The 72,089-nt window shown below is 37.5% G+C and overlaps 2 protein-coding genes and 1 long non-coding RNA gene across 5 annotated transcripts; 2 read left to right on the top strand and 1 right to left on the bottom strand.

The window, feature by feature from the left end:
- Positions 1-21,920: 21,920 nt before the first annotated feature.
- Positions 21,921-25,017, top strand: LOC147475922 (conserved oligomeric Golgi complex subunit 6-like). 2 transcript variants are annotated; one of them, XM_086584711.1, is made up of 5 exons: positions 21,921-22,205; positions 22,293-22,460; positions 22,904-23,056; positions 23,907-24,047; positions 24,869-25,017. In XM_086584711.1, exons 2-4 carry the CDS (start codon positions 22,389-22,391, stop codon positions 24,000-24,002), a joined length of 321 nt encoding a protein of 106 aa, XP_086440837.1. In that variant the 5' UTR covers positions 21,921-22,205; positions 22,293-22,388; the 3' UTR covers positions 24,003-24,047; positions 24,869-25,017. The 2 variants fall into 2 exon arrangements, with proteins under 2 accessions (XP_086440837.1, XP_086440835.1); XM_086584709.1 differs by lacking the exons at positions 23,907-24,047; positions 24,869-25,017 and adding an exon at positions 23,614-23,874.
- A 19,203-nt stretch (positions 25,018-44,220) lies between these two features.
- Positions 44,221-49,056, bottom strand: LOC147475921 (beta-glucosidase 18-like). 2 transcript variants are annotated; one of them, XM_086582617.1, is made up of 13 exons: positions 48,731-49,056; positions 48,065-48,245; positions 47,910-47,976; positions 47,774-47,832; positions 47,621-47,696; positions 47,457-47,531; positions 47,288-47,375; positions 46,802-47,054; positions 46,153-46,268; positions 45,750-45,999; positions 45,516-45,618; positions 45,258-45,366; positions 44,221-44,655 (listed from the first exon to the last, which is right to left on the bottom strand). In XM_086582617.1, the coding sequence occupies exons 2-13, from the start codon at positions 48,233-48,235 to the stop codon at positions 44,415-44,417; spliced, it is 1,608 nt and encodes a 535-aa protein (XP_086438743.1). In that variant the 5' UTR covers positions 48,236-48,245; positions 48,731-49,056; the 3' UTR covers positions 44,221-44,414. The 2 variants fall into 2 exon arrangements, with proteins under 2 accessions (XP_086438743.1, XP_086438742.1); XM_086582616.1 differs by lacking the exon at positions 48,731-49,056 and having other exon boundaries at positions 47,774-47,805; positions 48,065-48,341.
- Positions 49,057-50,755: 1,699 nt separating this feature from the next.
- On the top strand, positions 50,756-53,025 carry LOC147475920 (uncharacterized). Its single transcript, XR_015208620.1, has 2 exons — positions 50,756-51,574; positions 52,330-53,025. It is a non-coding gene; the product is annotated as an uncharacterized LOC147475920 (long non-coding RNA).
- Positions 53,026-72,089: the final 19,064 nt, after the last annotated feature.

The following is a 72,089-nucleotide window of genomic DNA, read 5'->3' as shown; positions in this document are numbered from 1 at the left end:
AAGACGCCTTTATCGCTAAGGTGAAGGGAAACCCTCGGTTTAATCTGTTCGCACTCAACGGTAGGATGATGGAATGTTGTAAGGACTTGTTCAATCCCTACGATGTGTTGGTAAGGTTTTTCATGGTCTAGACCATGGAAAACGGGTAACAGATTAAATATGTTTGGGGAATTCAAAAAATCCCCGTGGTCCGCTAGAACGATGCAAGATTTAGGGCTATCGCCAAAGCTTTATAAAAGTCGAGAGAGGAGCTCTCTTCTTCAGCCATAATATCAGGGTGTAGTGTGTGAAATTCTAGATAGGCGTGTTGTATTTATTTCTACGAAAAACAAGCCCGATTATACTAGAATTAAAACTCCTCGGGCGGGGAGTGGAAGAAGGAGTACCTGAATGCCTCCTTGCTACGCGTTTGAATAGCGCCTTGTTTACGCGTGTTCGGTGTAAATAAGAGATTAGAACACTGAAAAACTTGACAACTCGGTTCGAATCAAACCCGGGAAATCCAGAAATTTCAGCTATGGCGGCGCTGGCGCGCTTCGACTTGCGCTGGCGCCGATTTGTAAATTCGAAGTTCCAAGAACTTAGCTGGTCGCTTCTCCTTGCCGGCGCTGGCGCCCTCGTGGTAGAAGAAAATTACAAGAACTTAGCTGGTCGCGCTTCTTTTTGGCTATTGGTGTATTGATGAAATTCCAAGAACATGGCTGGCTGGTCGGGCTCTCGCCTGGCGCCGCTTAAGAAGAAAATTCCAAGAACTTAGCTGGTCGCGCTTCTTTCTTCGAAGCGCGTATTTTTTCGAATTTTTCGACGCTGAAACTAATAACCACAAGATGAATCAAACAAGGGTGGGTGGGTTTAATGGGACTTAAAAATGACTACTTCTACAAAGAAAACAATGCTAAAGTGCAACTAAGAAGGCAAATAATGCCCATTTGATATCATGTAAAATCCCCCCAGCAGCGCCCATTTGATAAATGTAAAATGAATAGTCTACCTACCTAAAATGAACGATGAATTCACAACGTAAGTAAACTAAAACTTATCCTTTTACGTGTCTAATATCAAAGCTTCTACTCAATGCTAATTGCACTAAATGGAGTACGGTTCGCTCCACTCCTAGTTCCCTAGCATGGATTGTTTTCTAAGTCTAACTAGTCGCCTTAAGTCAATGAGAGCTTTTATGGGGTGTTATACTACGATGAAACTAAAATGAGTCTACGTTGAATTTAACTACGAATACTATGGAAATATGCTTGTTTTTGAATCTAGATAAAGAGATTAGAGGGGAATTGAATCCACCTCGACTCCAACTTAACAACCTAGCGTAGAATGTTGTATCTCGATTCTCACGTTCTTACGGCAAGAAATTCGAGTTCTAATCCCTAGTGTTCATGGCATTTCTACCGAGTACTAACTAGCATGTGAAGTCGTCACCCATTCTCATGGCTAAAACACGACTTTCTAGAGAGTGGAATAGATTCTACAACCAATTCTATACTAACCACTAAGTTTTCATCAAGGCTTCATCAAACCCTCTAATGGAGGATTTAGCCTTGATTCATCAAACTAACAATTCCCATTAAATCTAAACTAAACATAATGAAAAGATTCTAATTTTACGCGATTTCACTAAACAATAATCGAAATCTAATTAATAACTATGAAATGATAACAAACAATAATGGAATTTAGATCTATAAATCGAAATTGACAAAATAACTATTTTATTATCTAATCAATCAAGAACAATAATTTGAGAGTTTAATCTAAAACAAGAATTGAAATGAAATTAAACTTAATTAATCTAATAAACTAGATCTAGAATTAAGGTTTAATGGAGGCTAACTAATCTAATTTATTTTCTAACCTAACTATCTACCATTAACAAAGAATGAAGCTTTTGTTTTTATACATCCAGATCTAAAATTCGTGCATGGGCTTGGAGCCATGTTTTGGGCCGCAGAATCAGCCCAAAACCCATTTATTTCAGTCCAAAAAGGCCTCTTCAGCTGCAGTTGGCTTCCACAGACTTTTCGTCCACTTCTGCTCCTCTGATTGGGTCAAGGCTTAGACCATTGCGAAGCTCTTTCCGAGCCGGTCGTTTTGACATAAAGTAGGCCCAATTCCGAGGTCTGAGTCCAAAGATATGGCATTCGAAGTTCTCACGACTTTTTGCTCCTTTATCTCGCTAAAGTGGCACATTTCCGCACATAATGGACTTTGAAGCCTGAAATGCATAAAAATGCGTAATCAGTGTTAACTCTTACTTATTATTCACATAATTGGTCTAACAGTATGATTATTAAGGGGTTAAAACTACAGTTTTGGGCTCTTATCAGTAACTCATCAGAGGCTCTCAAGAATTCAAAGTATTATCACCCAACTTGTCTGGATTGACATGGTAATCCTAATCTACAAAAGTATGTACATCATTAAGGTATTCGTCAATATCCTCAGTAGTGAAGTCGACAAAGAAATTGTGATCTTTGTCGTCCTCCGTAAGAAGAATGGGTACCAACGTTGGAGTTAAGGCATTAACCAAATTGAAGATCATGTTGATCTCACCATCCATAGTTTCTGGCATCAGTTCGAAAACATTTATTTCCACAGTGATATTTCCAAAGGACATGGTCATGGAACCATCAGGACAATTGATGAGGGCGTTTGCAATTGCAAGAAATGGACGCCCTAGGATGATAGGAATGGAATCACAAGCAACTTCTATATCCAGAATGACAAAATCAACAGGATAGTAAAAGTCTTGGACCTGTACAAGGACGTTTTCCATAATGCTTTTGGGATACTTAATGGAACGATCAGCTAACTACAGAGTCATGCTCATGAAGACCTAGTTGTTTAAACAGGTAATACAGAAGTAAGTTCACACTAGCTCCTAGGTCTAGTAGTGCAGTAGCAGTATATTTGTCACTCAATGTGCATGGAATGGTTGGTCTACCAGCGTCCTTATATTTGACAACACCATTGGATTCCGTGATGGTAGGAAACTGTTCGGTGAGGAACGCTTGTTGAGGAACATTAGTTCTCTTTTTTGTTATGCACATATCTTTCAAAAACTTTGCATGTTTTAGCAATTGTTTAAAGGCATCGAGAAAAGGTAAGTTGATGATCAAATTCTTAAAAGTTTCTCAAATCGCATTAAAATTTTCGTCAGGTTTGTTCTTTGCCAAACGGGCAGGAAACGGTGCCTTGGGTATGAATTTGGCATATGGATTGGCCTGCTCCTTTCTCAAGTTATTAGTTGGTAACGTATTTGGAATTGGTGCTTCTAGTGTAGGTTCATTATAAAAAACAGGTACATTGGAAGTGTCAGCTATCTTTGATTGATCATCCGCATACCACTCGATTGTCTACAGTTTTTGCGATCTAAGAGTTGTGATTGCATTCAACTCACCTTGGTTTGGATTACTTGTACCAGTGCATTATTGAGTTCAAAGGCGTGTTTTTGGCTTAGGGGTTGGGAACGGCTTTTGTCCAGAAACACGCTTTTTCGACTTTTATCCCGAGCTAAGAGTTAAAGCGCATTGTTGGATAGACGCCAAGTATTTGAGATTGTTGGTTCATGTAAGTTAAGAAAGTCTCATTCGCCTTATCAAGAATGAGTTGCACGTGTGGTGCAACAGGGACTAATTCACGGTTATTGCTAAGAGGTTGAAGATGATAGCCATAACCCGGATCGGGCCGGAACAAGGTCGCGTGGTTAAGATTGGAATTACTTGAAACCGATTTTGACTTTGTTGGTACCGGCTGATTATTTCCTTAACGGTATGGAATATAGTTAGTAGATGGTCTAACAGTGGATTGGCTTAAACCTAGAAGAGCCATCCGTTGGTATTCCAGCCAAGCTTAAATTTGGATTTTGTCTCCAAGGTGTTAGGGATGTTGAATGCACAAGCCTCTTCCGATGGTTGTGAAAATGAAGCATATAACAAGGGACAATACGCATCAGGATGGTCAGTACTTAGACAAAGAACACATGGGGAGGTGTTAACCTTCATGACCTATTTTAGTTTTTGATCGTTTACTTGAACTGCTAGGGCATCTACTTTTTTAGTCAGGGATTCTATCAGATTTTTTAATTCTGGATTGGGTGTTACCTCAAAAATATATGTAGCTTTTGTAATAGTGTCCTTAGATGACCTAGAAGAATCAGTGTTACTCCAATGTGTACCTCTTGTTGCTTGTTTTTCAAGAAAATTATATGCTTCAGTAGCTCCTTTGTCCATGAAGCAACCGCCGTTCATTATATCAAGTGTTTCTTTTTGATGATCGGAAAGTCTATTAAAGATTGAACGAACAAGGACAGCGGTGTCGAGCTGATGAAGAGGACATTCTAAAAGAAGATCAGTAAACCGACTACAAGCTTCTGTAAAGGATTCATGAGGATTTTGACGAAAGAATTGGATTTTTTGAAGTATTTCAGTAGTTTTCTTCTAAGTACAAAATTGTAGCATGAAAGCCTACACAAGTTTATTCCATGTTTCTATGGATTGTGGCTGTCCTGCAAGCCAAACTGATGCTTTATCAGCTAAAGTGAAAGGAAACAACCTAAGCAAGACTTGTTCGGTAGAGACTGATGGATGGTGAAATGCGGTGGCTACTTACTGAATCCTATAGAGGTGATTGTAAGGTTTCTCATGGTCTAGACCATGATAAACAGGTAACAAGCCAAAAACGTTAGGCGGAATTCGAAAATCGCCGGCAATATCTGCGAGTTTGATGCAGGAAGAAGGTATTTCCTGTAAGGCAGTATAGAAGTCTGAAAGGGGCTTCTCGGCTGGTAGAGTTTCGTCAGCCATAACGAATGAAGTTAATGGCGACAAGGGATCATGATGATTTTTATTAATAGATGAAGAACTATGTTGAGGTGAGAACTTACGCAATTTCCTATCGTATTTTCTCCTACGATAAATATGTTCAAATTCTTTATTATTAACAGATTTTAATCTCATACAAGCATAAAATTAGATCTAATGCACAAAAGGAACTTATTAGTACTTGAATTTTATTATTTTTGAAGCATTAGAAGTGAACAACAGAGGCCTAATTTGCTATTAACGTAGTAGTGAAGCTAGTAATACTTGTGCATAAACCAACATTAAGGTCACAAAAAAGATATGAGGGAGATTTTCCGTGCAAGCACGGTTCTAATTAAATAACCTCAATCTTTTAAGTTTCCTAGACACCATTGGAATATGTTTAAGATTTATGGGATTTTTTTTTTTTAGTTAATTAAAATTTATGCAAGGGATAAAGGCACAACATTTTTTATTATTAATTTTTTAATTAAAAGTTATGCATATAAAGTACAATCATGCAATCATGCAAATACAACTCATATAATGATAGAATTGAAGTACAATCATGCAAATACAACCTACTCATATATTACTAGATACAGTAGCATGTGAAGATACTCTACCATAATGTGATAGAAATACTAATATGCAAAGTTGTATCATCAATAAATACTTCGATATGCACACACACAAATACACATAAGTAATACGATATGTAGGCTAAGAGGCAAATATATATTATGTATAATGATATCTATGCTAACATTGAATTTATACTACACGTGTTCTGATAATAATAGTTTGATTTCGTCAATACTCATTGAGATTGCGAATGTCATATAGAGAGCAGCTTCACCCCATAGGGTTTAGAAATAACTTAACCAACTCAGATTTTAACCATCGTTGGAATGTTCTCCTCTTTCATGACAAAATCAACTTATTAAACAAGACAGATTACTCATACGTAGATAGATACTAAACATGCAACAACAGCCACTTATACGTGTATATAGACATAACCATGCAAAATAGTACCACAGGCATGTATATATACATTAATATGCAATTCATAATCACTTAACTGCATATACGCCTGATATATATATATATATATATCAGGCGTATTCACATGATTCATATATATATATACATATATATATATATATATATATATATATATATATATATCAGGTGTATTCACATGATTCATACATATTTCTAACATAATACGCAAATAATAGTCCATTACCTATGACATAATAGATAACACATGTGAATCATATAATAGTATATTAATATTAGAACCTGTTAGCATCCCGCAAGTCCACCAAGAAAAAAAAGAAAGACCGCTCATGCAACCCACATTTACCCGACTCCAAAAGGAATGTGAAGTAGTTGTTGTAGTTGCAGAAACTTAGGCCCGACTCTGTAATAAATAATTCCAGGAGGTGCTGCTGTTGAAACAGGAACGGAGAATATCAACTAGCACGCGCGATGGTTAGATGGCGGATGCGACTCAGGTGTGATTTATTATCCAAATCTCATTTCACGGAGTGCGATTGCATTGACCATATGCAAGAAGCCCTTAAACCACTAGGAATTTCCTAATGGACGAGCTTAAGCCTCGTGAGAGTTTTGCAGAGAAGGTACTCACAAACTTCCTCTATCTAGCTAGTACAAAGGGTCTTGTCTCATTATTTATTCTCAGATGTCTATACATCTCATTAGCGGGGAATAAGGACAAGCTCCTTTAAGCTTAGAATAACATATGTAAAATAATTAAATTATTTAAAGATAAATGAGCAAACATTAGCAATGAAATGCAAAAGCAGAGTCATTTCTGAAACTTTTGGAGAGCGTCCATAAGGTGAGTTCTCATAGGGATGTGTTAAAATACAAACTCTCTGATAGATTCACTCAAGTTTTGTCCTCTCAAATCCAACGGCATTTATATTTCTCGATACACTAACAACGCTCAAAAGAAACCCGTGGTTCCATTGATTTCAATTGCCACTTACTATCACAACAACCTATTCCTAATCGAGCTAAAGGTATTTTATTAGGAGTTACGGGGTTAGGGTGATGGTTTAGAAAGAAAAAAGAATGGAAAAAAAATCTAATAAGTTGAGAAATTGGGTCTTCGAGACTTGTAACTAGAGAAGAACCTCGTTTTGTTCTTTTCTTCCGAATTGTGATTCATTATTTAGCCATTTGGCTTTGTGACTCCATATTGATGTTAGCACTTTTGCGGGGTAAGATTTGAAGTTTCTTTATCCGTTTTCGTACCAACACTCAAGTTCCTTACTCACGTTCTTCGTGTGTATTGTTAGAGTAAGGGTTCGTTCCAACTTAAGACAAGGATGAGATTACAACTAGAATTGTTCAAGGAAAATTAGTGAGAAGAATTTTTTAATGATTGAGTTATACTAAAACTACTTAGCTTACTTTTAGATTCTTAAATTAAGGTTACGTAAACATGCACCACTAAAAAAGAGAAATGGATAGATAGAAAGGGGTGGAGAGTTAAATCCACTCATGTGAAGACAAACCTCTATTGATTGAATCTAGTTTATTACATCTTTAATCTTTCTTAGAATTCATAGACAAATATTAATAAAGATTAGAGTTTTGATCCCTAACAATATAACTCATCTCTAAGATCATATTGCTAGCATGAGAAATAAAAACAATGACTTATCTCTAAGAAATAACCTCAATTCCTAACAAGACTCTATACCAATTACCATTTTGGGGTAGGATATAAAGTCTAGTTTATTTGTCCTAAACAAATAACTAGAATTCAATAACAAAAGTTATTCCTCACATGAGCTTCATTCATGATCATGGGATTACAATATTCATGGTTATGTGTTATGCTATTATGAAAGAGTGATAAGAGCCCAAAACTTTAGTTTTAACCTCCTAACAATAATACTTTTAGACCAATTATGCGAGTAATAAATAAGAGTTAATGCTAATTACGTGTTTTTATGTATTTCAGGCATTGGAGTTAATTATGTGTAGAAATGTGTCACTTTGGCGAGATAAAAGAACAAGGGTTGGTTGCTAAGAAGTTCTGTGATTAAAGGCCAAGATTCAAGGAGAAAAAACCTTTATAAATCCTGGTCAAAGCTGAAAAGTTAAAGTCAACGCGAGCAAAAACAGCGCACAAAACTCAGCAAAACTTCCGAAAACCATATCTTTGGACTCAGGCCTCGGAATTGGGCCTACCTTATGTCAAAATGACCGGCTCGGAAAGCGCTTTCCAATGGTCTAACACTTGACCCAATCAGAGGAGCAGAAGTGGACAAAAAGTCTGTTGAAGAGAAATCCGACTAAAAAGGCCTATGTGGACTGAAGAAATTGGGTTTTGGGCTCGATTTTCCGGCCCGAAACATGGCTCCTCAGCCCATGCACGAAAATGTGGATCTGGTCTCCTCCATTTCAACACACAAGACTTAACTCTTAAGCAATCATTAGTTTAGGTAGCAAGTAGCCATTAGAGAATAGTGTAGAGCTAGATTTAGACTCCATTAATTAATTAGTTTTCATTTACCTTGCTTTTAATTTAGTATTTGAATCAATTATTATTTCTTCATTAGATTAATAAAGTTAGTTAGTTCTTCATAATATAGTTTCATTCCATTAAATCATTGTAGTTTCAATTCATAGATTTAGCTATTTATCATTATTAGTTTCAATTAAATCTTGCATGAGTAGATTTCCATTTAGTTCAATTTAGTAAAGTTACAATCTTTATATGATGTCTTGTTTAAATTCAATTGGAAATGATAGTTTGATGAATCAAGGCTAAGCCTCCATTAGAGGGGTTTAATGAAGCCTTGATGAAAACTTGATTGTGTAGCATAGAAATAGTTGTAAGAGTCTATTCCACTCTAGAAGGTAGTTGATTCGCCATGAGAATGGGTTGAACTTTCGCACATGCTAGTCATTAGTTGGTAGAGATTGCCATGAATGATTAGGGATTAGAACGACCAATTCTTATCATAAGAACGTAAGAATTGGATTACAACAATCTATGCTAGTTTATTAAGTTGATTCAAGGTGGAATCAATTCCCCCTAATTATTTATCTAGATTCAAACCTTAGCATTTTGTAGTTGAATTATCATATCTTGTTAATATAATTTGCATCGTGAGTATAATTCCATCATTATTCTCATTAACTTTGGATAGATTGATAATCTTAGGAAACGCAAATTCTAAAGAACTAGGAGTGGAACTAATCTTTTACTCCAACTCTATTTCAATAGAATCGAGAGTAGAAATCTTTGATAATTAGACACGAATAGTTTTAGTTTTACTTGCTTTTAAGTTTGTTACTTATTATAGGTAAAACTATCATTTTACGCTTATCAAATACCGCCATCTTAGTTCCCTTTATAATTGTTTTGTTAGCATTGTTAGTCTTCCCAAAGTCCCATTAAACCCACCCACCCTTGTTTGATTCTAAACTGTGGGTTGTCCATTTCAAAACTAAAATTTTTCTCACAGATTACATGAAGCACCACCGCCTTTGGTAGGCTAAAAATTGCCACTCCGCTACCAAATCATCGGGTCATCGGTGAAGCACGGAGCTGCATCCTTGGTGGGCAAACTTAGAGCCACCCGCACTCCAAATCATCGGACCTCGATCCGACTCGAAATAACCGATCCCTACTCTAAACCGATCCGAACTTAAAAATTTAATCAATCTCTCACTAAAAAGGTAGAGGCTATTTCTGTTAAACAAAAGCCTATCCTTGTCATGAATGTCAACTCCAATCCATGTAATTTTTGTTTGAGTCCTGAACATCCCGACTCCTATTGTCCTCTAGCTTATGAATAACAAACATCACAACAAGATAACGTTTGCCCAATTAATAGTTATCCTATTCCTAACGCCCCTTGGAGACAACATCCCAACTTCAGTTGGAGAAATAATCAACAAGTAACACCTCCAAGGTTTAATAATCAAAATGTTAGGCAAGCAAACAATTATAACCAAGCTCCACCACGACAAGGACAAGGTTAGGGTAATTATAATAATTATAATGCAAATAGAGGTATCATTCTGGTAAATAATAACTATCACAACCCACACATTAATAATCATAGTGACATAGTTCCTGTCACACAACCTGTAACAAATCCTACTCCACAACCGGATCATTTTGACGCCTTTATGCAATCCCAACAACAGATTTTACAAACCATCCAACTTTTCTTACAGCAATTAGCACAAGAGAAAGTACAACCCAAATGTGTGTTTCTGGGTCAAGCAATACCTAATCCTAAAATAACAAACACAGCCTTTGAGGTAAACGGTAATACTAGTACGGAAAATGCAAACGTAAGTGAGCTAAATGCCATCACCACTCTCTGTTCTGGCAGAGTGGTTGATAACAATGTAACTATGCCTATAATTACACCACAAGTAGTCCCTACACCGGATATTGAACTAGATACCAAAATAGAAACTGAAGAGCCTACCCCTATGATAAGAGCCCAAAACTGTAGTTTTAACCCTGTAACAGTCATACTATTAGACCAATTATGTGAGTAATAATTAAGAGTTAACACTGATTACGTGTTTTTATGCATTTCAGGCTTCAAAGTCCATTATGTGCAGAAATGTGCCACTTTAGCGAGATAAAGGAGCAAAGGTCGGTTACTAAGGAGTTCCGTGATTAAAGGTCAAGATTCAAGAAGATAAAGCCTTTCTAAAGTCTTGGCCAAAAGCTGAAAAATCGAAAATCGCTGGTAGAAACAACACACAAGTCGCCAGAACTTCCAAGGTCAGATCTTTGACTCGGACCTCGGAATGCCTACCTTATGTCAAAACGACCGCTCGGAAAGAGCTTTCTAATGGTCCAAGCCTTGACCCAATCAGAGTGGCAAAAGTGGACGAAAAGTCTATTGAAGCCAACTGCAGTGAAGAGGCCTTTTCTCGATCGAAGATTGGGTTTTGGGCCCGATTCTTCGCCCAAAACATGGCTCCAAGCCCATGCATGATTTTGGATCTGAATGTATAAAACCAAAGCTTCACTCTTTGTTAATGGTAGATAGTTAGACCTAGATTAGTTATCCTCCATTAATTAGTTTTAGAACTTAGTTTAATTAGTTTCAATTCATTGTATTAGATTAAACTTTTGAATCTTGTTCTTCATTTGATTAGATCAATAAAGTAGTATTTTTTATCAATTTCGATTTTTGTCATTTCCATTTCTAGATCTAATTTCAATTCTTGTTCTTATTTCATTTTAGTCATTAAATTAGATGTCATTATTGTTTGATTAAATAAATTTCAATTCTTTACATTATGTTTAGTTTAGATTCAATGGGAAATGTTAGTTTGATGAATCAAGGCTAAAACCTCCATTAGAGGGGTTGATGAAGCCTTGATGAAAACTTAGTTGTTAGTGTAGAATTGTTTGTAGATTCTATTCCACTCTAGAAGGTCGTGTTTCGCCATGAGAATGGGTGGACGACCTCACATGCTAGTTAGTATTTGGTAGAAATGCCACGAACACTAGGGATTAGAACTCGAAATTCTTGCCGAAAGAGCGTAAGAATCGAGATACAACAATCTATGCTAGGTTATTAAGTTGGATTCGAGGTGGATTCAATTCCCCTCTAATCCTTTATCTAGATTCAAAACAATCATATTTCCATAGCATTCGTGAGTTTAAATTAAAATAATCAATTTCATATTTCATCGTAGTATAATTCCCCTCAGAAAACTCTCATTGACTTTAAGACCGATTAATTAGATTAGAAAACAATTCCATGCTAGAGCACTAGGAGAGGGAACTAACTTCCTACTCCACTATATTCGATAGAATTGAGAGTAGAAACTTTGATAAATATAGACACATAATTTAGTTTTAGTTTCCCCACGTTTTGACTTTCATCGTTCATTTTAAGTCAGGTAGACTATCAATTTTACCTTTATCAAAATATACCGCCGCCATCTTAGTTTCAATTTTAGCATTGTTTTCATAGTATAATTAGTCATTTTAAGTCCCATTAAATCCACCCACCCTTGTTTGATTCATACCGCGGGTTGTCCATTTCAGCGTTGAAAAGTTTCAAAAATATACACCGAAACATCGGCTTATAAGGAGAGCTAGCGCCAATAGTTGACTCGAGCAGCGACCATCCCCTCGCCATTGGACCTCGAGCGCGACCCGCCATTTCTTATCGACACCTGAGCGTAGCACGCCTTCTGGCGAAGACCCTAAGCTGAAATTTGCCGGATTTCCACAGTTTGTTTGAATTTTGATTTTTCAAGTTTTTCGGTGTTATAACTTGTTATATACACCGAACACGCCAGTAAAACAAGACGCTTATTCATAAGCCGAAGCAAGGACTAATCAGGTATTCCTTTCTTCCACACCTCGCGATCTCCGTTAGAGGTTTCTACTAGTATATCGTAATTGTTTGGAGTGTTGCATGTTTAGTTAAGTTTGACTTAGTCTTGCATGAGATTAAGGTCCGGGTCGAAGAAAACAACTAACGAATTACACGGCAACGCCAACAAACAAGTCTATCTAGTTTCCCACCCACTACACCTCTAGCTGCTATTTCACACACACCACCGATATTCGGGTGAAGAAAGAGAGACTCCTCTCTCGACTTTTATAAAGCCTCGAGCGATAGCCCTAAATCTTGCATCGCTCTAGTAGACCCGGTGGGGATTTCCAAGATCCCCCAAATATATTTAATTTGTTACCCGCTTTTCATGGTTTAGACCATGAAAACCTTATCGACATTACGCGTAGGATTGAACAAGTCCTTATAACATTCCACCATCCCACGGTTGGTGCGGAACAAATTAAATTGAGGGTATTCCCTTTCACCTTAGTTGATAAGGCGCCTTGGTTAACTGCCCAAGCGCCTAATTCTCGTGGACTCGTGGGGCCAAACTTGTTCATTTGTTTATGGAACATTTTTACCCACCCCTAAAGACGGATGAAATGCTTTCCAAGATTCACTTCTTTTCACGTAATCCTCATGAATCATTTTCGAGGTTTGGAATCGTTTCACCGATCTCCTTATAGAGTGTTTACACCATCACCTAGCAAAAGACACGTTAGTTCGCGGCTTTTTTCAAAGGACTTCTACACCACCATAAAGAAGTCCTAGACATAATGAATGGGGTAGTTTCCTAAGTAAAGGAGCCTATAAATTTTGGGAAGCGTAGTAATAATGGGGGTAGTGGACGATTACTCCCGCCCGCTTAGTTCTTCTTCAACAGATTAAGGCTACCAAGATGTTTGAGGTTAAATCAGATCCCGAGCTTAAAACTCTAATTGAATCCCTCACTAAAAAGGTAGAGGCCATTTCAGTACAACAAAAGCCTATCCCCGCCATGAATGTAAATTCAAATCCATGTAGTTTCGGTTTGAGTCCCCGAAAGCATCCCGAATTTTCCCGCCCTATATCCTATGAACATTCTTGTTCCATTAATAGTGAACCTAACGCCCTTTGGAGACAAAATCCCAACTTCGGTTGGAGAAATAACCAACAAGTCACACCTACAGGTACAATAATCAATATGTTAGGCCAACGCATTTATAACCAAGCTCCACCACAACAAGGACAGATCGTGGTAATTATAATAATTATATCAACCAAGCTTAACCTCGACAAAGTCAAGCACAAGGTCAATGTAGTTATAATAATTATAATGCTAATAGAGGTATCGTTCGGTAAATAATAACTATCACAATCCTTCCATAAATAATCAATGCGAGATAGTTCCGGTCCACACCACCCGTGACTACTACACCCACACAACCGGATCGCCTTGACACCTTCATACAAGTGAGCCAACAACTTTTCCAAACCATGGCTCAATCTAACCAACACATTCTACAATCCGTTAATAATTTAAACCAACAGTTAGCCCAAGAGAAAGTTTCCAACCAAAAGGTGTTTCCGTGCCAAGCCGATACCCAACCCTAGAAAAAGCAAAAACACAGCTTTGAGGTAAACGGTAATACTAGTACGAAAACTATAACCAGGTGAGCTAAATGCCATCACCACTCTCCGATTCGGAAGAGTGATTGATAACAAAGTAACTATGCCTATAGTTACCCCATCAAGATTCTACACCGGATATCGAACTAGATAACCAAATAGAAACGAAAGAACCTACCACCGTAGAAGTACCGGTTAAACCACAACCTAAGAAACAGAAAGCCAAGGTTACACATCAAGTCGAAGTCATACGCTAAATATAGAGTTTAAACCACCGTTCCTCAGAAATTAGCCATGCTAACCTGGGGATACTAACTTTGAGGAGATTAGGAACGTTTTCAAAAATCTAACGATAAACCTTCCTTTTCTCGAAGCTATAAAAAGCTACCTAACCATGCTAAGTTTCTTAAGGAGTTGTGCACTACTAGGGTAAGACCAACATACCTAAAGACGCTTTCTAACCGAAGGTTCCCAACTTTATCTAAAAATAATGGAATTGTTAAGTACAAGGACCCCGGTCATCCCATCGCATAATGCACCTTAGGAGATTCTCACACGACGCACCATCGCTACTATACCGGGGCTAGTGTTAACTTACTCCCGCTTTTATTTGTATAAACAAATAGGTCTAGAGGAGATGCAACCTACTAAAATGACATTGCAATTAGTCGACGGCTTCTATTAAGTATCCTAAGGGTGTGGTTGAAAACGGCCGGTTAAAGTCCAAAATTTTACTACCCGCCAAAGACTTCGTTATCCTCGAATAATGTAAGTCACTAACGACTCTGTACCTATCATTTTAGGGCGCCCCTTCTTGGTTACGCCAACGCTCATAAACCGCCGCGATGGTTCGATGTCCTTGTCCTTTGCCCATCTTTTCATTGAGGTAAATGTTTTCAAAACGAGGACACAAGATCCCAATTCATCTACAAATGGAGAGGTTAGCATGATCGAGAGCTTAGCTCAAGATTACTTCAAAACATGTTTCCGAGAAATAGATTAACAAATTCCTTTCCTTCGAAATTCGACTTTTAACAATGACTCCCCGGTAGTAGATTTAAATCGAAGAAGAATTCCGAACTCTTTTTGACCGCTTCTTTACCACTTCATGAAGTCCCCCTTGCCAACAACCATTCATCCATCGATGCTATGACGGAAGATGAATTTTTCAATCTCTATCCCAGTTGATCCTTTTTGACCCACCTATTGAGGAATGTCTTGCATATATCAAGATTTCTGATGATATGGACTTGAGAGCTCTAGCTGAGAATCATTCACCTTCCATCACCAATATTCCCCACCATCCACCTTTTCAAAGGAACCTCGAAGTTTGCACTCGATCCTTTAGTTTCTCCCAGGCTTCATGATTTTTAAATCCACCTAGTAAACAAATACTTCCCAAGGATAAACCACTTGACACCTTCATTTTTAGACTTGAGACAGGTCCCTAACTACACCATGAATGAGTTTTGTGCTAAACCCACATCCTCATTTTTTCCATGCTTTCCTCTAAAACTTATCCCAATCCACCATATTTTCCACAACCATTCACTTTTCCACACTTATTCACTAGGACACCCTCTCGCTCAAAGATGAAACATAAGGTGCATGCTTTCGGTTATGTTATAGGTCTATCCGACTTCGCTTTCATTCCACTAGGTCGCGGCCAGAGGGAAATCTTGGTGCTTGATTGTGTTTGGATATGTTTTCTGCGATATTTTTTATGGAACGATCCACAACTATTTCGGTTGTTGATATATGATAAACTGCATATTCATACATATATTTAGATAAAGTCTCGAAAGTATCCGACTATAAACCACTCAATTTTTTGTGTTTGGTGCATTTCCTTTCATTTCCATATATTGGTGAATGCACCATTCAGGTAAACTGGCCCCTCCCTATGGAGTGTGTGGTTGTAGGTACCGGATCCTAAGTCCACGGTTCACATAATTCACGTTTTTCCACTCTTGCATGTTTTCTTGGTTTTGAGTCATGTTTCTCTATGGTGTGAATTATGTCTTTATCGCTTATTGTTTTCCTTTATATTAAACCTAATTCATAAAAAGTAAAAAGTTTAAAGCTATAAAAATAGTAATCTAGCAAGTCTCGAAATCTGACCTTAAAAGACCCAAGTTTTCAGACAATACCAACTTTCGAGTATAGGCCAAACAAAAATTTCAAACTTAAAAAGAGTTTTCCAATTTTGTTGGGGGGTATGATTTTGGTATTCATTTCAAATCTTGTTGCCACCCTAAGCCTGTCATGTTTACTCCAAGAGAGTTTGTGTTAGTTAGCACGCAATGGTTTAATTGTGCTTCATATTATCATATCATCTTTACAATATTTTCTGTTATGTGCACGCCAATTTTTGCCACGCTTCTATAGTAAATTCTTTTCTTATCTCTTTACACTTTGAGGACAAAGCGTTCGATTGTTTGGGGGTGGGATAGAAACATTTGCAAAAATTAGACACTTTTAGGATGTAAATTATGCACTTTTATTTATAAAATGTTAAAAATTATAAAAATTAGTTAGTTACATAATTTAATTGTGCTATTGAATTGTTTCATGAACCCCCTTCTCCCAAATTGTTTGGGGGTGGTATAGAAACACGATGTAAATGTTAAGCACATATTAGGTTGTATATTACGTATTATTTGTCTTAAAAAAATAATAAATAATAATAATAAATAAAAAATAAAAATAAAAATAAAAAGTTTATGCTATACACTTAGGAATATTGGTATTGTTTCTTTCTCTATGCTCTTAATAATCTAGAAGTCTCAATGAGCTTTTTGCATTAGAATAGTTTTAGAAACTTAGGTTAATATGTAGGTAATAATCTTTGAATCTATCTATAAATATATTACATGAGTATCTATGATTGTTTGGCAGTAAGTTTCTGAAATCTAGGCTAGAGTACTTATTCTACAAATCCTGTGAGAATATAGCCTAAAGCCTTATATGAGTGAAACATTTGAGAAATGACACAAGGGAGAAGTATATTCCGAATAGAGAAATCAGACGTCCACTTGCTTGACCACTATACCATGTCCTAAGAGAGAATTTAGGCCCTTTTTGGATCGATATAGCTAGAAATTCCGACCTAAGTATATTTTCCGCTAGTCGCCCCACTGAGCCTTTCTTTAGCCTTTCATAAACCACAAATCTTTTACCTTGTTACAAAAACAAAACAAAATAAAAAAAAAATAAATAAAAAAATGAACCTACCCAATTTAGAATAAGTCTGAGAATAGAATGAGGAAGAAAGAAGAAGAGAAAACCGTGTAAACAAAAATTAGTTAGTTGGCCTAGAAAATAAAGAAAAGAAGTTTCCATCCAAAGAAAAGAAAAACAAAAATAGAAATAAAATAAAACTCCAAAAAAATAGAATAAAAGGAGTCAAAAGCCAAAGAAAAGAAAAAAAAATATGGCTAAGGATGGAAACAAAGTGTAGAAGCAAAAAAGTAAATAACAAGGTTTTTCTAGTTACATAATATAAAGACTCTATTATCTCAGACTTGCCCCTTTTGAATATCCATTTCCTTCCTTCTTAAACCATCTCCTAATCCCCGAAACACCTAATAAAGACCTCTAGCTCAATTAGGAATTGGTTAGTGTGATAGTAAGTGGCAGATGTGTTTGATCGACTCCGGCTTCCTTGTGTGTCATTGAGATTGTAAGGCAAAGTGTGCCCATCACAAGCACTAGAGTAAATAAACTTGAGTGGAAAAATCAGAGTGTTGTATCTTGACTATTATTGTGAGAACCTACTTAAGGACGCTATTCCGAGTTTCAGAAACGGACCTGCTATTGCATTTCATAGTATTACTCATTATATAAATGTTTATTGTAGATGATTGATTATTATGTATATATTAGCTTAGGTTTTGACTTGGTTATTCTTGTTCATAGCTAGTGAGATGTATAGATAATTTGGAGCATGAATAAGGAAACAATAGTTTTCTTTCTTAGTCGTTGTAGTATAGATGAAGTTTGTGAGTAACTTCATTGGGAAAAACTCTCACGAGGTTATAACTCGGCCCACTAGGGAATTCCTAGTGGTTTAAGCGCCTTGTTGTGATATGGTCAATGCAATCAAGACTTCAATGAAATGAGAGTAGTTAGAACTCCATTTTTTGGTCACTTATTCTAATTTCTCATCTTTGCTTGAGGACAAGCAAAATGCTGTTTGGGGGTGGTTTGATAAGAGCCCAAAACTGAGTTTTAACCCCTGTACTAGTATACTATTAGACCAATTATGTGAGTAATAATTAAGGAGTAAACACGATTACGTGTTTTTATGCATTCCAGGCTTCAAAGTCCATTATGTGCAGAAATGTGCCACTTTAGCGAGATAAAGGAGCAAAGGTCGGTTACTAAGGAGTTCCGTGATTAAAGGTCAAGATTCAAGAAGATAAAGCCTTTCTAAAGCCCGGTCAAAAGCTGAAAAATCGACGCCGGGCGTAAAACAAAGACACACAAGTCGTGAGAACTTCCGAAGGCGTCAGATCTTTGGACTCGGACCTCGAATGGGGTCTACCTTATGTCAAAACGACCGGCTCGGAAAGAGATTTCCAATGGTCCAAGCCTTGATCCAATCAGAGTAGCAAAAGTGGACAAAAAGTCTGTTGAAGCCAACTGCAGCTGAAGAGGCCTTTCTGGACTGAAAGAATTGGGTTTTGGGCCTGATTCTCTAGCCCAAAACATGGCTCCAAGCCCATGCACGATTTTTGGATCTGAATGTATAAAAACCAAAGCTTCACTCTTTGTTAATGGTAGATAGTTAGACCTAGATTAGTTAGCCTCCATTAATTAGTTTTAGAACTTAGTTTAATTAGTTTCAATTCATTGTATTAGATTAAACCTTTGAATCTTGTTCTTCATTTGATTAGATCAATAAAGTAGTATTTTTATCAATTTTGATTTTTGCCATTTCCATTTCTAGATCTAATTTCAATTCTTGTTCTTATTTCATTTTAGTCATTAAATTAGATGTCATTATTGTTTGATTAAGTAAATTTCAATTCTTTACATTATGTTTAGTTTAGATTCAATGGGAAATGTTAGTTTGATGAATCAAGGTTAAAACCTCCATTAGAGGGGTTGATGAAGCCTTGATGAAAACTTAGTTGTTAGTGTAAAATTGTTTGTAGATTCTATTCCACTCTAGAAGGTTGTGTTTCGCCATGAGAATGGGTGGACGACCTCACATGCTAGTTAGTATTTGGTAGAAATGCCACTTAACACTAGGGATTAGAACTCAAATTCTTGCCGTAAGAACGTAAGAATCGAGATACAACAATCTATGCTAGGTTATTAAGTTGGATTCGAGGTGGATTCAATTCCCTCTAATCCTTTATCTAGATTCAAAAACAATTATATTTCCATAGCATTCGTAGTTTAAATTAAAATAATCAATTTCATATTGCATCGTAGTATAATTCCCCCTCGTAAAACTCTCATTGACTTAAGACTGATTAATTAGATTAGAAAACAATTCCATGCTAGAGCACAAGGAGTGGAACGAACTTCCTACTCCACTATATTCGATAGAATTGAGAGTAGAAATTTTGATAAATATAGACACATAATTTAGTTTTAGTTTACTTACGTTTTGACTTTCATCGTTCATTTCGTAGGTAGACTATCAATTTTACCTTTATCACCCTATAGAGGTACCAATTAAACCACAACCTAAGAAACAGAAAGCCAAGGTTAGACATCCAGTTGACCCATACGCTAAATATAGAGAGAAACCACCGTTTCCACAAAGATTAGCTATGTTAAACAATGATACAAACTATGATGAGATTAGGGAAGTTTTCAAAAATCTAACGATAAACCTACCCTTTCTCGAAGCAATTAAAAAGTCACCTCACCACGCTAAGTTTCTTAAAGAGTTGTGCACTACTAGGCGTAAGACAAATATTCCTAAAGACGCCTTTCTAACTTTATCATAACATAATGGAATCGTTAAGTACAAGGACCCTGGTCGTCCTACTGTACAATGCACCTTAGGAGATTCCCACACGACGACCACTTTATTAGACATAGGGGCAAGTGTTAACTTACTCCCATATTATTTATACAAACAAATAGGTCTACAAGATATGCAACCTACTCAAATGACGTTGCAATTAGAGGATCGGTCTATTAAGTATCCTAAGGGTGTGGTTGAAAACGTACTTGTTAAGGTTCATGATTTCTACTATCCTACTGATTTTGTTATCCTTGATACGGAAGTCGTTAACGACTCTGTTCTGATCATCTTAGGGCATCCCTTTTTGGCAACTGCCAATGTGCTTATATATTGCCGCGATGGTTTGATGTCCTTGTCTTTTGGACATATTTCTATTGAGGTGAATGTTTTTAAAATGATGAAATAGTTATCTGATTCGTCGGTAGATGGGGAGGTCAGCATGATCGAGAGCTTAGCTAAAGATTATTTTAACAACACGTTTCCCGAAAACCATATGCATAAATTCCTTTCCTTTGGATGTTCAGATTTTGTCAATGACTCCTACTTAGAGGAAGTCAACACCATCTTTGAGTCTACACCTATCGTAGACCCTTCTGTTGCTCCATCTACTGAGTTTGAAGACTTGCTGCCTAAGCAAGTATTCATTACTCAAGATGAGGACCCTCTAGAAGCATTTATCGACATTCCTTCCACCCAGTGCTTAAACCACTTCCTTCTGAGTTAAAATATATTCAACTTGATCCAGATGGTAGTCATCCAGTAATTATATCTTCTCTATTATCTAAAGAGGAAGAGACACAGGGTGATTAGGGAACATCGATCGTTCTGCGATTGGTTGGTCCCTAGCCGACATTAAGGGAATTGACCCTAATGTGTGCACTCATTGTATCCATTTGGAGGATAACGCAAAGACTTCTCGTGAACCTCAGCATCGCTTAAATTATGCCATGAAAGAGGTGGTCAGGGAAGAAGACTTACGGTTACTCGATGCGGGTATCATATACCCAATCTCTGATAGCAAATAGGTAAGTCCCATTCATGTAGTTCCTAAGAAATCAGGGATTACCATGGTACGTAATGCCAAGGGTGAATATGTTGGAACGCATGGTCCTATGAAATGGCGAATCTGTATCGATTACAAATGTTTAAATGCCATGACACGAAAGGATCATTTTCCTTTACCCTTTATAGATCAGATGCTAAAATGTCTAGCTGGTCATGCTTTTTACTATTTTTTGGATGGCTACTCTGGCTATTTACAAATTATTATTGATATTGATGACCAAGAAAAAACTACCTTCACATGTCCTTTTGGAACATACGCCTATAAACGAATGCCTTTTGGCATTTGTAATGCTCCTAGTACCTTCCAGCGGTATATGCTTCATATATTTAGTGACATGGTAGAACGCTTCATGGAAGTTTTCATGGATGATTTTTCTATCTATGGAGACTCACTACAACAAATATGACATATGACATCACTAATTTTACATCATTTTCAGTGAAATGATGTCATATGAAAACTATGACATCACTTTTCTCAGCATGTGATGTAATAATTATCACAATTTTTTTTAACATCACTTATTTTAGAAGCTGATATAGTAGAGTTGTACAACATAATTTTAATAAGTGATGTCGTAATAGTGATGTAGTAACACTTTTTTATGTCCTCACCGTATCACTTATAAAGTGATGTAATATCCATGTATTCAACATCACTTTAAAGGTGTTGTTACTCACCATGTCACTTATAAAGCGATGTAATATATATGTATTCAATATCACTTTCAAAGTGATTTTTCCATGTTTTTGAAATCACTTATAATGTGACTTCTAGATCTACTAGAAAACTGTAAATAAATAGCATTTATTCAATAGTTTTTATAAAAAAACCCTATAAATTATTTTTTGGAAAACTAAGGAGCGTTTGGACGAATAGGCGTAATAAAATTGATTGTGTTGTTGGGTAATTGCTATTGCGGCAGGTCAATTATTGGACTTTACACCAAATTTTTGGGGCCCGCCTCAAATGAAATTTCTAGCACACACCCCATCTGATTTTCTCTCTAATCAAAACCCTCACTAAGCAAAGCCGCCACCACCCCACCATATTCACCAGCCACCCCAAAACCGCCACCATATGGGAGCCTTGTCTAAATTTTTCATTATTTCCCATTTCAGAAAATCGACACTCCAAATTAAAGTTCAAACAGTTCAAAACCCAACACACTCAGCCTAGAAACTGAAATCCATCCCACTCCCAAAAAGAGACGGTCTCCTTTCTCACCCCCACCTCGTCTCTCTCTCTCTCTCTCTCTCTCTCTCTCTCTCTCTCTCTCTCTTTACTCTCGCATTTTTCTAGGCTTGGCGCCCTCCCTCTCTCGCTCTCGTGCTTCAAGTTCAAGATTTTTACAGGTGATATGAGTTCGTTTCTATTTGAAGAAATCACTTTGTATTTTAACATGGGATTAATTTTTTGAAATTGTGGAGTTTATTTTGAAGTTGGCATTGATTACATTGTCGAATTGATCACCTCCATTGGCAATAAGCAAAGGAGTTTCAGTATTGCTGGAAATTATTGATACTTAAAACAGCCTGATGGTTCCTACTTCGGTGAAGAAGCTTGACTTTAAGCCTGTGATATCTACTTTACTGGAGCCCATCATTCAGGTATTACTGCAATAACCTTTTAGTCCTTGCTCCTACGTTCCTATTGCTGAGGGTAAGCAATAGATTTGGTGGAATAGCCAATACTTTTCTTGATAACTTAATTTTATGGTTGAGTCACGGCCATTGGTTTAAAGACAAGTTCTATGCACAGATTTCTTGTGGTTAACATCTTAAGGTGGTTTAATTATTGGAGATCTAGTGACTAGTGAGAACATGCATGAGTAGGCTAGTGTACTATAGATATCTTAGATTCTGATAGCTTCTATTCTACCATTAAAACCAATTCTTTCTTTGATGAAAACTGAAATAAGTTCTTCTACCATACATTTTTTACAAACTGATGTTGAAGAGTCTAGGCAGTGTCTTCCAGGATTGATTGCGATGTCAAGTCGCAGAGTCTTTTTGTTTTTAAGTCATTTACTCAGATTCTTACACCACTGCAGATGTGCGAGCAAGCAATAGAAGCACATAGATCCAAAGCAGTCCAGTCATTAAGGAAAAGTAGAGCGAGTTCTGATTCAAGCCAATTTACTAGGGATTCTTCATCACCTATTAATGCTCTTCTGAACAATAACAGCTCCATCCCATCCTCTCAGGTGAGTTGCGAACCTCTATTCATTCTCCATGTATTTGTTAATTCACAAATTCATCGACAATTTATGTCTGATACGAGCTGTCATAAGAGAATATTGTAGTGGTATATGTCGTGGTCGCAAGTGCAGGAGGCTACATTTATGAGGTTCTTACTTGAGATCTTCTTAATATATATCGACCCGGTTGGTTAGCAATATAATTATTGCATTTTTACTCTCTTTAATGGATCATTTCATGAAGTCATCTAAAAGGGTGAGTATATCGACGGCTATATGTGTTGATTTCGAGACGGTTATATGTGTACATTGGTTCCTTTGGCCTTTAGCGAGTTGGCTTTTGGTCAATCTAACAAGTATTACAATCCTCTATTTCTTTCCTTCTTAGAATCAATTTTGTGTTGTGTAATGTGAAAAGTGAAAATAATTAAATGACATCTGGGTTTTTTGTTTTGCAAGTATTTAATGAGCTATGTATATTTACCCGAAAATCATTTTGTCAAGTAGAGTAATGACATGCCATCCAAGATCTTCCTTATCAATCGCTTATTCGCTATCCAAAGCCATTGTTAGGACATGATGTTGCTGCAGAGTATGTTAAAAATCTTCGATCCATGATTAAGAAAAATGTGAACCTTCTTGTGGAGAAAGAGGTGGCTAGCATCCTAAGAAAATGTGGTTTGTTAACCAAATATCTCAAATTCGGAATTTGGTAAACAAGAAAGATAGTGATGCATCAACTAAATTGTCATTAGCAGAGGTAGAGGGCATGTCACATGTATCACTTTCAGATTGTTTGAGAGCATTATTTGGACTCGTTTTAGGGAGTGAAGGTTCGTTGCCTTAATTTGAACAGATGCAAGTCCACAAATGCGTTCAGAAGCTTGTATCTGTGCTGCAAGACCACTTGCTGAAGCTTACGAATTGGTTTATAATGCAATCATGGATCTAGAGAACGGTTATCCTGATCCCAAGTCATTGGCCAGACATCCACCAGGTCAGATAAGGACTATATTAGGAATTTGAAGCTCTATACAACGATGTTCTTCTCTAATATACAACATGTATGCTTTTTTTTAGTTCAAGAAAAGGGCTCTTACTATGTTTGTTCGTATTAGATGCATGGGGTAATGTGATTGTTGTTGTTTTTGTCCCTATGGACTTTTTATTGGACATTTGCACACACTAACTCCCCAAACTCCAATCTGCACCGGAAGTTTTTTTTTGCCCAACTAGTGCAAAGTGGAATCTTCTCCTTCTTCTTAACACCCTCAATTCACTTTTTAATTGTAACTGCTTTTGCTAAATCAATAATAAAACTATACCCTAACTGTTTGCTAAATCAATAATAAAACTACACCTTCTCACAGTTTAAGTAACTCGACTATAACAGCTTTTAACACTTCACTTTATCTTTTTTTATACGTAATTATTTGCTTTGTTTTTTTGCACTTGGAACTATGAAGTATATCTTTATGTTTTCATTCAATACAAGTTGGAACCTACTATTAAAGTTGCATCTGCTCTTATTTTTATTTTATTTTTTGTGATGGAATGGTTAGGTGCTTATGGTGTGCACTACCACACCATTTCGCTTGCGTTTTTCCAACTTCTCACATTCTAAACCGTCTAGTTTTTGCTTCGATCTTGAATGCACTTGATTACTATTTTTTTTTTCTAGCTAGTTCATACCACTCAATTGTTCAATATCATCTGACCAACTAAAAATTATCTATCTTTTCTTTTCTTTAATAAGTTATCTTGGATTTTAGTTTAAGCAATAAAATTTTCTGATAAATGGTTCCAATTTTTGCACAGGGAGCTACAGGGTTGAGCTTAAAGACAATTTGAGTTCTGATTGGTATATGCAGTCTCTATCACAATCCGTATTGTGGTAAGCTTTTTGGTAGTCTTATGATGGTTAATCAATTGCACCATTAATTTGAGTACTATAATCTAGAAAAAGATTAGCATACTAGATAGGAGCCCCGGTTAACCGGTGCAAATTTTACATGCTATCGGGTGTTACTACCCAAATCATTAACAACTATTTAAATGTTTTTTTTTCTAGGCAAACACAAGTTTTAGATTACTCCGCTAGTGATGTAGGAAAATGGACGACAACATTTTTATTTTAACTCAACCTCCAACCACTTTTTGGCAATGTATCGGACTCGATCTTGAACACAAGTAATTGTCTTCTATAGAACTTCCTTTGTCATTCGGGTACTATATTATGCTGATGTTTCATTACATTTTATTTTCCTTTTATTAAATTTTCTTTGATTTTTCAATATTTCAATAAAAAAAAAAAAAAAAAAAAAAAAAGAGTGATTTGTTAGGCCGTGATAGGTTCTTGGATTAAATTGATTGCATCAAGCCAGGCTGTGATAGGTTCTTGGTTGGGTGATTGTGGTTCTCTTTGGCTCACTTCGGTACTGCAGATTAAATTTTGTTGGTATATGTTGGCTTGTTACAATTTTTTGTATCTAGTGTAATATTTGTAATTGAAGATGATATTTGTGTGATGAATGTGATTTTAAGATACATTTCATCTTTATTTGATGATAAATTACCAGGAAAATGGTATTACATTGGGATGATATTGGCAATTTTGTTTTTTTTTATTATTTTTATTATTTTGTTAAATGGGACATCACTTTTAAAGTGATTTATAAAGTTATTTCACATCACTTTACAAGTAATTTGGAATCTGAACGAAACGTCACTTTCTAAGTGATGTTAATCGGCCTTATTGATTTCACTTAAAAAGTGATGTTAAAAGTTATAACATCACTTGTGGACATCGATTAAAAAGTGATTCAAAGTTATAACATCACTTGTGGACATCAATTAAAAAGTGATGTGAAGTAACATCAATTGTGGACATCGTTTAAAAAGTGATGTGGAAAACCCTGACTTTTCACGTCGCCACTAATTTCATCACTTGCAAAAGTGACGCCGTATATTTTTGACATCACTTATGGAGTAATTTTAAATATCTTTTATGTTGTAGTGACTCTTTCACTGACTGCCTGTCTAACCTGTCTAAGGTTTTGACACGGTGTGAAGAGAAGAGTATGGTTTTGAATTGGAAAAAATGTCATTTCATGGTGAAAAGGGAATCGCTAGGTAACATTGTATCTAGTGGTGGCATCAAGTAGATAAGGCCAAACTAGATAAGATAGTGACTCTACCTATACCATGGACTGTCCGCGGATATTAGAGCCTTTCTAGGCCATGCAGGTGTTTTTATAGGAGCTTTATCAAAGATTTTTCAAAAATAGCTAGGCCTCTAACTAATCTGCTTTTAAAGGATGCCATCTCTCGATTTTAATTTTAATCAGAAATAGGCTTTTGAAACTTTAAAAGCCGCTTTAACCTCTCTCAAGACTCCATTATATAGCCTCCCAATCGGTCCTAAACCTTTCAACTCATGTGTGATGCTAGTGATTATCTTTGTTGGTGCCGTCTTTGGGACAAAAACTAGATAATAAGTCCACTGTTATTTATTATTCTAGTAAAACTTTAAACGATGCTCAAAGGAATTATACAACTACTGAAAAAGAATTATTAGCTGTCGTTTATGCTTTAAAGAAGTTTCGTCCTTATTTAGTTGGTTCTAAGACTTTAGTTTACACGGACCATGCAGCCCTTAGGTACCATCTCGCAAAGAAGGATGTTAAGCAGAGATTAATCCGATGGATTCTTCTCCTGCAAGAGTTCACATTAGAAATAAAGGACAAAAGAGGGGTCGATAACGTAGTTGTCGACCACTTATCTAGACTTACAAATGACAATGATAGTGATTCTGAGTCCATACCTGACTCTTTTCCTGATGAGCATTTGTATGCTATTTTTTTTTGCACCATGGTATCGACATTGTGAATTATTTAGCCGCCGTCGATACTATTCCTGCTGATTGGTCAAGAAATGAACGAAGAAGTTCTTGGCCAGAGTTAAGCTATACTACTGGGATGAGCCCTACCTTTTTAGGTATTGTGCGGATCAGATTATTCGTTGTTGATTCCCCAATGGGAATATAATGAGGTTCTCTCATTCTTCCATGACAAAGAGTGCAAGTGGCCATTTTAGTGGTATGAAAACAGCTGCTAAAATTCTTCAATGTCGGTTTTATTGGCCTTTTTAAAGATGCCCAAGTGCATTGCAAGACGGTGTTCGCTAACAACAACTTGGGCTTAATCACGTCGTAATATGATGCCACTAAATCCAATCATGGTGGTAGAAGTTTTTTGACATATGGGGCATTGATTTCATGAGTCCCTTTCCTATTTCCCACCATTTCATTTATATTCTAGTTGTCGGAACCACGTGTCTAAATGGACAGAGGCCATGGCTTGCCATAGCAATGACCATAAGACAGTTGTGTTTTTTGTTAAAGAGTACATTTTCAGCCTATTTGACATTCCTAAAGCCATCATTAGTGATGGTGGAACACATTTTTGCAACAGAGTTGTTACATCTCTAGTGAAAAAGTATAGAGTTACACATAAGGTAGCAACTCCGTATCAACTACAAACTAGCGGACAAGTAGAAATTTCTAATAGGAAATCAAAAAGATCTTAGAAACAACTATAAATCCCGATAGGAAAGACCGGGTCAACGCGTCTATCTAATGCCTTATAGGCGTATAGGACTGCTTTCAAAACTCCTATAGGTATGTCTCCCTTTAGACTTGTATTTGGGAAACCTTGTCATTTGCCCGTTGAATTGGAGCACCGTGCTATGTAGGTTATAAAAAGCTTTAACTTCAATTTTGATGAGGCAGGTGTCAAGCGCAAGTTGTAATTGAATGAGTTTGAAGAAATCCGTAGCGATTCTTATGATCTCGCGAAGGATTATAAAGCTAACATGAAACGTGTTCATGATAAGAAAATCTTGCACAAAGAGTTTGTGGTAGGTCAAAAGGTCTTGCTTTACAACTCCCGTCTACATATTTTTCTAGGGAAATTGAAAACCCGTTGGTCTGGTCCTTTTCTGGTTACTGAAGTCACCCCTTACGGGGCAATCACCTTGGTAAATCCCAAGGACAACAGTACCTTTCAAGTCAATGGCCAATGGTTGAAACATTTTTATGAGCTATTGTCCCCTGATGTGGAGGAAGTCCTTTTACAGGACTCTGTCTATGACTGACCTTTGTTGGTTGGTGTACTTCCTTTCATTTTCATATATTGGTAAGTGCATCATTCAGGTAACTGGGCCCTCCCTAGGGAGTGTGGCTGTAAGTACCGGATCCTAAGTCCACATTTAACATAATTCACGTTTTCCACTATTGCATGTTTTCTCGGTTTTTTAGTCATGTTCCTCTATGGTGTGAATTATGTCTTTATTGCTTTTCGCTTTTCTTGTAGTAAACATCAAGAAAAAAAAAAAAATCTAACTCATAAAAATAGTAATTAAGAAGTCTCGTGAACGACTTTAAAAGACCCATTTTAAAACAAATTTTCTAAACTCATTGTCTAAAATTTGTTTGGGGTTCAGTGTTCATTTTTCCGGCCCTTGATTGTTCAACTTTCCATTTGTGTTGCTTAGGCCCTTTAATTATATTTCGATTCGGTAGACATTATCTATGAACTTAGATTTCATTCGTTCGCATAACTTTACATCACACACACACTTTGAGGCATTTTCCATCTTTTTATATGTCACCCACGGTTGGAATAGAGTGTTTTATGGATCATTGGATTGGAAAGTCTCTCCTGATCATTTCCATAGCTCATTCAAAAAATCGGACGGGGTGACTAAGCGGCAATTTTAGTTTGAAGTTAAGAAAAAATCGATTTAACTTCGAAAATCGAATTGGGCTTGGGGCCCAAATTCTCGAGATGCACGCGTTGCCACACATGCATCTCCATCTTCCAAACTAAAACAGATTTCGATTTTCTTTTTCATTCCGCCATTAACAAAGCTTCCAAACCCTAGAAACCAAAAATAAAAATAGAAAACCTCAATACACCCACGCCAACAGTATAAAACAAATTCAAATCTTCTCTAAACTTCTCCCACCACTATCTCCAACAATTTCAACTACCAAAAACATCCAAAAATCAAAGAATTTGAACTGCCACCTCCCCCACCACGCCACCACCATTGTTTTTTTAGTGAGTTTGGTTTCAAAACTCGTCTCCCTACCTTATTCAAACCCACAAATCTTATCAAAACTCCAATGGCTCTAAGACGACGAATTTTGCCGGAACAAACATTTAATGCCACCCACTTTCAGCCGTTTTACAGTGAGGAGATGATTCGTGGGGATTGGAGCCATTTGTGGTATACGACGAACGATTTTTATCACAAAGATTTGGTCCAACAATTTTATAAGACGAGGGAGTTGGTTGGGAATAAAATTTTTGTTAAGGTGAATAAAGTAAGGCGAGAAGTGGATAGAAATTTGTTGGCGTGTATCTTTGGAATGGAGGAAGGACACACTCTTTTGGCCACAGTGCAGGATTCCCAAGTTAGTGGGATCGAGGCCTTGATGAACGAGACGGTTTCGGAGGGTAAATACAATTGTGTTCGCTAGTCGTCTCTGCGAACCAACCAGGTGGCTGTAGCTCAGTGGATTGGGAGGAATGTCATTGGCAAGGAGAAAGTCAGTGACATCAGCCTGAATTGTCTTCACGTTCTATGGATACTCGCAGGGCGGGAGTATGACTTCTGTATCCTTGAGTTTTTTATTACGATGATTAGAGGAGTTAGGAAGAGTATTGCACCTCTCCCTGTTTTGATAACAAAGATCATGATGAGGTTGAAAGCGACTCCGAAGTCTGATCGGATTTGCCTGAAGCGGCACCAAAATCCTACTATCTATACGGAGTGTATCCAAAAGACGTGGAGGTTGCCTGAAGAGAGGGTAGTTGAAAAGGATGAATCGGAGGATAATGAGGATATGGCATGTTTTGATGCTGATGCCTTAGAGAGGTGTATGTCTGATGCAGAACGCATGTCGGTGCTTCATCGTGGCATGCTTTCTCTCAATACTATTTGTGAAGATCTCCGGACTCGGCAAGCTGCCATCCATCGTAACTATGAGACTCGCGCCTGATAAGAGCCCAAAACTGTAGTTTTAACCCCTTAATAATCATACTGTTAGACCAATTATGTGAATAATAAGTAAGAGTTAATACTAATTACGTGTTTTTATGCATTTCAGGCTTCAAAGTCCATTATGTGCAGAAATGTGCCACTTTAGCGAGATAAAGGAGCAAAAGTCAGCAGAACTTCCGAATGCCATATCTTTGGACTCAGACCTCGGAATTGGGCCTACCTTATGTCAAAACGACCGGCTCGGAAAGAACTTTGCAATGGTCCAAGCTTTGACCCAATCAGAGGAGCAGAAGTGGATGAAAAGTCTGTTGAAGCCGAATCTAGCTGAAGAGGCCTTTCTGGACTGAAAGAATTGGGTTTTGGGCCTGATTCTCTGGCCCAAAACATGGCTCCAAGCCCATGCACGATTTTTGGATCTGGATGTATAAAAACAAAAGCTTAGCTCTTTGTTAATGGTAGATTATTTAGTAGAGAATTAGGGTAGATAGCTTATATAGAAAGTAGCCATTAGAATAGCTTCTAGATCTAGATTTAATTGTTTTAATTAAGTTTAGTTCCATTTAAATTATTGTATTAGATTAAACCTTTGAATCTTGCTCTTCAATTTGATTAGATCAATAAAGTAGTATTCTTTATCAATTTCGATTTTGTCATTTCCAATTCTAGATCTAATTTCAATTCCTGTCCTTATTTCATTTTAGTCATTAAATTAGATTTCATTATTATTGTTTAAATTAAGTAAAATTTGAATCTTGATAGTATGTTTAGTTATAATAATATGGGAAATGATGTTTTGATGACTCAAGGCTAAAACCTCCATTAGAGGGGTTGATGAAGCCTTGATGAAGACTTAGTTGTTTAGTATAGAATTGGTTGTAGAATCTATTCCACTCTAGAAGGAGTGTTTCGCCATGAGAATGGGTGGGCGACCTCACATGCTAGTTAGTATCCGGTAGGAATGCCATGAACACTAGGGATTAGAACTTCGAAATTCTCGTAGTAGAACGTGAGAATTGAGATACAACATTCTACTCTAGGTTGTTAAGTTGGAGTCGATGTGGATTCAATTCCCCCAATCCTTTATCTAGATTCAAAACAATCATATTTCCATAGCATTCGTAGTTTAAATTCAAATAATCAATTTCATATTCGCATAAGAAGCATAACATTTAAGTAAAGCTCTCATTGACTTAAAGACTGATTTCTTAGACTTAGAAAACAATCCATGCTAGGGAACTAGGAGTGGAGCGAACTTCCTACTCCACTTAGTGCAATTTGCATCGAGTAGAAGCTTTGATAATCGAGGATTAAAAGACTCGATTTTAGTTTACTTACGGATTGAATTCATCGTTCATTTTAGTAGGTAAACTATTCATTTTACTTTTATCAAATGGCGCTGCCATCTTAGTTGCAGACTTTAGCATTGTTTTCCTTGTAGAAGTAATCATTTTTAAGTCCCATTAAACCCATCCACCCTTGTTTGTTTCATCTTGTGGTTTGCCCATTTCAGCTTTGACAAATTCGAGAAAATACACAGGATGCAAGCTTCAAACGACCAGCTAAGTTATTCTTGGAATTTGACTTTCGAAGCCTTGACCCGCTAACCAAAGCCGCGACCAGCTTAAGTTATGGAATTTGACTTTCCACCGAGCGACCGCCCCCATGTGGGCGACCAGCTAAAAACACTTGTAATTTGAAAATTACTTTCGGGCGCTGAAGGGCTATCTTGCATGGCCTTGGCCGTGTTAAATTTTTGGGATTTCGGACGGTTTTGATTGAACTTTGATCTTTCATATTTTTCAGTGTTCTAACCTGCTCTACACTTGAACAAAAGCGTAAACAAGACGCTATTCATAAAGTTTAAGCAAGGGCCTTAATCAGGTATTCCTTTCTTCCACACCTCGCATCTCCCTGTTAGAGGTTTATACTAGTATATCGGAATTGTTTGGGTGTTGCATGTTTAGTTAAGTTCGACTTAGTCTTGCATGAGATTAAGGTCGGCGAATAAAACACCCGAGCGTAAATACACAACAACATCAACAATCAAATCTATCTAGTATACCACCTACTACACCTCTAACTACTATTTCACACACACCACCCGATAATGGGGAAGAAAGAGACTCCTCTCTCGGACTTCTACAAAGCGGCGATAGCCCCCAAATCTTGCATCGTTCTAGCGGACCGATGGGGGATTTCGAATCCCTCCAAATATTTTTAATTTGTTACCCGTTTTTCATCGTTTAGACCATGAAAAACCTTATATTCTGTCATTAGTTGATCAACAAGTCTAACAACATTCCACCATCCTACGGTTGGTACGGAACAAATTAAATTAAGGGTATTCCCTTTCACCTTTGCGATAAGGTCTTCGTCTTAACTGCCCAAGCCTAATGCAATGGACTTCGTGGGCTAAACTTGTTGAGTTGTTTATGGAACATTTTTACCCACCCCTAAAACGGATGAGATGCTTTCAAGATTCATTTCTTTTCGACAAAATCCTCATGAATCATTTTGAGAGGCTTGGAATCGTTCACCGATCTCCTTATAGAGTGTCGCATCATAACTTAGCGAAAGGCTACGTTAGTTGTTGCCTTTTCAAAGGACTTCTACACCCATAAAAGAAGTCCTTGACATAATGAATGGGGGTAGTTTACGTACAACAAAGCCTATCCGTCATGAATGTAAATTCAAACCCATTATGTAGTTTTACATTTGGAGTCACAGGCATCGACTCCTCGACATCTCTATTTATGAGCGAGGCTTGTTCCATTAATAGTGAACCTAGCGCCCGCGGAGACAAAATCCCGACTCGGTTGGAGAAATAACAAACAAAGTCACCTCGAGGGTCAATGATAATCAATATGTTGGAGGCCAGCCCGCGACTTTAGCAAGCTCCACCGGTAAAAGGGGCGAAGTCGGGGTAATTTTAATAGTATAACAACCAAGTGCGGCCTCGACAAGGTCAAGCACAAGGTCAAGGTAATTATAATAATTATAATGCTAATAGAGGTATCGTTAGGTCAATAATAATTATCAAAATCCACCCGTAAATAATTCGTGAAATAGTTCGATCCGCACCCCACGTGACTACTACACCCGCCTGGCCGGATCGCCTTGACACCTTCATACAAGTGAGGCAAAACTTTTCAAACCATGGCTCAATCTAACGGCACGGTCCAATCCGTTAATAATTTAACCCGACGGTTGGCTCAAGATAAAGCCCGAACCAAAGGTGTGTTGCGAGATCGCGCCAATACCTAATCCTAAAACAACAAACACCAGCGCTTTGAGGTAACCAATAATACTAGTAATGAATATGAAAATGTAGGTGAGATAAATGCATCACCACTATAAGTTATTGCGAGTGGTTGATAACAAAAGGTAACTATGCTATGATTACCCCCGATTTGACTACACCTACTATTTTACTAGATCACAGAAATAAGCTGAAGAGCTACCAGCGTAGAGGTACCGATTCCAACCACCGACCTAAAAGCAAGCTAGAGCTTTCCATGACGCCCCCAGTGTCTTGGCTTTTTCCTTTCATCATTCCCTTTACAGTGACAAAATTGCATTTTTCCGACTCCGACTGATCTCTCCTAATTTTATGCAAACCATACGCAGTGAGGAAACCTAATTACCTGGTAGAATGTGCTTGGAACTGCACGCATATTGTGTATCTACCTTCTACTGAGAATTGCATTGTGGTCAAAATGATGCTTTATGACAACAAATTTCGTCATCACCGTCTGGGGCCCAGCTCTTACCGGTAATTTTATCTCTCCAACTGGCTTGGTAGAGCTTTTGTTAAAACCGTACAAGCTGAATTGTGGTGCTTTTAAATGAGTCTCATTAAGACCGATGCTTGTGAATGCCTTCCAAAACAGGATATTCATAGAACTACCACAATCCACCAATATCTTTTGCACATCATACCCTGAAATATGCAAAGTGATTAACAATGCGTTATCATGAGGCAACAACACCTTCGACAAATCATATGGGATGAACATTATTGCTCCTGGAATGCTTGTCGATACTAGATTAGGATTTACTGGGATGGGCTCAATATTAACCTCTAGAACCTCTTTTACTGTCAATATCTTTATGATTTTGTCTCGGATAGTCTTCTTTTGAGATATCACTCCCTTATAAATCATATTGATGACTCCTATTGGCTTTTCATGTATTGATGCCGTAACCTCGGGTCGAGCGTCAACCCTGAATTCTCGCAACAATCCATTTTTCATCAATCTGTCGATCTCCCTTAACAATTGCAGACACCTGTTCGTTTCATGATTTCTTATTTTGTGAAATTAACAACAGGGCTTGTTTGGCAATTCTTGAGGAGTGAAATGTGGATATTGTACATAAGCTTCTTTCCCCAGCCTTCTCAATATATCTTCAAGTGTCATATTTATGGCAACGAAATTTTTGGATCTAATTATTCTTTTAATGTTTTCTCAAATCTACTTTTATGTGGGTGTTGAGACTACGCTCTTACATAATCACCCTGAGATCTTCTTTTATCTAATTTTGAATACTCTCGATTCTCACCTCGATCTTTAGTATCCTTTTCTTTTTTTCTCGAGTCCGTTACTTGGAGTATAATTTGAACTGTAACAAATTGGATTCCCTCCTCGACTTGAATATCTCTTTTGCTTTGTCATACAGTTCTTGCATACTTTTTATCTTTTTGTGTAGCAAGTATTATGCTTGTCCGATGCTCAAACTAGACCCGTTTGAAATGCCATGACCGCCATCATCTCGGCCTCGTCTAGCTTTTCAATGGATTGTGTTTCAGCCTTGAACCTTGCCAAAAAAATCCTTAAGTGACTTTTTCTTTCCTTGCTTCAAATGAAATAAAGCCGATACCTGCTTCGGTTTTACTCGTTGATGGCCATAATTCATTAAGAATCTTTCTTCGACTTCACGATAACAAGCAATTGACCCTTCTGGCAACGAACATAACCATTTCAATGCCTTCCCCTTTAGACTTAATGAGAATGATCGACATAACAAAGAATCCTAGTACTCGGTTCCTTGATATATTGAAAATTGGTGTCGGTAACAAAATAAATGATCTATAGGATCTGTTGTACCATCATACTGAGTGTACTTCGGGTGTTTGAACTTAGGAGGTAACGGCATCTGCTCAAGTTCCTTTTTAAGAGGGTTATGACCAACGTCATCTGCCATTTTTCTCACCGATGCCAATACCTTGTTTGACGCTTTGTTTCCATATTGGCATTGCATCATCTCTTGAGCCATTTCTTTTGTGATTAGTTGTAGTATTTGCTTTAACTCCTTTTCATGTACCACTTTCTGTGTTGTATTCGCCACAGATTGTGCTTCTTTGAGATAAATTTTTCTAGCTATTGGGGTGACCAAGGTCGACTCCTCTCTAGCCTTCTCATATAATTCTTCGTGGATATGCTTCTCATTCAGTTCTCTCACTGCCTTATTTTCTACCATTAATGATCTATTCTGCTTCTTCAACTCAGTAAACTTCTTCAACAAGGCGTGTAGAGAAACTTCTTCTTCATGTAGCCATTCCACTTCCTCCACTACTCTACTTACAGATCTTCTTGTTCTCCATTCATCGTTCTTTGATGTGCTCCCTTCATTCACCACTATCTTACTAGATGGAGCACACTTACTAGGAGTCATTTGAGTAACTATGATTAGATTCAAATCTCAACCAACAAACTACACCAAACAGATCAGTTAAATCTATGGTGATAGAGTTCTAAAAGGTGGAATCTGACGTTTTGTCATAAGACCTCGGTTTCGAAGCCAGAAGTGCACCGAGGTAATTTGTCTAAAATTACCAAAGGTTTATCTCCTACCCATACTGAAATAGATAAAAATATGTTATTCAAAAACCCTTTTCAAACCTATCTTAGTATTGAACAAGTTTAAACAGTGCATAACAACATAGCGCTTCATAAAATGTTAAATCTAACATTTCTAATTATGAAGATGAACAGACTAGGAAAACGAACAGACACAATAAAAGTAAAATCATGTAAATAGTAAGCAAAGAAGTTCTTTTTTACTATGTGCTAACATGTTCTGGAGATTGCAGAGAATGAAGAAAGTTTGTGATTTGTAGAGAACCTGGAGAGAATCTTCAAGAGCTTATTAGTTTTGGTTAATGGCGGTGCTGGGTTTTTTCATTTTTATGGTTTCTAAATATGAAAATAAGGTAAGAGAGAGAAAGGGACAGAGAGGCTTTTATACTTAAGATTTTGGGCGTCTTTTCAACTTCCATATGCAACGTTTCGTTTTCCTTAAAACTTCAATTTTCAAAATATTTTCGATAGCTGTTTTTTCTCGAAACATTCAAATTTCAGGAAGGAAAATTGTAGTGGTGGCAAGAGTTCGGCTAAGACCAGGTATCGGTTTTTCAGCAAGGAGAGAAACATGGAGAGGAATCTTTTGGTCTTTCTTAAGAAGAAATTGAGGCTCAAAAGTAGTGTGACCAACCATTGGAGGTCGTGATATCGGAGCAACCGATGTGCATGGAGGTGGAGCAGTTTTCTCAGACTTGATCTCGGATGTTTTCTTTATTTTTCTTCGACTCAAGTTAGATTTGGAATGAGTTTCTTTTTCTTCGACTCAAGTTAGAGTCGGAATAAGTTTCTTTTTCTTGAGAAAGAGCTTCCTTTTCTTGAGAAAGAGCTTTTGAGGATTCACCTCCAGTAGCTGGCTGAAAGGCATTCAGAAACCCTTAAAGATCACCGCTGCTTGTCCCAATTCTAGAAGTCATATCTGTGTACAGTAGCGAATGGTGATCAAATACATTTTGCAAAAGAGCATAATTATAGAAATCTGGGACTTCTTATTTGATTTGGGGAAGAGATCTTCAGTCATTACTAAGCCACTATCTACATAATCAAAATAACATTGAGGCATAGTCCGAGGCAGTTCCAAATTAAAGGTATTTCAAAAAGCACGAGAAAAGCAAGGTTGTAAGGAACCTTGAGCTTTGGTATTTGGTTTAGGGTCTCGACCTCGACCTTCAGCTTTTTTGAGCACACTACTTTTGAGTACGTATAAAGGAGGGAAATAGTTGTCTACATCATGCAAGGTGAGAGTGGCGGGATTCCGTAGATATCGGCACCAGTCTTGACATCTACTTCTTCTTTGGAACCTTTCAAAAGATCCATCACTCTCGCTGAGTTTCCCTTACTCCTTGAGGTGGCAAGTCTTAACACTAAGAACATCATAATATGCAATTGGATTTATTAGATACGGAATCGGGAGACAGGGTAACAAATTGGAAGTTTTTATTAAAAATATGGTAGAGGTTAGCGTATCTCCAAGATTGAAAACGTGATGCACCAAGGGAAGTACCGCTTCGGCTTCATATGATTCCCATTTACCAGAAACAATGATGGGATAGAGGGGCCACTGTCGATCACTGTCTCAGGTTACCCTAATGATGCCCTTGATTTCGATTTGATTTTATTTTTTGGGATAGAAATAGCCAGTGTATTTTTCGGGGCCAATAGCTTCTTTCACGGTACCCTCGACACAGGTGTAATGATTGAGAATATCAACCAATCTAATCCGTTTTGACTCGTACACATTGGAAGGTAAATGGAAATTATAGAAGTTACAGATATACATCAATCTCAAGAAGTTGCCCATGCCTTGGCTAGGAGAGATGCTCAAATGGTTAAGCAGTTCGTGGTCAAGGTTGGTGAAGGGGAGTCATAACCCTGTCGCTAGTTGGCAAACGGTTATGATGATGGATTGAGGGTTACCACTTTGGCATTTGGTCCCTCTCCTCGACCTAGCGTAGTGTCGAAGATGGATATCATCGGGTATATTATATGCAGCTCGAACCAGTAATAGATTGGGTCTTTTTATGAAGTGAGGGTTTAACCCTCGACTCCATATACTGGTATCTTCTGTGTCATCACGCTCAGATTCCGAATCCACCGTCTCGAACATATGAGATAACAGACCAGCAACAAGGAATGTAATTTCCCATGGTTGGTTATCAGATGAGCATTTACTGGATGTCGATGTCGAGGTAGATGAACTAACTCTTAGCACATATTCGGTATCTTCGTTCACTAGACATTTCGTTATCACTAGAAAAAAGGAATTTTGAATTAATATTATATCCTATATCGGTACACTATCACTATATTCGTTATGGTTCATATATTATATCGTTTATTATACATGTATCGAAATTTCGAGGTGGTGGTGACGGAGTTCTAAGAGGTGGAATATGACGTCTTGTCATAAGACCTCGGTTTCGAAGCCAGAAGTGCATCGAGGTAATTTGTCTAAAATTACCAAAAGTTTTTCTCCTAGCCATACTGAAATAGGTAAAAATATGTAATTCAAAAACCCTTTTCAAACCTATCTTAGTATTGAACAAGTTCAAACAGTGCATAACAATTCATAAAACGTTAAATCTAGCATTTCTAATTATGAAGATGAACATACTAGGAAAACGAAGAGACACAATAAAAGTAAAATCATGTAAATAGTAAGCAAAAAAGTTCTTTTTTACTATGTGCTAATGTAACGCTCGTATTTTTAAAATGTGTTTTATTTATTTATTTATTAATTAAATAATTTATTTAAAAAAAAATTGGTTGGATTGGACTCGGGACATGTGGGCCTGGTTTTTGGGCCCGAGTCTGTTTTGGGCTTGGGTTTCAGACCCAAGTATATAAACACATTTTTCTAGAGAATAGGGTTTTAAAAATAATAAAAATAATGAAAATGGAGGCAGAGCTTGAAACTTGTTTGCTCGAGCGTTGGAGCTCGACGATTCGGACTAGGAGGATTCGTCGAGTTGTTACGTAAAGGTGAGTAGCTATTTTGCTATTTCACCGGATTTATGGTTTTCGGGTATCGGTGTATACTGTCTAATATTTATGTTTTGTATGTACTGCTCATTATCTTGTTGTATTGGACTTCGTGTCATTTGTATTATTTAACTTTGTTGAATTTCGTTTTTTGTAATTAAACTGTGGAAGCTCTGTTCAAGCTCTGAACAGGCGTAATGGCGTCGCCTGTCACTTTGTTTGTTTTTGTAAGTTGTCACTTTGAATGGTTTGTAGTGATGGGGGGTCGCGTGTAGGGTGTGTGAGGCGATAGATGGGAGCCGTCGAAGCTCCATTAATGGCTGCTTAAAATGATTTAAATTAAACTTGTTGCTTGGGTTTTGGTTGGAACTGGTTGTTGGGGATGGATTGTTGGTTTGGAGGGGGCTATGGAAGCTTGAAGGGAGCGTCTATGGGAGTGAGCCCAGCCCCCACCTCCCCTGTTAGAAAAAAAACGTCATTACTGGGCTACTGAAGGTTTTGATATTTGTGTTTATTTGTTTGTGTTTGAACTGTGTTTTTGTATGGTGGGTTGGCGGTTTGATGTATGGTGGTAGTGGGCTGTCGAGTGAGGGTTGTAAGAGCTTGAAACAAGCTTTAATGGCGGCTCGAATTTTAGATCTAGGTTGATGTATAAATGGGGATTGAATGATTTGAGCTTTTCGATTTCATTAATGTTGTTTGTTTTGGTGTGGGGATCAAAACTGACTTGATAAAATGGAAGATAGTGGTGGCCGGCGTTTTGGTGGCTGGTGGAGGAAAATTGGAGAAGATGAACAGTAACCCATTTCGGGCTTGGGCTTGGTTCTTTGGGCCCGGTTTTAGTTGTGATTAGTTGGGCCTTATTTGGTTTGTTTTGGGCCGAATTTAACCTTTTGTTTTGGGCCCGATTATGTTCTAAATTGTTGGACCAGTTCTAATATTAGTCTATGGCCCGTTTCATTTGTTTTGTTGGGCCAGTTTCATTTGTTTTGTTGTGCCAGTTTCAGTTCAATTTTCGGGCCGAACTCACTTGTGTTTTGGGCTAGTTCAGTCTAAAGTTTTTGGGCCAGTTTCTAATATTGCTTGGGGCCAGTTTTAATTGCTTTTCTTTGGACCAGTTTCAAGTTAGTTTTGGGGCCGGTCCATATAACTTAAAATAGATCCAATTGGGTCAGGTAGAATAAATAAGTTGGTTTTAGACTTTCGGGTTCTAAGGTTTGGGCTTGGCCAGTTGGGTCCGAACCATTACCTTAGTCATGAGCCCTTGAGCCATCTATCGACCTTAGCCATGAACCATGGCTATGACCTTGAACTTGTCGAACATGGAAAGCGGCGGTTTGACTTTTGACAATAACAGTTTGACTTCGACCATGGCGTGTTGATTTTGACTCGACCTTTAACCTTTAACCTTTGACTTTTGACCATGATGTGTCCTGTGGAATTTGACTTTGACCGTTTGACCATATTTGTGGAATGTTAAAATTTTCGAAGTTTTTCTCATATTTGATTTTATGGACTATTATAATAATAAAATGTTGCGAAAACATTAAATATAACGATTGTTTGTTATTATCTAATTATGATTTGAATTAACGTTGTTTGTTAATTCTAATTAACAAACAACGTTAATTATAATATATTATTTCCATATATATATATATTGGGCTTTGATTGTGGACTGTGGACTATTTAATTGTGCTACATTTTATGTTGTAAATTGTATGGACAAATCAAATGTTGAAATGCTGTGGAAGCTGATATAAATTTGGTTGTCATTATCTAATTAAGATTTGACGTTGATATTGTGACATTATATAATATGTTGGGATATATATATATTAAATGCAATAGTTTTGGAGGAATAAATGTATAAACCCTCCATTATTATATATGTGAGATGCTACTATGAGGTAGTATAGTATTGATGAATATTTTCTCACGGGAGTGTGGCGTAGTGCAATAATATATTGGCACGTGAAATAATAAAAGTGGTTATGAGATATAATTGAGATATTTCTAAATATTGTGGCTTAGTGCAATAAGGTAATTAATTAACCCGCGTGATATAGTGGAATGATTGTGAGTCATTAATGTATGACTTTGAATAAATTACGTAACGAAAATCCTAGAACCCCGACTACCACAACTCATGTGATCTGCCCTGTGTGGGCGTATGTGATATATAAGATGTTGTATATATAAGATGTTGATTGACCCATGTGTTGGGCAATCGTAGCCGAATAGTGGCTTGATTATTCCGTTCGCAAAATAGAAGCGAGACGCGATTTTTTATGCGAATAGTGGCATTACTTACATAATTGCTTCCGTGTGAGGATTTACGGTGTCGCGGCATCCATTTCGAGGTGGTTACGCACGGAGTGGTTCATTATGTAAGGGGAGGCATGTGGATGTACATGTTCGGCGTTGGGTAGCGATTGTGGTAGCCAGGGAAACTAGGTAAGACATAGATACGATGTGAATTTTAGGGACACACAAAGAAAGTCTAAACTAATATAATTATGGTAATATGTTGGTAAATGATATATCTCTAGATAGATGATTGTATATGTTTGGCTGGTTAGTAGTTTAGTTAGAACCTAAGGCGCCTCGTGGAGGAACTAAATGCCTTTTTATTATGTGTATGGTATGTTGTATTAGTTGTTGGAAGTTAAGGCGCCTCAGTGGAGGAACTACCTGCCTAGATTATTGTACTTAAGGATGTTGTTTTAGTTGTTGAAAGTTACGGCGCCTCGGGGAAGGAACTAACTGCCGTATGGATGGTGTATATATATGTATAATTATATTTTGTATTTTAGAGCTACTCACACCAGCATTTTTATAATGCTGACCTGATTTGCATGTTTGCTTATCGGGTGTGCTCATTAAATGAACACAGTTGATAAGTCTTGACAGGTTTAGTGTTGAAGATGATTGGTTGCTGCTTGCGTTAGCGTTGCATCTCAGGATATGTTTTGTTTTCCTTTGAGGTGATATAGAGTTTCAGTCGAGACAAAATTATTTGTATTTTCATTTGTAAATTTTTGTAATGAAGAAGACTTTTGTTTAAGTTAAAAATTTTATTGGTTTTATTTATCCGCACATTTAAACTGTTTATGGGTTTTTGGGAATTGAGAGTGCGTCACACCTCGGAGATTGAAGAGTCGGGAACAAATAATGTTTTTTCCGATCAAATGGAAATTGAGAATCGAGATTGCAGAGAATGAAGAGAGTTTGTGATTTGTAGAGAAACCGGAGAGAATATTCAAGAACTTAATGGCGGTGTTGGGTTTTTTCTTTTTATGGTTTCTAAATATGAAAATTAGGCAAGAGAGAAAGGGACAATGAGGCTTTTATACTTATGATTTTGGACGTATTTTCAACTTCCACATGCAACTGTTTCGTTTTCTCCAAAAATTCAATTTTCAAAATATTTTCGAGTGTTTTTTTTCGAAACATTCAAATTTCAAGAAGGAAAATTGAAAGTTTCGAGAGGGGGCAATGTCGTGGGCAAATATATCTTAAACTGAAATTTCAGTCCTTTTATTTCTTTAAGTATCGAGATATCGACATAAAGTATCGAGAAAGGTAATTGAAATGTTGGAGGTATGAGCGGGAAGAAAGGTGAAGAAGAAGAAGAATGGACACGCCTCAACATAGGATTAGACATCAAGGAGACAAGGAAGAAGGAAGAGTATAAATAGAGAAGCCTTTTGGACCTCAACCCAACCCTCTGACCTCTGTTAGATATGTTTCTGAGGTGATTGATAATGTTTCTCATTCTTGGAATACTAGTTTGTTAGATACGATTTTCACTAAAGCTATTGTGGATGAGATTTTACAAACCAAGTTATTTCCTTTGGATTTAGAACAGAAAATTTTTTGGCCGTTAGAAAAAAATGGGGTATTCAATCGTCAAATCTATTTCTTAGTTGGTTTTCGAGTCAATAATCGAGAATTGTAGTCTTACCGTGTCTATGGTATCTGTTAAAACTATGTGGAGTCATGTTTGGAACACTAAAACTCCTCAAAATATTAAGCTCTTCATGTGGAAAGCTTAATGGTATTTTGCCACTAGGAAGTTGTTATTTGAAAAGCATGTATATTCTGTTTCCATCGCCCTCGTTGTCGATTTGTGAGTTTAGAGCATGCTATTTTTAGCTGCCCTAGTCTTGATAAGACTTCCCCCTTGCCAATTCGTCTCGATGTGGTTAGAAAAGTTATCTCCAATGGTCACTCAAAAGATAGCATTATTCATAATTTATCTATTCTAGCATCTATCGCATACATGATTTGGTTAGATAGAAATTCTATGGTTTTGATCCTCATTATAAGGCCATTTCTCATACTCGGATGCTTAAGCAAGCACGTAGGGGAGTATTATTCCAAACACTCCTCCTATAGTTTTGAAGTATTTGATTCGAATGGCATGTTTGAAATTTTTATGCTTGCTTGTGATGGCAGTTTTATTTCTTTTTTGGTGTAGCTATACAATGAATAGATGGAATTCGATATTTCGACATAAAGTATCGATAAAACCGGATTGAACAAGGTCGGCTAAGTGTTAGCAAAGTGGTGAAATGTTCGATAATAAGAGCATCGCCCAAGAGCTGAATGGAGAAAGATGTTTCTTGGTCTTCGTTTGGAATTTTGCAAGAGATACATCATCTCAAAACTAGACACGCCAGAAATTGTCTTTTGTCCTAGGATCAAACATGCCCATCTTATGGCAAACATCGGCGTCGTCTAATCTATCGAAGTATGTAACAGAAGTTCCTACGGAAGTGAAACTTGGGTTCTATGATATAAATAGAATCGGAGTTTGCAAAAAAAAAAAAAAAAAAGACATTCATTATCTTCTCCCCCAGAAAAATATTATAAACAGATAGAAACGGAGAGAAAGAGAGGAGAGTGTTGTAGCCAACTTCATTCTTTAATAAAAGTCAGTTTAATTCATATCAAATCTTCATTCAACCTTCATACATCAGCATCTTCATCCATTCAAACTCACTTGAGTTGTATATATTAGATGAAAAACGTACAAAAATGACGAGTGGACGGTGAAATACTCACATCACACTCAGATTCATATACTAAAAGGAGTCTCAAACAGACCTGAAATCTAATTTTGTTTAATCTTTCCTGCTACTCTGCTAGACTGATGAGTTTATGCATTCAACCAACCAAAAACCTCCCTCGTTGAATCTTTGTTGTTGGACTGATCATCAGTTCATGCATTCAACGAAGTACAGATTTGTAACATTAGATACAATAATTGTAAATTCATTTTGAAATTGCATTACAATTATTACAACTGTGGCACCAAGAGTTTGTATAAAAATATTATCAACAAGTTGTTGTTTTTTTCTTGATTGGCAAGCCTGTTTTAATGAGGTCAGTAACTCAGTAATGCTGTGGGGATCGATCCCCAGCCTATTTCAACAAATTGTTAAAGTTCATTACATTATTGTATGCGAATTATGCATATTTGGTTCGGAAACAATATTTGTTATCTCTGGTTGTTTGTCTTCGGTACCATTACTGAGGAAATTTTTGTACCATGTTGCGGATGATTTTGGAGTTCGTTTGAGTGTTTGGAAGTCTACGTAGTGAAGCCCAAATCTTAAATTATAGCCCGATGTCCATTCGAAGTTGTCCATCAAAGACCAAATGAAGTATCCTCTAACATCTGCACCATCCCTGCCAAAAAAAGTCAATCAATTTATCAGATCTCGATTCCATGATACAGATTCAAGGTCCTTTGCTCTGCTAGTTTTCTAGTTCAATCTGTTGAAATCAAAATTTAGAATCATAAAAGTTTCCATCCAAGAATATATCATGACAAATTCTTGTATATCTGCATTACTACATATATATATATATATATATATATATGCAAGAAATGCTAAGCTGAAGTAACAGATATGGTAAAGTTTTGAAATAAACTTATATTTTAAAATTCTCTTCAGACTCAGTTAACGTACTCCATAGCTGGGCACATTTGATTTGTATCTCATACATGCCTGCGAGTATCTCAATGGCGAATCGTGTATCTCCAATTATGGAGTCCCTACACTGCAAATTACCAATGTAAATGGTAATTTACGAGAAATTTTCAATCAAAGTGAGGACACGAGACATTGGCGTTGTAATGCTGTATCATTGTTAAATGGACCAATCTGGTCGCGGATACCACAAGTAGGAACTAGGAAGGTAACGCCAGAGCTGGCGGCATTGAAATGTAAGGCAGTGGCACCAGCAGGCGTAGCATGCATGTTTTATCACGAGAAACATAAACTTACTCAATCGCTCGTGCTAGTGAAGCAAGGTAGCTCTTGTGAAATTCTACTCGTTTAACATCATGAATTAGCTCCTTTACTTGTTCAATTGGTACATTCTTTTGTGGAAATCCTACAAATGTTGGAAGTCAATAGATGGTGTTAATTAAAAGGGAAAAGACCAGAATCAATTACTGTAACCCTCACACAGAGATAGACACAAGACATAAAATCGCGTGCAGGCATACATGCAGTCCAAAATACAAGTTGATCTTTGCTCACCGTTTTCTGTCACAAACATGGGCTTATTGTTGTATCTCCTCTTAAGATACCCAATAATCTTTTCCATGCCATTAGGTACTACGTACATGTAACGCATTGCCGTCTTCAAAAACAGTTATATAGTGCCTTGATTAGTGACTGAAAATAGTAATTGAATGGAAAGAAGTGTACCACAATAGTATCAATTTTCTCCTCAGTAAATAATGGTTTCTTGTGATTTGTTTATTGTCATACCTCTTCACCTATAAGGATACCATCTCTTTCACCAGTAATGTGAGTATAGCCTTCTATTGCATGGTTTCCAGAATCACAAGGTGATTGGATGCAATCCTTAGCATAGAAAGATGAGTAGTGATTAACACCTATGAAATCTAGTCCATCCTTCAACTTATTTGACTGGTCGTTGGAGAATTCGGGTAGATCAACTCCAAGATAAAGCCGCATCTCTGGTGGATATTCTCCATGTATCAGAGGATCAAGGAACCTGTTTTGTAACAAAAGTATACCTAAATTATTTCCTACAAAAGTTTTGATAATCTGGTGCTATGTATAATAACATTAGTCCTAAATCCTCATGTGTAACAGAGAATGCATCATATATATAAAAGCAATTAAATATGAAGTTCAAAGTCCTTACCAAGCAACATTGAAAGCCAAAGCCCTGTTAGCAGCTTCACGACTCACGTCATCATCTCCATAAGGTTCATACATGATTGCATTTACAACAACTCCTATATATCCACCTTGTTTGGGCTGCATTAATGTGTTTGTTAGTTTTTGTTTGTTATGATAAGCAACCTTAAAATTCATTTTATTAAGTACTAGTATTGGCCCGTGCCGTACGGCACTAAAAAGCCCCAACAAAAGTCCGATGAAAAAAACTCAAAGCCGCATTTGTTGCTCTTTCTAGTTTCTACCACTATATTAGTAAGGACTTTAAACAATGATCCAGTAGTCTTATTGCCACTTATTATACTGTTCACATTCCATAAGTCTTGAGATCCACCACATCATAAATATTATAAGTAAATATAAGTAAATCCAAAATTTAGGATTGATTTTTCGGGCTCCACACCAGTCACAGATGAAGCTGTGACTGGTGAATTATAACAACAATATAGATTTCATACTCCCAAGCCAGGGCCCAGAGGTATATCTTTTCTGAAAAGAATATATTAGTTAGTTGCACTTGCACCTAACAACCCATCTCAACGTGCCCCACAAGTACTTGATTATTTCATGTATGTCGAAAACAAATATTTTAACCTACGGTGTATTTTAGCTACCTGATACAATTTTCTGTAAATTACAGTGGCCTTGATATGGGACAATATCATGTTGTGAATGGCAATCAGGGGCTCTGTATTTGAGTTTCCAGAAGAACAATTGCCAAAAGGCGCTGAACATCTACCGGGTGGATATATTCCCTTCATGTAGGCAAACTTAACAAAGAGCATTGGCTCATTGATGGTTGCCCAGTACTTCACCCTGCCACCAAAGCTTTTAAAGCATATTTCCGCAAAATATGCAAAATCTTCCCTGTATAAAAAACAATATTCAAATACATATTTAGTTCAAAATCCACAATCTAACAACCTATCCCAAATACATCCATCAAATTTCCTTTCTCCATTTAGTCAAGTTACAAATTATATAGCTTCTCTCATTTTTCTTCTTTTGTTTTTCGTTAATCATAGGTTCTGTCTATTTGAGCTTCTTCGAATAAACTATTAAATTGAACTTAAGAAGGAAATAACTTATCAGAGTCTTACTGGATTTGGGGATTAAGCCATGAGTTATATCTTTCCTCGAGTTCTTGTGGGATGTCGTGATGACTCAATGTCACAAAAGGCTCAATACCTGTCATAAACTTTGAAAGAGTTGGTGATGACAACACAATGGAAACAAAAAACAAGATAAAACAAAAATCCCTCTATATACCTTTCATCAAAAGATTATCTATAAGTTGGTTGTAGAACAGTATCCCTTTGGGATTTATATCTCCAAATCGTCCTCCTACATTGTTTCAGTAGGCTATTTAAGTACTGGTGCTATTAAGATAAATATGAAGAATCTGTAGTCACTAGGAACAGGGTCAGGCTTACTAGGTAATATTCTGGTCCAGGAAATTGAGAAACGGTATGCATTTACGCCTAGTGAATGCAATAGTTCAATGTCCTCCTGCATACAGCAAACAAGAGAAGTCGTTGTGGTTGCAGCTCTAAATACAAGGTTGACACAAGTACCGAGAGTCCTACCTTCCAGTGATGGTAATGATCATCTGCGACGTCTGCAGTTTGTCCATCGTCGATTTTTCCTGAAAAAAATAGGATTAAAATTCTACTACCCCGAAAAAGAACTCCTACCTATTTTTAGTTGTAAAATTCTGTTTACCTCGAAGGTGAGTAAATGCATCCCAATTGTTTAGGCCCCTCCCATCTTCGAGAACTGCTCCTTCAATCTGTGTTACCAGCCTCAAACATCAGAAAGTAATATAACATAGACATGCGTACGTTAAGCTAGACTAAAATTCTATCAAGAAAACAGGCCTGATATGATGAAGTTGCTGCTCCAAATAAAAATCCATCTGGGAACTGACTTCTACTGATCTCTTCAGAAGAGAATGCAACACAAAGCAAAGCTAAGCAAACAAGTAGTTGTTGAAAGAATTTTGTTGGGGTATAATTCATTTTGAATTTTCCTTCAGTCGCCTTGAACATCTCTGGCAATCTGTAATGTTATATTTATATTGTTAAGGAAAAGCGGAATCAAACAGAGATTGCCTAACTTTTATAGTTTGTTATGATCTATTCTAATAGGAGTGAAACTCCAACTAACATTATTGAAATAACAACATATATGAAGTCCAAGTTAGGTGGTACAGATGCTTTCCAAAGACTATCTTTTTAGTTCAACAGGTACATAGTGTTGGAACAGGGGAAAGTGGCTAATTTGTTAATGTGTAGGTGAAACATTCTACTTAGAAAACAAATAAGATATGACATGCTTAGTCATTATAAACACAGCAAAAATCTTATCCACTTTTTTTCCTTTTTCCGTGGCTGTGCCATCTAAGTTCATCTACTCTATCTCTAATGCTCTACACAAAACCATAAAGAACAAAGAAAAAAGAACACGTACATACAGAAATTAGCAAAAGGAAACAAAAAAATAATAATAACAAAAGAAGAAGAAGAAGAAGAAGAAGAGGAAACCCTATGGAAGAAGAAAGAAAGTCAGCTGGGGAAGCTCCTTGCCAAGGGGCGGTTGGGATAGAACAGTTACACCACCTGCTTTACCGGATTTTTATGTAGCATGATATGCCTTTCCTGGTGTTAAAGAAACAAAGAAGAATCCTTGACTTGATTCCCATTATTTTAGCTATTTTGACAACATCAGCCATAAACTGTATTGTAACTAGATTACAAGTTTCTGATGCAAGTGTACCGCCATGAATAATGATAATAATGATTAGCTACTTTGTGCATTGCTTATCATGTCTTAAATTAATTAAACCCTTACAAGTTACAACTACTACACCAACCTACACCCAGAACAGGCAGGAAACTATAATCCAAGATAATCTTTAAGGAACAAAAGAACAGTTTTAAAAGGACATCACTTTCTGATTCAATCGACAAATTACGTTAGACCGAATGTTCATTGGTTTAAATTGGTCTAGTATTTATTATCATTTTGCTTTACTTAAAAAGGTAAAAGTAGGCGCCGTTGACAATGTTGTGGTCGGGGTGGGTAAAGGCTTGAGTGAGCAATCGCACTGCCCGACCTGCTCTCAAAGCATGGAAAGGCCCCAGCCAGCCAGCGGTAAATGTTTGAATTACTTTATTGCAAGGCCCAAAATTTCGATATCGGTTAATATATCGGTGTATCCAAAAACCGAGAGATATCCGCCCGGTTTTTTTAGTGACCAGTCCAAAGTTTCTAAAATATCGGATATCTCACCGATATATCTCGGATATCTCACCGATATATCTCGGATATATCGGAAATTTCAATATTAAGTTATTAACAATTGGTCAAAAAGTCAACTGATATATATCGATTATCTCGGAAATATCGATTATATCGGCGATATAAACTTTCATATCGGAAATTCCGATATATCTCGGAAAAAAAGGGGTTCAATATTCGGTGGATATATGTCGGAAATATCGATATCGGTGTACCAATTTACCGAGATATATCGGCGAGATATCGGATATCTCGGCGATATTTTGGGCCATGCTTTATTGTTTGACAAGTCCAAACGTGATACGGTCATCCGTTTTTTTTGAAGTCTTCAAACTCGTTCCTCTGTTCCTCTAATAGGTAGCCTAGTTTCTTTCTATTGTAATTGTAATTGTAATTCAAGAAGTGGTATAAAAATGTTAGGAGCCTAATTATGTATCTTCAGTGACATAAGTGAGGGAGGTTATTCTAAATTTTTAATAAAGTGGAAGCTTGTTTAATTTTAGTGAGGGAGGTGCTTCTAAATTGTACAAATAGGAAAATTAAAAAAGCATCTTCGATAGTGAAGGGGTGCAAGAAATTCCACTATCATATAAGATAGTGCAGTCGTTTAGATATGGAAGAGCAATCCCAATTTGGCCCGATTACTGAAGAATTGTACTCATTGACACCCCTTTGTAACGAAAAATTAGTTAACATTCTTTTATGGAAATGTTGCCAATTCCGTGTTTACTGAAGAAGGCAATTTTTTTAGACTATAAATTACACTGAGAGTGTTGAGGCGACAAGAGTGGTACAATTTGCGCCGCTAGTCCATTCTAACTAGCAAATCCTATCATTCTAAAAACAAACTCATCAGCTTTAGCCATCATCACATTGTTATAAATAACCTTTTGCAATCATTTGAGTAACTCAATTAATGCCAAAAAACCAAAGAGTGACAAAGGCAAATGGGATAAAGTAGTGTTAGTTGGTTAGCCTTACAAGCCTCCTCATGTTTCTCAACTCTTGCCATTGATGCTATATATCTGGAAAGGTCATTTGATATGATCTTAGTCCCTTTGATCTTTATTTCCTTTTCTTCTTCATTGTAATTCTTTCCTTCCTTACAAGACTGTATTATCTTTTAATCCTAATAAATATACATGACCTCAGTCAATGACTATAATAAGCATTTACACATTTCTTGTTGGTATCAGAGCCACCATCTTCCACCTCCACCCACCCCACCATCATATCATTCCATAAAAATCACCAGCCACCATCTCATCCCATAACCCATAACCCATAACCCATCACCACTTACCAGCAACTTCTTCATTATCAATCTTAATAACCCATTGAAATAGACGATCGGGACCCCCATTCAAAAATACTCACCGATCATATCCACTACTCTCTCCCTCTTTATAAATAAAGAAGGCCACGTAAATTTGGTTGCTTCCCAAGTTTCTTTTTATTAGGTTTGTAAAGGAAGTCGGCTATGCCAAGACAAAGTGCTCTATATTATCTATTTGGTTCGGTGGTATATTTTGGTGTTTAGTAATGTACTAGACATTTTTTTTCTTTATCATTATTATAATTGAACTTGTTCTATGTTGGGGCTACTATGGCGATATAGTAGCATTTTGGTGGATGGTTTTCTAACCAATTCTTTTTCAAGTTTTTGAATCTGGTTTTTTGTAATTTTGTGGCTACCGTGGTGATCCAGTAGTATCATTGGTGATTGGCTTCTCAGCCAATTCTTTATGCAGTAGACTTTTTTTTGGGGTATCTTCTTTGAAGAACTTTCTATAGGCCTCTGTTTTGGGTCTGGGACAACCAATATTTTGGTTCTTTGGCACTGCTACATTATTTTTGGTGATCTATTGGAGACATTTATCAGTTGAATCGATTAGTAAGAGATGACTAATCCATCTGCTTTTATAGATTTTCATCAGCTGAATTCTAAGCTTGATCAGATTATCTCTCTGGTTCAAAGTTCTTATTTGCTGAATTCTGGTATGCATGTTGCTATGTCTGCGTCTCACATACATATACCGCTACACCTACTTGGGTCCTTGATTCAGGGGCCTATGATCATATGACGGGTGAGTCAAATTTATTTACATCAACTATATCTACTACTGATCATCAATATGTATGCCTTGCTAACAGATCATCCACTCATATTTTTAGTAAATGTGAGATTCCCCTTTCATCATCTATTACACTGAAGTTTGTCCTACATGTACCTGACCTTGCTCTGATCGAATTTGTTATCAGTTAGTAGATTAGCAAAAAGTTTGAACTGTGCAGTAATTTTTCTTTCTGATCGTTGTCTTATAAAAGATTATGGTATGGGGATGATTCTTAGTAGAAGGTTTGAGCGTGATGGACTGTACTATTTTGGGGAACCACCACTTACCCCATCTATACCTAACACTATTTTGCAAGTGTATGTATTGCCAGAACAAGGTTCCCATATTTTCTCTTCACAGTCTGTGAGTTTGTGGCATGCTCGGTTAGGACATGTTAACTTCCAGTATCTTTGCTTGATGTTTCCTGATCTGATGAAAGCTTGCTAATCTCAGAAGTTTCACTATCATATATGTGTATTGTCTAAGCATACTCGTTCTATTTATATTTCTCGGATGTATCGCTCACCATGTACATTTGATCTTATCCATTCTAATGTGTGGGGACCGTCTCCAATAAACTCTTAGTTAGGGCATTAGTATTATGTTACTTTATTGATGATTGATAAGCACCCAAAACTGTAATACTAAACCCCGTAGAGACATAGCATTTTGGTTAATTATGTGTTTAATAATCATGAAATAATTATATTTTCGTACTTTTGCAGGTTTTTGCAGTTAACGTGGATATGATGATAAAACCTGCATCAAAGCACGGGAATACTGTGCATACTTGAAGTCTTCCCACTCATCCCCAGTGAAGCCTAACAAAGCCTGACTAAAGCCGAAGATTCCAACATGACAGAATCAGTGCAGAACGGGATCACGTGCAAAAAAGCAGCAAACTTCCAAAGCTCATATCTTTCAAACCTAGACTCCGATTTCGGCAAGTGAACTGCCAGAACAACCAGGGCGACGATTTCTATGCAACGATAGGAAATTGTAAAAATCCTAACATCTCGGGCAACCATTGGACACAGCATGTGGACCCACTCTGCAGGCCCACAAAAAGTGATAAGTCATCACACATGGACAAGTGGCAAGTTATGGACACTTTTGTGACACCTTACAAGAAAAGACAAGACAAAACAATAAATGTTTGACTAGACTTGTGGGTAGGAAAGGTGTGCTAACTTTTGGCATGGTTGGTGGAAAAAGACAAGCTTATAATAAAAGGTGGGAATGCTTCATGTGAGAGGAAGGGGATATATCTTTTGGGATGTTGTAGAAAGGGGCATTTATTATTGCATTCCATTTTTGCTGTTTACATTTCATGCATGGTATTTTCTTCTATTTGAAGCTTTTGTATTAGGTTGATACAGAAGTCTTGAACTTCTAATAAGATCTGTTTTCTTCAAGTTAAATTTCCAGTTCTTACTTTGCTTCTTCTTACTTTTTCATTTCATACATCAAAGACATCAAATCCATCCAAGGACCATGAGCTAAAACCCTCCTAAGGGGAGGGTTAATGATACTCATGTGAGGATCAGACTGCATTTTAGTAGTCCAGAATCACTACTTAGGAAAATAGGTTTTAACTATACATCCGGTCCCAAAATGACTGAGTCTGATCAAGTTTAGAGTGTTGATACTCCAGATCAGTCTCATACGAGATCCTATGGTAGCCGTTAGCCCTCTAGTTTGCCCAGCTGATATATAATTAAATTAGGAGTTGAAGTGATATTCCAAAGATGGAATGTTAATTCAACTCCTCATGCTAGTGAGATAAACTCAGAGATGAGTACATCTTACTAGGGATCCATACTCGATGCCGTTTTGGGTTTGTTTATGAACTCGAGATGGATTAGAGATGTAGTGATAAGGTGCTCTAAAAGTTTGTAACTGATCTTGCATGATTATGATTAACCCTTCTTTCTGTATCTCTCTCTCTATCTAGTTTACTAAGAAATTAATCTTTGTAGTTCTACGTTAACTTGCATTCCAAGTTTTAATTGAGAATATTTTTAGCAACATAAGAAATAACCTAAAATCCTACTCACTAATTCCCTTGAAGCTGTAAATTTAGTTGTGAACTTTGTCTAGTCCTAAAGTTTGGACGATCCCTTACTCGATCTATGCTACCAATCCACGTGAGTAAGATAACTTGACTAGTCAAACGTTTTACAAACTTTGGACTCAAAAATAACAAACCTAAAAAGTCTAATTATCAAATGGCGCCGCTGCACACCTAAGAACTCTAGACTCTTAATATAACAACTGGAATACATCACTGGGGAACCCCCCCCCCCCTCTCCTGCCCTATCCTCTTTTGGCTTTTTTATTTATTTTGTGATTCTACCGTTTCTCTTAACTACTCGTACCGACTTTTATTTTTCTACTTACATGTACTTGTGAACCAGATCGGAATTATCATCCTTAGGACATTCTAAGAACGCTGTAAGAAGTTGAAGTACTGCACTTATCTCATAGTCTCGAACGAGACTTTCTAGGGTTGCGTGCAAGACTTCCCTAGAGTATCAGCCCTCCATTTTTTAGGCCCAAGTCACTTCCCTTTTCAGTGCTGTTTTGGACTCTCTAGACCTGTTTAGCTAACTTCTAGTACGTGCACGAGTTCAACTTGTTTCAGGAGTTAATTCAATCGCTTAATTCTAATAGGTGGAGTTGCAGGAAGCTCCAGGTTTCACATTCTTACACTCCTCATCAAACTTTGTCTAGGAAATTGTTTGGTTGATTGTTATAACCTATTTTACATCGCGTATTTATATGTTAACATGAGAACTCTTTGCATGTATAGAATTTTTCCTGAGTATGTGTGGTTTGTCATTGCATATTGACGTTAATACGGTTAATATGATTCAAATATATTTGGATGTCTATGTGATTTCAACCCGCCTGTTTAGATTATTTTTGTATGTGTATGTTACATCCATTCACATACGCGGCATTACTGTGCATGAGTTCGTTCTCAATATTCATCTACCTCGCATCTAGTTGCAGATGTATGTTGTATTTTATGTATGTGTAGCTATATATTATTGCATGCGTAGGACGTATTTCTATTCACGTATGAGTAATATAGGGTTGCATGTGTAGCCTTCCTGTGTATAACTAACATGTGCTTATTGCATGATTAGAATATTAATTGCATGATTAGTCATCTATTTTGGCATTTCTTGTTTTTATTTGCATGTTTCATAATCTAATCACATGTTTAGGCTACATATACGGTTGCGCGAATATATTACCTGTGTTTTTCCCCTTCTCCATGATACATTAATTACGTAAACCTAAAAAAAATAAAAAAACATATAATAAAATTTCATCATAATTATATTAATAATAATTGCATAATATACCATCATTAATCATCATCCTATTCCATCAGTGTCTAGCAAACTTGAAAGATTGAGGTTCTCTAATTAAGAAACGTGCTAGCATGGATAACCTCCCTTAATTCTCTCATGTGACCTGGCTGCTGGAATATTCACACGTTATCCTAGCTTACCTGCTCACGTTAGCAACAGCTCAGGAGGACGTGGTTCACCTCCCTCCTTCCGTAATTACTAATTCTCATGTCATAATTCGTTCCGTATGAGCCTAGAAATAAAATTTGTGTTTGTATGAGACTACAGTCTGGTACTAATAAGGAATTATAACATACATATTGTCGTCGCAAATACAATAAATAACTGCATAAGTTATCCCCTAGACATAGTTCTTCCTCCATAAACCAACCTCGTCAAGTTCTTAGTTGCCATTACCTCCCATAGTTATGACTTGGGAAAATCCCACAGTAAAGAAACCCCTTTCGGACTTCTATACTGCCTTACAGGAAGGACCTGCTTCCTGCATTCAACTTAATAAGATTGCAGGTGATTTTCGCATTCCACCAAACATTTTCGGATTGTTACTTGTTTACCATGGTCTAGACCATGAAAAACCATACAATCACCTTCGTCGGATTCAACAAGTGGTCACCACTTTCCACCATCCGACCGTTACAAACGAACAAGTCATGCTTAGGTTGTTTCTCTTTACCTTAGCTGATAAAGCTTCAATTTGGCTCACGGGCAAAGCGCCGCAATCCCTTGATGCATAGGCTAAGCTCGTATAAGCATTTATGATAAAGTTCTATACTCATAAGAAAACTACAGAGATGCTTCAGAAGATTCAATTCTTTCGCCAGCATCTCCATGAGTAATTTATAGAAGCATGGAGCAGATTTACTGATATGCTTCTTGAATGTACTCGACACCGCTTCTTAGTCCGGTCATTTTTTAATGGTCTCTCTAACCATCAAAAGGAAACACTAAATATCATGAACGGCGGCTGTTTCATGGACAAAGGCGTTATTGAAGCATATACTTTTCTCGAGAAACAGGCTTCACGAAACACCTATTGGGGTAACACTGATTATTTAAGATCTTCTAAAGACACTCCTACCAAATTTATGTCTATTTTCGAGGTCAAACCCGATCCGGAATTAAAAAATTTACTCGAGTCCCTAACCAAAAAGGTCGATGCTCTTTCGGTTCAAGTGAATAATCAAAAAACCCAAACAAGTCATGGCCGCCAACATTTCCCTATGTCTTCTTTTGCTTAAATCCTGAGCACTCCGATTCATATTGCCCTTTGGCATACGAGTGCCCTCCCCAAACATCTGAAGAGGCTTATGCTTTCAACATCCCTAATACACCTTGGCGACAACATTCGAATTTTGGTTGGCGTACCCTTGCCTAACAACCAGCTTCTCCGGGTTTCAACAACCCTCCTGTACGGCCATCCACGAACTACAATTCCTACCGTCAAGGGAATCCTCAGCAGTTCCCACAAGGGAAAAGTCAGTTTCCTAACACCACCAATATAAGGTACCAAAACAATCGCAGCCTTGTTCTCGCTACTCCAGGTTATGGCTACCAAAATCAACTCATAAACAATAACCGTGAACTTGTTCCTACTGCCCCACTGGTACAATCCACTACTGATAAAACGGTTGAAACTTTACTGACTTACTGACACTCGCTCCTTTTTGTGTGTGAGATGTGGTATATGGATGATGTAGATAGATGATGGTGTATAGTCGTTGAACAAATAGAAGCGTATCAAAACCTAATTATCCCTCAATAAGTAAATGATGAGTAGGGTATCGTTCTACTTTTAAGTGTATGTTATGTGAAGAACAGGACTAGAAAGGGGGTTTAAGGGATTAAAAACTATGATTGTAGAGATTTTAGATTCTAATGCTAAACTAAACTAAACTAAATTATTGAGAATTTATAAGAAAGGGAATTCAAGAGATTAGATTCCACCAATACTTTTGATTCAATGACCTTTTGCTTCATGGTTATTCTCACAAGTAGACTACATTTAGGCAATCGAAATGAAGTCCGATGCCCTATCGATCTAAACATCGTTAACAAATAACTCTACTTAAGGTTGTTCCTATGTTCATGTTACTAGTATCTTCTTTCCTTTTATGTGAGCTTGGGCAGCTATTCAATGAATCACCATCTAAGGCAAATACAAGGAATACTTCCCTTACTCTAAAACACTACACAACTAGAAGAAAAGTAGAGAATAATAGTATAATATTCAATTACAATAAATAAAACCCTATTCTAGCATTGTATTTAATTGCAATAAATAAAAGCATGTTACTAACAAATATTCAATTGCAATAAATACAACCCTAAACTAGCATGATATTAGATTGCAATAAATAAAAACCTTAATCTATACTTCTATCCCCTGGTCTGGGCAATGGAACTAATAACTAAAAACATAAAGAACTAACCTGATTGAAGAACATCATGAATCAGAAGAATCAAAAAACCTTAAGCACTGGCTTCATCTCCTCCCTTGAAGGAGAAGATTAGCCTTCCATATAGAAGGAAGAACACGAAGAACGAGAAGAAGAAGAGTCGAAGAACATAAGACTAGAAAGACTAATTTATTAAGACTCAGCTAGTTAAAACCGATCTTTTATTATTAATCTCTCTCTACCTCAAGTTCTGGAGACAAGAATATAAGTGAATTGGCAAAATACATGAGGCACTTAGGTTCTCTATTTATAGGGGTTACAATGAGCTCTAGAAGCATTCCAAACCGTCATTTGTTTCCTAATATAAATAGACTTCTTCCAGAGTCCAACTTCATCTCCAAAACTGAGAAGGAATTGGCTACAGTGTCGATTCATGCGTCTGGACGCACTATTCATGCGTCCTAGACTTAATCAATACGTCTGGACGATCGATATATGCGTCCCAAACGCATGGGTCATGTCTGGACGCACGATAGTCGCGTCTCAAACGCGAGACTCTATTTTTCCACCTTTGGTCTATTTTTCTTTGCTCTTTTGCGGGTTTTGGTTCAAGAAACGAATCCTTTTGCCTTGGGCTTCCAAATAGGTTTTAAAATAGGTCCAAGCTGCATCTTTAATAGCTCTAATTTCTTGGCCTTCTCCATGATTGTCCACGGGGCTCCCATGTGATCCTTAATGCTCCGAATTGCTCCGTTTTACCCCTTTTTCTCTAATATTCCACAAAACTCTCTCTTTCACCTGTAGAATCTTAAAACATAACTTACAAACACTATTAGTCCACTAGGTTGGCTAAACAAGAGGCAAAATTGAGGGTTAAATTGCACTTTTTGAGCACTTATCACTTACATGAATCAACAGTCTCAAATCCTAGCATCTATCCAACAGTCTATTCAGCTGTTAGCACAGGATAAAAGCCAAAAAGGGTGTGTTTCCTGGCCAAATAGTTCCCAACCCTAAGCCCACAAACACTGCTTTTGAACTCACCAATACACCAGGATCTAGTAATCCAAGCCAGGGTGAGGTGAATGCCATCACCACCCTTCGTTCTTCCTGAACCGTCCACAATCACATACGTATGCCAGACATTCAACCGATGGAAGCCGCGATTGACGTCCTTCCAACTCTTACCTCGCAACCTATATCAGACGAAGTTGTTCCTTCTAAATCTGCAACCACATCCCTTGGGAAAGATGTCACTGATCCATATGCGTGATTCCACCCAAAAGCTCTATTCCCTGCCCGTTTGGTAAATAACAAACCTGACGAGCATTTCGATGAGATCTGAGAAACCATAAAAAATTTGACCATAAACTTACCTTTTCTCGATGTACTTAAGCATTTGCCCAAGCATGCCAAGTTTTTTAAGGACATGTGCACCACCAAACGACGAATGAATGTTCCTCAATAGGCGTTCCTCACTGAGTAGTTTCCTTCCATTACTGCTACCAATGGTGTGGTTAAATACAAAGACCCAAGTCGACCAACTGTGTCATGCACGTTGGGCGACAAGTATACTGCTACCGCCCTTTTATACCTAGGCACGAGTGTTAACTTACTTCCCTACTACTTATTCAAGCAGTTAGGTCTTCATGAATTAAAACCTACCAGCATGACCCTGTAACTCGCAGATCGCTTCAATCAAGTACCCAAAGGGCATAGTAGAAAACGTCATAGTCAAGGTCCAAGATTTTTACTACCTAGTTGATTTTGTCATTCTAGATGCCGAAGTTGCCTATGACTCCATTCCTATCATTTTAGGACGTCCATTTCTTACAACTGCTAACACTCTCATTAATTGTCGGGATGGTTCAATGACAATGTCTTTCGGGAACCTTTCTGTAGAAGTCAATGTGTTCAACTTAACGAAGCAACTTCCCGATCCTAACATTGAGGGTGAGATTAGCATGGTTGATAGTTTGGCACAGGAATATTTCATAAACTCTTTTCCCGCAGACGAGGTACATCAATTTCTTTCTTTTGATAATCCTGAGTTTGACAATGACTCATACATTAAGGATGTCCACGCATTATTAGAGTCAGTACCACTATTTGACCCTACTGCTGTGTTACTAACCGATTCAGAAGAACATGACTCACACTTTTCCATTGAAGAGGCGGTCCCTCACGAATCCTTGATCCCTACTCCTCCAACTTCAGATTTAAAACCTTTACCCTCTGATTTGAAGTATATGCATCTCGATCCCAATGGTAGTCACCCTATGATAATTTTTTCCCACTTGACTATCGACGAAGAAGCGTGATAAGAGCTCAAAACTGTAGTTTTAACCCCTTAATAATCATACTGTTAGACCAATTATGTGAATAATAAGTAAGAGTTAACACTGATCACGTGTTTTTATACATTTCAAGCTTCAAAGTCCATTATGTGCGAGAAATGTACCACTTTTTAGCGAGATAAAGGAGCAAAGTCACAGAACTTCCGAATGCCATATCTTTGGACTCAGACCTCGGATTGAGGCGTACCTTATGTCAAAACGACTGGGCGGAAAGAGCTTTGCAATGGTCCAAGCCTTGACCCAATCAGAGGAGCAGAAGTGGACGAAAAGTCTGTGGAAGCCAACTGCAGCTGAAGAGGCCGTTTTGGACTGAAAGAATTGGGTTTTGGGCCTGATTCTCTGGCCCAAAACATGGCTCCAAGCCCATGCACGATTTTTGGATCTGGATGTATAAAAACAAAAGCTTGACTCAGTGTTAATGGCAGTCAATGGCAGTTAGGTTAGGTAGATAGCTTAGAATAGAAAGTAGCCATTAGAATAGCTTCTAGATCTAGATTTAATTGTTTTATTTAATTAGTTTCAAATCCTTGTTTAGATAAAACCTTTGAATCTTGTTCTTCATTTCATTAGACAAATAAATAGTTATTATTATTCAATTTCGTTTTTGTCATTTACAATTTATTAGATCTAATTTCAATTCTTGTTATCATTCAATTCTTAGTTATTAATTAGATTCCATTATTATTTCATTAAGTAAATTTCAATGCTTTATATTATGTTTAGTTTAAATTTAAATGGAAATGATTGTGGAATGATTCAAGGCTAAACCTCCATTAGAGGGGGTTGAGAAACCTTGATGAAAGCTTGATTCCAATTATCGGAGATTGTCGTAGTTTCCTTTCCACTCTAGAAACGTTTAGTTCACCATGAGAATGGGTTTAATCGTTCACATGCTAATTATTAATTGGTAGAAATGGCATGTGTAGTTAGGGATTAGGAAGAACCGATTGTTCTGCTTAGCAGTTCAATTCGATTACGACGACTCGCCGCTAGTGGATTAAGTTGAGTTAAGGTGGAATCAATCCCCTCTAACTCCTTAACATCGAATCAACGTAGCATTCCCTTAGTATTCGATAACCGACTAGTGCATTTTCGTGGGTAGTTGCATCGTGAAGTCTAGTCCCCTTTTCGTGTAAAGCTCTCATTGACTTTAAGTAGAGTATTGAGACTAGAAAACAAGCATACGGAAGGACTAAGAGTGGAACGAATCACTCTACTCCACTATATCTCATAGGATTGAGAGTAGAAAATATCTTTGATAAATAAGATGCAAAATAGTTGTTAGTTTACTTACGTTGTGAATTCATCACTCATTTCGTAGGTAGACTAATCATTTTACATTATCAAATGGCGCCGCTGCCATCTTAGTTCACTTTCGTATTGTTTTCGTAGTGTTAGTACTGTTTTTAAAGTCCCATTTCACCCACCCACCCTTGTTTGAATCATACTGTGGTTGTCCATTTTATAGTTGAAAAATTCCGGGCAAAATTTACGAATCGCTAGGCCCCTCTCCTCGAAAGCCGACCAGCCTATGTTATCGACAATCGGCCAACCCCCATATGGAGCGACCAGCCCTAAAACACCGTAATTTGAAAATTACCGGAGCGCTGAAATACAATGTTAAATTTTTCGGATTTCGACAGCTTTGATTCGAACTTTGCTCTTTCATATTTTTCAGTGTTCTAAACCGCTATATACGAACTAAAAGCGTAAACAAGACGCTTATTCATAAGCTAAGCAAGGACTTAATCAGGTATTCCTTTCTTCCACACCTCGCGATCTCCTCGTTAGAGTTTTATACTAGTATATCGTAATTGTTTGGAGTGTTGCATGTTTAGTTAAGCTCGACTTAGTCTTGCATGAGATTAAGGTCCGGTAGAACAAAACACCTAACGTAAATACACAACAACAAAGAACAAACAAGTCTATCTAGTATACCACACACTACACCTCTAGCTACTATTTCACACACACCACCGATATAATGGGGAAGAAAAGAGAGACTCCTCTCGGACTTCTACAAAGCCTTGAGCGATAGCCCCAAATCTTGCATCGCTCTAGCGCACAAAGCGGGGATTTCAGAATTCCTCCAAATATTTTTAATTTGTTACCCGCTTTTCATGGTTTAGACCATGAAAACCTTATCAATTATTACGCGTAGGATTGAACAAGTCTTAACAACATTCCACCATCCCTACGGTCGGTAATGAACAAATTAAATTAAGGGTATTCCCTTTCACCTTAGCCCGATAAGGGCTGCCTGGTTAACCCCTTGGCGCCTAATTCTCATGGACTTGTGGGCTAAACTTGTTGTTTGTTTATGGAACATTTTTACCCACCCCTAAAGATGGATGAGATGCTTTCCAAGATTCATTTCTTTTCGACAAAATCCTCATGAATCATTTTCGAGGCTTGGAATCGCTTCACCGACCGCTTATAGAGTGTCCACACCATAACCTACCAAAAGACACGTTAGTTCAGTGCCTTTTTCAAAGGACTTCAACATCACCATAAAGAAGTCCTTGACATAATGAATGGGGGTAGTTTCTTAAGTAAAGGAGCCCCTGAGGCTTATAAATTTTAGAAGACCAAACTAAAGCTTTAAATAATAATTGGGGGTAGTGATGATATCCCCCCAGCCTAGTTCTTCTTCAACAGTTAAGGCCGGTATGTTTGAAATTAAACACGATTCCGAAGCTTAAAACTCTAATCGAATCACTCACTAAAAGGTAGAGGCCATTTCAATAACAAAAAAAGCCTATCCCCGTCATGAATGTAAATTCAAACCCATGTAGTTTCGGGTTGAGTCCCGAGCATCCCGACTCCATCGCCCCTATAGCCTATGAACAGGCTTCTTCCATTAATAGTGAACCTAACTCTTTGAGACAAAATCCCAACTTCGGTTGGAGAAATAACCAACAAGTCACACCCCAAGGGTACAATAATCAATATGTTAGGCTAACGCAAAGCTTTAACCAAGCTCCACCACGACAAGGATGTGGTCGGGGTAATTTTAATAATTATAACAACCAAGTGCAACCTCGACAAGGTCAAGCACAAGGTCAAGGTAATTATAATAATTATAATGCTAATAGAGGTATCGTCCGTTAAATAATAATTATCAAAATAAATAATTCACGTTGAAATAGTTCCATCCACACCAACCGTGACTACTACACCCACACAACCGGATCGCCTTCGACACCTTCATACAAGTGAGCCAAAACTTTTCCAAACCATGGCTCAATCTAACCAACAAACTTCTACAACTGTTAATAATTTAACCCAACAGTTGGCTCAAGATAAAGCCCAAACCAAAGGTGTGTTGCCAGTCACGCAATACCTAATCCTAAAACAACAAACACACTTTCGAGGTAACGGATAATACTAGTAATGAATTTGAAAATGTAGGTGAGATAAATGCCATCACCACTGCTCGGGCAGAGTGGTTGATAACAAGGTAACTATGCCTATAGTTACCCCCACCAAGAGCCCCTACACCTACTATTTTACTAGATACCGACATAGAAAACCAAGAGCCTACCATCGTAGAGGTACCCGATTCAACACAACCTAAGAAATAGAAAGCCATGTTTAAACATCCGGGTGATACCATTGCTAAATATAGAGAAAACCACCGTTTCCACAAAAATTAGCCATGTTAACTAGGGATACAAATTACGAGGAGATTAGGACGTTTTCAAGAATCTAACTATAAACCTTCCCTTCCTCGAAGCTATTAAAAGCTACCACATCATGCTAAGTTTCTTAAGGAATTGTGGTACTACTAGGCGAAGACAAATATACCAAAAGACGCTTTTAACGTAACAATTCCCCAACCTTATCCAACATAATGGAATTGTTAAGTACAAGGACCCTCGGTCGCCCTATCAGATAATGCACCTTAGAGATTCCTATATCTGACGACGGCGTTATTAGACACGGGGCTAGTGTTAACTTACTCCCATTTTATTTGTATAGACAAATAGGTCTAGACAAGATGCAACCCACTAAAATGACGTTGCAATTAGTCGATCGGTCTATTAAGCATCCTAAGGGTGTAGTCGAAAATGTGTTGGTAAAAGTTCGGGATTTCTACTATCAGGCTGATTTTGTAGTCCTTGATACGTAAGTCGCTAACGACTCGGCCCCGATCATTCTAGGGCGCCCTTTCTTGGCAACCGCCAATGCGCCATTAATTGCCGTGATGGTTCAATGTCCATGTCTTTTGGCCATCTTGTCGTTGAAGTCAATGTTTTAAAACAAGGACACAGTTATCCGATTTGTCTATGGATGGAGAGGTTAGCATGATCAAGAGCTTTGCTCGAGATTATTTCAACAACACGTTCCCCGATAGTCATATGCCCAAAATTCTTTCCTTTGGAAAGTCGACTCAACATTTTCATTCCTACACTAGTCGATACACATATTATTGATGAGGGCCGGGATAGATAACTTTCAAAAAGATAGAGGACTACCATAGTAATGTGGATATGACCAATCTAGATGAGGAATTTGATGAGTTTTTTCGAGTAGGTGACAATTCACCCTATCAAGAACTAACTTGCACAACATCCACCTCGACTCCCCTTCCACCCTTTCAAAGGAATCTCGAAGTTTGCACTCGATCCTTTTGTTTCTCCCCGTGGCTTCATAATTTTTAAATCCTCCTAGCAAACAGATACTTCGTAAGGACAAACTATTTGACACCTTCATTTTCAGAATTGAGGCAGTCCCTACACACACAATGAATGAGTTCGGGTGCTAAAACCACATCCTCATTGTGGTACAAGCTGTCTTTCTACAACTTATCCATATCCACCATATTCTCCACACCCATTCACTTTTCCACACTTATTTACTAGAACACCCACTCATTCAAAAATTAAAAAGAAGGTGCATGATAGGTTACACAATAGGGTAATCCGACTTCCCCTTTCATTTCACTAGGTTGAGTCATAGGAAAATTGGTGTTTGATTGTGTTTGGATATGTTTTCTGTGATATTTATTTATGGAATGATCCACAACTATTTAGGTTGTTGATATATGATCAATTGCATGTTCATACATATATTTTAGATAAAGTCGAAAGTATCGACTATAAACCACTCAATTTCTGTGTTTGGTGCACTTCCTTACACTTTAATATATTGGCGAGTGCACCATTAAGGTAACCGGGCCCTCCCTATGGAGTGTGTGGCTGTAAGTACCGGATCCTAAGTCCACGGTTCACATAGTTCACGTTTTCCAATCTTGCATGTTTTTCTCGGATTTTTGAGTCATGTTTCTCTATGGTGTGAATTATGTCTTTATTACTTATTGTTTTTCCTTCTAAAAATAAAATAATAAATAAAAATAAACATAGTAATCTAGGAAGTCTCGGGAATCTGACTTTAAAAGACCCACTGCTAAAAACAAATTTTCTAAGCTTCGTTGTAAAAAATTTGTTTGGGGGTGGGGTGTTCGTGTTTCCGTAATAAATGTTTTATGTCCCATTAGAGTTGCTTAGGCCGTTTTATTGTATTACGATTCGGATTGACATAATCTATTAATTTAGAGTTCATTCGTTCGCATAACTTACGTCATGCACGCACTTCGAGGCGTTTTCCACTATCTCGTATGTCATCCGAAGTTGGAATAGAGTGTTTTATGGATCATTGGATAGGAAATTCCCTCCTGATCATTTCCATATCTCATTCGCAAAAATCGGACCGGTAACGAAGCGGCAATTTTGATTTGAAATTCGCGAAAAAAATCGAAAAAATCAAAAATTTCGATTTTGGGCTTCATACCAACCGCATGACCAACTCAACTTCACCACAGGCACCTTTACCTTCTTCTGCAACAGTTCATCGTTTTTTTTCATCTTCTACCGCCATTAACAAAGCTCAAAACCCTAACAAAAATAAAAATTAAAAAGAAATACCATAAACTCACGCCAACCATCAAATTTCCAAGCCAAATCTCTTCTAAAAACTAAAACCAAACCACCTCCACCAATTTAACCCAACAAAACCACCAAAAATTCAAAATTTGGTGTCGTACGCCACCACACCGCCACCACCGCTTTCGTTCTTTCAGTCGGTCAAGTTAAACCACCACTACCACACCCTCTACAAACCCCAAACCAGATTCAAACTTCAAATGGCTCAACAACTTAATCATACCGACAAGTTTTCATTTCATCGACCATTTCGCTCCGTTTTTACGGTGACGAAATGGCTAGTAGAGATGGAATAGTCTTCGGTATTACCGACCGAGCCTTCTACCATGAAGACTTGGTCCGACGGTTCTACAACACCGGGGAGTTGGAGGGAGTAGGATTTTGTGATGGTAAGGAAGAAGAGAAGGGAGTTGACTACGGGATCGTTGGTCGAGATTCTAGGCATTCCGCCTAGAATCCATCCGAGGCCACTTTACAGAGCCCCAGTTTTGACGGGTAGAGCCTCGATGGGTGGATCATCATCAATGGGAGCTACAATACAAACTCCCATTGTGTTCGCCAGTATCACTTCGGGACCAACCACGGGCTATTTCGCTGGATTGGTCGGAATGTCCTAGGGAAGGACAAGGTCACCGACATCGGTCCGACACGCCTCTATCGCGATACTATGGGTACTCGGGGAGCGGAATACGATTTTACGTATCCCGGAGTTTTGATGAGCATGACAGGGGGTCGGAAGGTCTTTGGCACCTCTTCCCCGTGTTAATCACCAAGATCATTTGAAGAAGATGAAAGCTCCGTGTCCGGAGAGGATTTACATTACCCCGCACCGTAACACGCGTATCTATAGGAGTGTGTCCAACAAGTTTGGAGGAGGGCCGAGGATAGAGAAGAAGAAGAAGAGGATGGAGGAGCTGAGAATGAAGAGGAGGAGGATGAGGATGCCCGGGATGAGGAGGACGTGACTGCTTTGATGCAGATGCCTTCCAGAGGTGTTGGTCCGACGCTTAACGCATGGCTATGCTTCATAGGGGCATCGTTCACTAAACACTATCTCGCGATGCACCTCCCGGACTCGACAGCGACTATTCATCACAACTTCGAGATCCGCACCCACGAGAGGATGAGAGATGGGAGCAGGCGGTGAGATGGAAGCCCGCCGGTTTTTAGAGTGGATATGCTTGCACGCTTCCCACCTCATACGGACTTCGGCTTCCGAGGACACAGCCTATTTAGGCATGGCGTCGTCGACGAAGGACGATTTCTTCTTTGGACCTTTCGAGCCCGTGAGCCACCACTAGAGAGTGTGCCTCCGCCACCGATGGCGAAGCTGTTTTAGAGAGTCCGAGGATTGATAGTAGTTGTTGTTTTATTTATTTTTGTTGTTTTTATTGTAATGTAACTTTTATTTCCGTAATTTGAATTTTGTAGTGGTACTCGAATGAAATTTTAATATAAGGGCCTATTTTCATGATGCATGGTTGTTTCATATTGACCCCACCTTCCCAACTTGTTTGGGGTGGTTTTATCAATTCAAGCATGATTTTTGTATAACCCTCGTGATTAGAATTAATTATGGAGTCAAGGTGAAAATATGGTTGTTTAGGCAAAATATGATCAAGTATCATTGTAGGATGAAATCTAGATTAAATAGGTACATTCTATCATAAAATCAACCTAAAAGATAATCGGGTTTGAATTAGAATCCAAGTTATGAGTTGTTTCCATTTTCGAGTTTGAAATTTTAGGATTTCCTGAACCGCCCGTAATTAGTTTTGGCAACTTTCCGATCCTTTTTAGCAACTTTAAACCTATATAAACTTGATACAAACTATTCTCACAACTCACACTACACCTAAACTCCATCACTCACCCTTCACACCCGCGATTCCCACGTTTCGACTTCATTTTTGCAAATCTGCAACTCGGAGCGCTTCAGCCAGAATAAGGCAGCGCTCTACACTTCGACAGAAAATTTTACTTCAGAGGCCAAGGCTTATAGAAGCGCCGACCGCTAAAACACCGGAATTCCAAAATACTAAGAGGCGCTTCAAGTCAAGCGACCAGCCTCTAAGTTCTTGGAATTCCAAATTACAAAAGAGCGACTTCAGCTAGTTAGTTGAAGGCCAGCTCGACTTCGCGTGGACCAGAAATTTTCCAGTTTTTCGCCAGTAGTATGGATCTTTCGCAGCTATTCCAAAGCGTAATTTTGAGATGACATCTCCAACATTGATACCGAACAGTCTTTTCGAAGATTTGTTCCAAAGCACTACTTACGGTGCTTGGTTTCATGAGGTGATCACATACGTTGGTTGGGAACCTCTTATGGTAAGACCGGGTGAACTTTATTCTCCAAAGACTTGCATCTTATTTTTATAATAACTGCATTTTCTTTGAGAGACCGGATGGAGAACAAGTGTTCTCCATCAACATTGACGATGAACCAATGGAAATTACCGTGTTCTTGCTAGCATTTGTTCTTGGACTTGCTTTGCCATTTGAGATACAAGACCCATGGTGCTATTGGGTCGATAATATGCATGTCTACACTTATGAGTCTTTGCACGAGGCTTATGGGGCAGGCATTTTCCAGATTGAGGACCAAGGGACTATAACGTTGTTCTTGGTAGCCTGGGTCCATGAACATAGGAACTGTTATGTTTTGGATTATGCTAAACATTTTAGGGAATGGCGTTTTTCTTTCCGTGAATGACGCCACTTGCAGCGATTTTCCTTGCTTTAGCCAATAGAGCGCCCGGGTTCTATGACCTTCCAAGAACTTTGATGTCTAGTTTAGCACGAGCCCATACCATGAGGCATAAGTACCTTCTTATGCCTCGTTCTAGTTTCACGATTATGCTATGTTTCTTTCCATTTTTTGTACACGTTTCACGGATTGGATTAGGGTAGACACGTGCGACCCACCAATAGTATTATTCGATCTTTCCGCAATGACTTGGCAAGGGTGGCGGATACAACCTCACCAGGTTGCACCCTACACCCCATCAGACCAAGTGGCACTTAATAGGTTAGCAACCATAGATGATAAATGGCGGAAGCCCGGCAAATTATCATAGCATGGCAGATCGCTGAAGGAGCCTCACTTCTTTATAGAAGTAGAGGATGGCGAAGATGATTTAATAATGCCAGGAGTGGAGGTAAGTTTTAGTTTTCATTAGTGTCCGCTTAAGTCCTAAGCAATTTAATTTGTTAACCCCATAATGGGTGGAACTCTTATAGAGTGTCATACGTTTTTATTTCCTATATTAGTACGTTCTAACTTTGTTTTGCAGATGCTCCAGAATTTCACGCATTTCCATGGTATTTTTCTACCCTCTTTATTTAAATGCTTTGAGGACAAAGCATGCTTCTTGTTTGGGGGGGGGGGGCATAGAAACACGTGTAATTAAGGCATCTGTTAGGATATAAATATGTATAATATGCATTTGTTTTCTAGTAAAAATTTCAAAAATTTATAAATATAAATAAATAAGTTATGCTATACACTTAGGAATATTGGTATTGTTTCTTTCTCTATGCTCTTAACAATCTAGAAGTCTCACATAGCTTTTGCATCAGAATAATTGTTAGAAACTTAGGTTAATATGTAGGTAATAATCTTTGCATCTATCTATAAATATATTACATGAGTATCTATGATTGTTTGGCGAAGAAGTTTTCAAATCTAGGCTAGAGTACTTATTCTACAAATCCTGTGGAGAATATAGCCTAAAGCCTTATATGAGTGAAACAATTGAGAAATGACACAAGGGAGAAGTAAAATCCAGGAGAGAAATCACACGTCCACTTGCTTGATCACTAAACCATATCCTAAGCGAGAATTTAGGCCCTCTTTGGATCGATATAGCCGTAAATTCAAACCTATGAATTATTTTCGCTAATTAGTCGCCCCTTTGAGCCTTTCATTAGCCCTTCCATAAACCACAATTCCTTTACCCTGTTACAAAAAAACAAAACAAAATAAAAAAATATATATATATAAAAATCAACCTACCCAATTTAGAATAAGTCCGAGAATAGAATGAATGGAGAAAGAAGAAGAGAAAAACCTGTGGTAAACAAAAATTAGTTAGTGCTTAGAAAATAAAGAAAATAAGTTTCCATCCAAGAAAAAAAAAATAGAAATAAAATAAAAACTCCAAAAATAGAATAAAAGGGAGTCAAAAGCCAAAGAAAAAGAAAAAATATATATATATATATATATATATATATATATATATATGGCTAAGGATGGAAACAAAGTGTAGAAGTAAAAGTAAATAACAAGGTTTTCTCTAGTTACATAATATGAAGACTCTATTATCTCAGACTTGTCCTTTAGAATATCCATTTCCTTCCTTCTTAAACCATCTCCTAATCCCCGTAACACCTAATAAGACCTCTAGCTCAATTAGGAATAGGTTAGTGTGATAGTAAGTGGATGATGTGTTTGATCGACTCTCAGAACTTCTGTGTGTCATTGAGATTGTAAGGTAAAGTGTGCCCACTGTACACTGGAGTAGCGAAACTTGAGTGGAAAATTCAGAGTGTTGTTTCTTGACTATTATTGTGAGAACCTACTTAAGGACGCTATTCCGAGTTCTCAGAAACAAACCTGCTAAACATTTTATAGTACTACTCATTGTGTATATGTTTATTGTAGATGATAGATTATTATGCATATATTAGCTTAGGTTTTTGACTTGGTTATTCTTGTTCATAGCTAGTGAGACGTATAGATAATTTGGAGCATGAATAAGGAAACAATAGTTTTATTTTCTTAGTCGTTGTAGTATAGATGAAGTTTGTGAGTACCTTCACTGGAAAACTCTCACGAGGCTATAACTCGTCCACTAGGGAATTCCTAGTGGTTTAAGGCCTTGTTGCATATGGTCAATGCAATCGCACTCAACGAAACGAGATTAGGTAGAACTCCATTTTTGGTCACTTATTCTAATTTCTCATCTTTGCTTGAGGACAAGCAAAATCTTTGTTTTGGGGGTGGTTTGATAAGAGCCCAAAACTGTAGTTTTAACCCCTTAATAATCATCTTGTTAGACCAATTATGTGAATAATAAGTAAGAGTTAACACCGACACGCTGTTTTATGCATTTCGGGCTTCAAAGTCCATTATGTGCAGAAATGTACCACTTTAGCGAGATAAAGGAGCAAAAGTCAGCAGAACTTCCGAATGCCATATCTTTGGACTCAGACCTCGGATTGAGGCCTACCTTATGTCAAAACGACTGGCGCGGAAAGAGCTTTGCAATGGTCCAAGCCTTGACCCAATCAGAGGAGCAGAAGTGGACGAAAAGTCTGTGGAAGCCAACTGCAGCTGAAGAGGCCGTTTTGGACTGAAAGAATTGGGTTTTGGGCCTGATTCTCTTGCCCAAAACATGGCTCCAAGCCCATGCACGATTTTTGGATCTGGATGTATAAAAACAAAAGCTTGACTCAGTGTTAATGGCAGTCAATGGCAGTTAGGTTAGGTAGATAGCTTAGAATAGAAAGTAGCCATTAGAATAGCTTCTAGATCTAGATTTAATTGTTTTATTTAATTAGTTTCAAATCCTTGTTTAGATAAAACCTTTGAATCTTGTTCTTCATTTCATTAGACAAATAAATAGTTATTATTATTCAATTTTCGTTTTTGTCATTTTACAATTTATTAGATCTAATTTCAATTCTTGTTATCATTCAATTCTTAGTTATTAATTAGATTCCATTATTGTTTCATTAAGTAAATTTCAATGCTTTATATTATGTTTAGTTTAAATTTAAATGGAAATGATTATGGAATGATTCAAGGCTAAACCTCCATTAGAGGGGTTGAGAAACCTTGATGAAAGCTTGATTCCAATTATCGGAGATTGTCGTAGTTTCCTTTCCACTCTAGAAACGTTTAGTTCACCATGAGAATGGGTTTAATCGCGTTCACATGCTAATTATTAATTGGTAGAAATGCCATGTGTAGTTAGGGATTAGGAAGAACCGATTGTTCTCGCTTTTTAGCAGAGTTCAATTCGGATTACTTGACTTAACTCGCCGCTAGTGGATTAAGTTGAGTTAAGGTGGAATCAATCCCCCTAACTCCTTAACATCGAATCAACGTGTAGCATTCCCTTTAGTATTCGATAACCGACTAGTGCATTTAGGTGGGTAGTTGCATCGTAGTCTAGTCCCCTTTTCGTAAAGCTCTCATTGACTTTAAGTAGAGTATTGAGACTAGAAAACAAGCATACGGAAGGACTAAGAGTGGAACGAATCACTCTACTCCACTATATCTCATAGGATTGAGAGTAGAAAATATCTTTGATAAATAAGATGCAAAATAGTTGTTAGTTTACTTACGTTGTGAATTCATCACTCATTTCGTAGGTAGACTAATCATTTTGTAGGTAGAT

This window comes from Coptis chinensis, chromosome 9 (assembly GCF_015680905.1).
Source record: "Coptis chinensis isolate HL-2020 chromosome 9, ASM1568090v1, whole genome shotgun sequence".
Taxonomy (NCBI): Eukaryota; Viridiplantae; Streptophyta; class Magnoliopsida; order Ranunculales; family Ranunculaceae; genus Coptis; species Coptis chinensis.
The sequence above is the reverse complement of the archived record's forward strand: the minus strand, read 5'-3'. Positions and strand labels throughout refer to the sequence as shown.

Bases quoted from the DNA above. Each gene is read 5' to 3' on its own strand.
- LOC147475922 (XM_086584709.1), top strand. From the start codon at position 22,389: ATGGTTCCTACTTCGGTGAAGAAGCTTGACTTTAAGCCTGTGATATCT. The intron at 22,461-22,903 runs GTATTACTGCAA...ACACCACTGCAG, and splicing joins TACTGGAGCCCATCATTCAG to ATGTGCGAGCAAGCAATAGA. The intron at 23,057-23,613 runs GTGAGTTGCGAA...CGCTATCCAAAG, and splicing joins GCTCCATCCCATCCTCTCAG to CCATTGTTAGGACATGATGT.
- LOC147475921 (XM_086582617.1), bottom strand. From the start codon at position 48,235: ATGTTCAAGGCGACTGAAGGAAAATTCAAAATGAATTATACCCCAACA. The intron at 47,977-48,064 runs GCCTGTTTTCTT...CTGGTAACACAG, and splicing joins CAGCAACTTCATCATATCAG to ATTGAAGGAGCAGTTCTCGA. The intron at 47,833-47,909 runs GTAAACAGAATT...TATTTTTTTCAG, and splicing joins TGCATTTACTCACCTTCGAG to GAAAAATCGACGATGGACAA.